This window comes from Calonectris borealis, chromosome 12 (assembly GCF_964195595.1).
Source record: "Calonectris borealis chromosome 12, bCalBor7.hap1.2, whole genome shotgun sequence".
NCBI lineage: Eukaryota > Metazoa > Chordata > Aves > Procellariiformes > Procellariidae > Calonectris > Calonectris borealis.
In genome coordinates, this window is record NC_134323.1 from 14,146,581 (window position 1) to 14,218,669 (window position 72,089).

At 37.4% G+C, this 72,089-nt stretch overlaps 1 protein-coding gene across 1 annotated transcript; it reads left to right on the top strand.

Moving 5' to 3' along the window:
* The first annotated feature begins 35,703 nt into the window (after positions 1-35,703).
* Positions 35,704-54,948, top strand: CDH11 (cadherin 11). Its single transcript, XM_075161448.1, has 11 exons — positions 35,704-36,099; positions 37,176-37,470; positions 38,233-38,352; positions 38,838-39,005; positions 41,999-42,186; positions 43,573-43,826; positions 44,802-44,938; positions 45,138-45,268; positions 46,078-46,195; positions 52,383-52,634; positions 53,640-54,948. Exons 1-11 carry the CDS (start codon positions 35,872-35,874, stop codon positions 54,134-54,136), a joined length of 2,388 nt encoding a protein of 795 aa, XP_075017549.1. The 5' UTR covers positions 35,704-35,871; the 3' UTR covers positions 54,137-54,948.
* Positions 54,949-72,089: the final 17,141 nt, after the last annotated feature.

The following is a 72,089-nucleotide window of genomic DNA, read 5'->3' on the forward strand; positions in this document are numbered from 1 at the left end:
AGGGAAATATTTGCAGAAATAAAATCTGAAAGTGTGTGAATCTGATCAAAAAGATTTAATATGAAATGAATATTTATAGATACATTGGCAATATTTACATAGCTTTTATAATTGCTCGTGAGTGTATCAGAGTATCTTTGATTTCTTATCATGTAAAAGAGGAATGAATTAGATAGGAGTAAGTAGCTAAATATAGAAATAAACTCTTCTCTGCTTTCTGATAATTGGAATTAGGTTCTCCTCAATACAACTGATAGCTAAAGTTGTATCCAAGAGTCCAAGCATGACTGCTCATCTTTGTAAGACAAAGACTTGTGATAGTGAAACCCATGATAAATAGCACTGGTTCTGCAGTACAGCACGAGGCAGACTGTTGTGCCGGCGCAGAACAGTTTCCCTGGCTCCCTGCAGCAGCCTGCCCACCCGGGCATTGCGCGGCACGCTGCTCTGAACCCACATGATTGAGAAAACCCTCAGCATACCACCGGCATCCTACAAGAAATTGTCACTCCTATAGGATGCCCCCACTCAATACGGCCTTGCTGCTCCATACTGTATACTGTTATTTTTATATTTGTGTATGTTCTGTTCAGATCCAGAACTGAATCCATCTTTTTTTTTTTCCTTGAAAAATGTCATTGATTTGTAGACTCAGGAATCTAACATGTCTTTTTTTCCTCACACTGGGGTACTTAAAATATTTCCGTTGTTCATCTTTACGGTTGGACACGATGATCTTAGAGGTCTTTTCCAACCTGTATGATTCTATGATTCTACTCAAAGATAAAAAAGGACTTGTGTGTCTTGCCTTCTATAATAATGTTGGCAAGAATGTGCATTTAATGCCAAGTGCTTGTATAAAAATTTCATTATAAAAATTTCTATACAATTCCCAGCTTTAATTGCTTTACAGCCTTGCCATTAAAGGCAACGAAAAGTTTGTAGTTAAGTCTTCCTCCCACTCTTTGAATACATAAAACTTATTTTTAGTTATTGTTACAAGCTGATGGCTTCAGCTCTCTGAAGCCATTTTCTTACTGACATTTGAGTGAGTCATACAGTCCCTTTTATTCATTATTTTGTTATTTTTTCTGTGCTGCTGATATATCTTTTGATCTATCTGGCTCACATATTCTTAAGCTTTGAATTCAGCTGCAAGGTTGGGCACTGCTGTGTTAGACTATTTGTTTTCAACTACTAATTTTTATTTACTTCCATCGAGGACCCTAGTTTCTTCGTATCATGCAACGTGTCTTCCGTACACTCAGGACTTTCCATCATGGCCCAATTCAGCTTTGGAGCACAAATCTTCCTATCTCTAAGTCATCAGGATCTGTTATGTGGTGACTAACAATCGGTATTTGTTTGATTTACTGTTTTCTCTGAAGTTACTGGTTCTTACTCATGGTAATCTTTGTTTGCCTGGTTGTGATCATTGCTGATAACTGGATTCTGAAACTCAGTTTTTACCTTCCCTTAATATCAGAATGCCTCATGCAGTTTATTACTGAAAAGTTTAGAATAAAAGGTAATTTTGGATAAAGGTTAAATGTAGGTGGGTAACTTTCAGGAAATGTCAAATTAATTTTAGCAAAATTATAAAAATGTTTTTTTGCAAAGCTTTGTGAGATGTAATGTGCTCTGTTTCTTAAGGACTGCAAAGTCCATAATGTTTTGGATAGTTATCTCTCTAACCAAATTTGGATGATAGTTTTGTGAGAGTATGAAAGTTAGGTAAAAGTAACTTGACCTTGAAATTTTATTCACATCATTTATATGTGCACACAATTTGTAATGACAAAATTTTGTCCTCTGACTCATTTTAAATTTCAGAATGTTTGATGCTTTTCCAGTCTATAATTGGGTTAAAATAACACATATAAGCAACTTCCACTCTTCTGGCTAACACCACAGATAATGCACCTAACCCTGCCTGCTGCCAGCTAATAAACTCCCAAGGAAATGCATACAAAAAACATCCTACCTATATCTTTTAAACTGCCTCACCCAGATGTTTTATTTCTTTGTGCGATATACTTGTTAAAATTAGATAACCTTGCTTTTTCCCTTATAATTTCTATATAATTTCTTTATCTGTCTCAGTCATTCATAAATGAATTTCTTACAATTGTTTTCACCAAAATAATCTTGGGTTCCTTTTTAGGCTTCAAAACGTTGTTCAAAACCAGAGGGGTTTGCTAAACAGGAGCGTTGCTTCAAAATTCTGCAGCACGCTTGCTTGCACAAAAAATCAATTCTACCAAAACCCACGGTCTCCTCAATCTTTATGTTAGCTTTTGATGAAGTATCTGCTGGGGCAAACACTTTGCCACCGCAGAGGCAGCTGCAGTGCCCCAGCCAGCCCGCCCCAGCTCTCCTCTCCTGCCTGGTGCAGGGCATGGCTCTGCCCTGCCAGGCAGGGAAGACGGGTGCAAGGACACACGCGGGTGCTCCTGACGCCTGTGGCTGCTTGCAAGAAGTAGTAGCTTGTTTGATAACTTCTGGTTCATATTAGTTAACGTGTTAGATTAGATATTAGTTAACAGAACATTTCAGGAAAAGCATTAATTTCTGGATCAGGTCTACCTTTTAAAAACCATGTCTGCTGTATAGTTTGGAAAAAATAAAAATATTTTTTAACAGAGAATGGCTCTTGCATCCTTGTTTTCCATGCAAGACCTTCCATTTCAACTGCTTAAATTACTCATTTCAAATAGTGTGCTATACAGTTAACAGACAAGATTGTGGCCTATTTAATATCACGCAAGTGAAAAGGTGGCAGGAGCTCCTTTGTTAGCGTGCTGCCATATTGAAGGAAATAGGCATTGAAGAAAAAACAGTCTGCACAGGGCTTTTACCTTTACTTGAGAGGTAGGTTGCTATGGTCCACACCTGATGCTGCAGCTTGGTCAGTATAGCTGTATCAGGTGTGTTCCCAGTGTGTTTTCGAGTAAGTTTAACATTGTGCTGCCCTTTATTCATGGCTTGAGACAAACCTCAGCTCAGATCTGTGTGCGCAATGTATTTTATTTTTAACAGCAAGGTATAAAGAATGCCAGCAAGTGAGCAGTTGTGCGCTTACTAGCAACTGACTTAGAACAACGTCATCTGAATTACAAGGTAAAGCCTTGGAAATCCCATTTTTCTGCTTTGCAAATGTATACATACTGCTACTGAAACATGTTGAGAACCCAATTCAAGTAATCTTGTGGCAGTGGTTCTGTGTCCTTTGACAAGTTTGGAAAAAACCCTTCATTTCAGTAATCAGTGGTCTCCTTTTTTTCCCCTTTTCAAATGTAAACACACATCAAATGTGTTTGATCTGGAACCTCAGATAAAGATATTATTTTTGTGGAGGACAGTAGAAAATATTGTGAAATATTTCATAATACCAGCTCAACTGATAAGCTGCTGTTGCTTTAAAAATGTAATGTGAAAAATATAATGAGAAAAGTTTGGATTTTGGCCAAAAAAATTAAAACCTTTTCAGTGGATTAAACTGTTTTGCAACTAAATACTGCTTTTTGCTGGAACAACCCATTCCCTCATGCAACTAAATACTGCCATATGTTTAAATTCTTGCAGGCCTCCTAAGGCTGACCCAGAAGAAATGTCAACAAATGTTTGTGAGTCCTTGTGGCCTTGTAACATTTTCTTTAAAAAGTGAAGAATGGAACAGCAGGAGCTGTAACACTCCCACAGAACAGACATATGAAGGCATATGGCTAACATGGGAGCCTGCTGGCTCTTCAAAGCTTGCTGGCTTCATTCTTAAGGCTCCCTTTTTTTTTTTTTTTTCCTTCAAGACAGCTAAACTTGTCTTTCGATTTCACAAGTTGCTCTGTTCTACTCAGAGCTGAGTTTAGCAAGCCTGGGGTCCTGTACGGCCCCCGACCTTCCGTGGGAGAACGGGTGCGTCTGTTCCTGGAGGTGGCAGATTGGTAACTGCTGGTACAGTGCCATGTGGTGTCCCTTGAGGCTGCTCCTGAGTTTGGCATATCCCTGAAGTATCTTTAGGCAGTCATTCGCCCTGTGCGTACAAGAGCTCAGATAGCAATCTCCTCCCTACCTGGATAGATTTGGGGAAAGTATACGCTTTAGAGCATAAACCTAAGGCTGGCTCTGATTTTGGCAACTGAAATAAATGACATGTGTTGAAAGGTACCGAACAGTTACACTTAAGTTTCATTGCATATGTGGGTTTATTACATTTAACTATGAGGTTGAGTTTGCTGTTGTGGGGGAAGATCTTCAAATGCACAGGATCACAAGTTTTTTCAAACTCAATGTGATTTAATCATATAAGAACTTAAGACTTTCAATAGAATTTATGCTCCTAAATCTCTTTCATGCTTTAGATTATTTTTTCTTCCCAGGAAAGTATCCTTTCCTGCAATTATTATTTTTAATAAATTGAAATATTTCTGTGCTGGAATGAGGTAACTGTAGTACTGGAAACTGAGGGCACAAAGAAATCTATAGGGAAAAAGTACAGCTCAACAATTCCACTTCCAACTGTCTGTGTTTCATATTTCTGATAATATGCAATTTTACTTCCTGTTCCTAAGGCACTTATTATCATCTGTGTAGCATAAAGCACAGCTTTGCAGGTTTATGTGTACCCAGAGGCTGTAAAGGCCACGCCTGCAGCATGCAAGCTTGGGTAAATGAGTGGATTATCGTATACCAAGAGAAGCGAAGAGCAGCGTGTGACTGCGCCGTGACGCAGTTGCGCAGTGCTCCGCTACGAGCGTGTGGAGGGGACCCTTACAGTGCATTTTGAAAGGATGTTTTGCCCTGATGCTGTGCAGACGTGTGGGCTTCCCTGCTGTCATCTAAATTTATCTGTTTGATGCAGTACAGGATTTTGCTCTGAAACTTGCAACTTTTGGTCATTTTTGTTTCAATCTATTACACTATATTTGTGGATGTGCAGTGTTTTAAACCATGAAATCTTGACCTGTTGAGTTACAACATTGTGTATTTCTCAATACCACAAGATATTTCTTCAAAGTATTTTGGAAGATAATTTATGTAACCACTCACAAAAATTATACTGTCTTGATGTGGGGGATTGTTGAGGTTTATTTTCTCAAATGTGGTTGGGGAAGTTCCTGTGCCCTGAAAAATAAAAGCAAAAAGCCAGCACATGAATAAAATACAACATATAAAAGGAAAAATGCAACATTTAGTGGAGTTTCTGTGGTTTCTTCCTCATCCTCTCTCTTTCTCTGTGCACTACAGTTACGGTAATAAGTAAACAATAATGTAAAAACAATGAATATTTTGCATGAGGTTGACAGAATGAATAATTAGATTTCTTTTTAAAAAGGGAGAGGGGAAGCTTATTATTGCCATTTGAAACTTCTCAAATGAATTTTCTGAAGTGTTCAGCCATAATTTAGCATGCAGAATGCTGTCTGTTAAAAAGGACTACGTTATAATTACAATTGCTGTGAATACTGACTGGAGAATCAGCAAGGCGGTGAACCAAAGTTGTCCACACTCTTAGGTAAACTTATTAGGTGACTTGTTTCCATATAACTCACCTAGGTTGGCACTTTCTGAAAACAAAATAACAGGTTTGTTTAGATATGTTGAGTTGTCAAATACTTACAAGTCTCATGAACATGAAGATAATACCAAAGACGTGAGTATCTATTTATATTATCCAAATGGAGAGCTTACCAAATTGAACATTAGGTATGTATATAGCCTTATTTTGGCTCAGTTCCATAGCATACATATGGAAAAAGGTTTACTCCCTTAAGTAATAACTACACGGATTCTAGTCTTAGAGCATCTTAACATTCATTATGAGAGTAAATTAACTTACCTTCACAATATCATTTTCAGATACAGGCGTTAATTATTATCTCCAGTTTAGTGATGGAGCTGAGGAGCAGAGGGCATGTCGACAAAGTCTATTGTTGGCAGATGGAATCTCAGCCCACCGGAGCTACACAAGCATGTTTATCACGGTGCCAAATCTGAATTAGCAGGTCTGATCGTAAGCTCATATGCCTCAGCTCACAGTAGGACTTGGTGGGTTGGGCACAGTGCTGTGCTAACCACATTTATTCAGCTTCAACTCAGCTTGGAACTTGGGCGGAAAAACTCACATCTGCCAGCAATATACTGTGTAGATACTCCCAGCAAATCTGCCCAAGGCCACCCAAGAAACTTAAGTTATGGCCTGGAATATTCTTCCATCCCTGTCCGATTCAGTTGAAAAGGAAAAAAGTTACTGCTGTATGAAAATTATTCCACTTACATGTTTTTAGATAAGCTTTTGGCAAATAGACCTTTCCATGCTTTTGCTGGGGAGTCACATTTCTGCACAGTTGGCAGAGCAACTTCTTTCATTATTATAAAGTTATCTTTGGTTTTTATTAGGCATTAGGTTATTTCCATATGCAGTCTTCCTTTTTGTCTAGATATGTTAACATTGGGCACTCCTGGCTGAGTCCCAAAAGAAAGCAACTGCAACTTAGAGAGTTGCCACATTTCTGAGATCATTTAAAATAGTGGAGATAGGTTCTCAGCTTTCAACCAACTAGGGTTTTTTTTGTTTGTTTGTCTGGGTTTTTTTTTACTTTTTTATCATCCTTATTATCTCATAAATATATCTTCTCGGTTGGCTGAATGTGAGTTTACTAGCTGATTGCTAGTGGTATAGTACTCTGGAGCTCATTTATTGTTATTTAAAGGAAATGCCTTTGTAGCACCTAGGACTGTCTCTATCAGGCAAAACTCCCATCGATATCAGTAGGAATGCTTTCCTAATTACGCAGTTCCTCCTGAATATGCAGAGCACTTGCTCTGTTATTATTTGGTTATGCATATTTCTATTTCACAATCATTGTTTTGAAGAAACCTCATAATGTACTTGCTTATAGCTTATAATAATTACACTACAGAAAATTAAAGTCTCAGTGGTATTTGGGAGGCATAATGAATAGCAGACAAATGTTAAATATTAATATTGTCAAATATGCTGGTTAATTTTGGCTGTGAACTTCAGTGTTACGAGCACTTTATTACATGATGCAGCTGAAATACAAATCTGTGTTTATGTTTCAACTCTCAAGAACAGATAGGTAGGCATGTTATCGAATGACAAAGTAACTCCATAAAAAATAGAAGCATATTGTAATTTCTAGAGTAGAATATCCTGAAACAATAGGTGGTAGAAAATCATGTCATCCTTGCTATGAACATTGCTGAAATTTTGGAAAGCTATATTAGTTGTGAGTAGACACTGCACACCAAGCATCATAGGGCTTGCACATCTTCCAAGTTCTATACTTACCCATTGATATTTCGCTGTATCTTTAATTACTGTTTCTTGAAAATTATGTACTGTTGGGGATAGTATCAAAACATCAGTCAGTATTGTTCAGTCCTGAAAACTGAAATGTATCGTTTAGAGAGGCTTGTTTTTGGAATCAGTATGGTTTAGCTTGTCTGTCTTCATTTTTTAAGCTTTCTTTTGTCAACACTCAAAGACTGTTTCACGGACAAATTAATGTGTTTGACGTTGCCTTGTCCTTGATTGAGAAGCCAACTGTGTAATGTCCTTTGAGAAAACACAAAAGGAAATGAGGAAAAGATGACTAGGAAAGACAGAGACTGAATGCCGTTTGGTTGACTTAAAAGGAGTTTACTATCCATTTTCCCTTCCTTCCACCCTTCCTAGATCTAGACAAGCTATGACCTGTGGGAGTTTGGGAAGAGGATGGGGGGGAGTAGGGAAAGAGGTGTATTCAGTCCAGAAATAAGAGTTGAATTAAACTTTTAAAAAAAGCTTTACAAATGATTGAAGAGTCATTGCTGGGTTTGCAATAGGCTTCCCAGAATGAATCATGTATCTTTCTGGGATGACAGAGATATTCAGTGAGTTGAATGAGGCACACAGAAGCGTCAGATCTCTGTGGTGACTTTGAACAACTCTTTTCTTTATTTATTAATAAAAGGGATAAGGTAGGAAAAAATGTCCCTAAGACCAAAGAACTCCATCTCTCTTGAGTCTCTTGGACGAATTCTGAGCTATTCTCCTTTATGGTATCTCTAATGTCGCAGAATTATTCTGTCTTGGGTGTCTCCAGTGGACCTGGAACCAGCAGGATGATTTTGTACAACATTTATATAAAGATTTTTTGAAAGGTTAGTTGAATATTTTTTCTGTGCTGAGTGTCCCCTACAGCTTGACTAATGGGGGCATTCAGCATATACTTCAGTGGCTCTCAATTTTTAGGTTTTCTTTTCAGGTCACTAGAAGAGATTGATAAAAGAGAGCAGGAGAAAGCCAGAGGAAAGAAACAGAGAACAGCCTACTGAAATAGGCAGCAGAGAAAGATAAGATAAATAGAGCACCAAATGCTAGTGAAGACAGTCTTTGCTATAGCTTTGCTCTAGAGAAAGGATCTGGCCATTTGTGTTTAGTGGAAGAAAAGCACCAAAGAATATGAATATGAAAATGGCAAGGGGAGGAAACAAACAAGAAAAAAAAATCTGCAGTGAAAATTTGCCATAAAAATATTTCAATGATGACAAGATCCCACTCTAGTAGTTTCTGACATCTGCTGCTGGTGGAAGCTGAGTTCCAGTATGACTTAGAAGGCTTTAGACAATTCTGTATGCCTCTTGCAATGGTAATAACTGATTTTGTATGTATAATATGTTTATCCAAGAGAGAATATATATGAGCATTTTACTGTGGTGGTTCAAGAACATACGTTTGAGTTAATCTATTAGACAGCAAATGTAAAAAGTCAAGCTTTTAGAGGACAAATGAAGACTTTTTCCAAATGCAGGGAATTCAAATTATATAGAGTGTGGTACACAGGAATATTTGTTTATGCGTGAAAAAGTTGTATAAAATATTTTTATTACGATTTATTTACACGCATATATCTATATAGGCGTGTATGTATAAAAAGTATGTATCTACTTGCTGTGGATCCTCTTCTTCCAAGTTTAGTTTTTAGAAAAAAATCAGAAGTTGGAAACATCGAAATGGAGGACTTGATTTATGATATTTAAAATGACAGAACATACCTGCCTTCAGGCCTCCCAATCCACTTGTATTCTTAGTACCTGGATAAGATGCCACTGGAGCAGCATGAGGCTAATTAATACAGACTTTATCCTCAAGGGCCTATCGTCTACCTTCAGGCACTTGTGACCCAAAAGCAAGAAAAACCTGATAAAGCCATATTGTGTTGGGTGAGCACAGGGCCTGGGCGCTCATGTGATTTGTAAAGAGCTTTTTTGAGGGGGGCTAATTTGTTCTTTGTGAGCCCACATGAACCTTTTATCTTACTGCTATTTAATTTGGCCTTGGACAGATGAGATTTGGGCTTTAGTCTGCCGTCGGTTAATATTCTAAGAAACGTTAATATGTATTTTTGTCTCTTGTGAGAGCATACAGCTATTCTGCTTTTTAGTTTGTTCATTTCTGCCATCGTCTGTGGCCTTCACGTCTAACAGCTTAATATTCAGGATGGTCGACCACTTTTCAAGGCACAGTACTTGGAAGCAGTCAGGCTCACCGATTCCCTGCTTGTGGCATTGCAACCTGCTGAATGTTAGTCAGCACTCAACAGCATGGTGAAGGGATGAGAACACCAAGGGAAAATATTTTGGTAGAGAGTATAATATAAGATCAGAATAGTTCATAAGAAAGAGAAACAGGCTGTTCACTTTCGTTTTTTGTGTGAAGCCTTCTCTGCAGCTCTTGGGTTTTGTCCTTTTCTTGCGTGTCCTGCCTTTCTTGCGTGTCCTGCCTTCCACAAGGCATCCCCCTGGGTGGCAAGGTCCTTCCTTCCTTCTGGAGAAAGGTACAGGATGGTACAACTGTTTGGTTCAAAATCTGTTTTCAAGCCTCATTTTATGACAGGTTTGTTATGCAAATCATCGGTTGAAAACTTAGCTCCTCTGGGACTGAACTCTGTGCTGTAGAATACAGATATTAACACTTTCCTACCTCAGAACCAGGAGGTAATAAAACCAATCTGAAGTGTTCAAGAGGAAGCCAATAAGAGAGGCAATATGTGCTCCTCCATCACTGCTGCTCAACACGGAGTACATCTTAGGTCTGCTGCAGGTGCTCTAGGTGCTCAGGAGCACACACAGAGTGGTGAAACATCCCCCGGACCCTGAAATGTGGTCCGTCATCAAAGTCATTGGCTGTGACTTGCCAATAGACCCTGTCATTGCATACGTGTGTATTTATAAGGCAGATTACACAAGATTGCCTTTTTATTCTTTCTGATGCAATTCTTGCCTTTTGTTTTGTTCCATTACTTTTCACGTGACTGACTTACATAAGATGGTAAGCCCTTAAAGGGTTCATGTCTACACAAAGAGCCCTTGGTCATGCTGCTAATTTCAGCTATTAACATTGATGAAGTGACAGGCCTAATAACCTAAAGTAACTTTGAAATTGGTGGTGCCTTCAGTGGTGGAGTTGGACCAGATGACCTCCAGAGGTCCTTTGCCACCTAAATTATTCTAGGATGCTATATTGGTTGCTGCATGTGGGGGTTCACATTACTTGACTTAGCTGTCTGTAGTAAGTGGAAAAAGATAGATTCTCCTGGAAGGTGATGCCGAGCATAGGCTTATTTAGATGCTAAGATAATAGCTTGCAGGAACAATTTATACATAGCCAAGGACACTACTCTCCTAGTCAAGGCACTCAGATATATATATTCTCTAGCAGGTTTTAATGCTGGTTTTGCACTAAGAGACTTAAACTTCAATGCAGATCCATTTTTTTTATACCTAAACAGAGACTGCTGACTATGTAAAAATATGTTGTGGTTGTGTGTCTGTAGTAGGAACTAGAATAAAACTATGAGAGCTGGCAGGAAACAGATATTGTTGAAGACATTCCTGAATTGTGAATTGCCTAAATGATCAGAATAACTTTATGCAAATTACATTTATACAGATGATACAGCTTGACGAAGGAGGAGAGTTTTGGCGATGCATAGCATAGAACAGCAAATGTCAAAAAATGGCATATGAGAAGTCAAGTTTAAACTTAATGTTAAATCAGAACTTATACCTATATCTTTAGAACAGTTAATTATTCACTGAGGAGAGAAGGTGAGAGAAAAAATGGTGAAGCTCTGCACCCAAACAGTAGAGATACTCAGCTGGCATGTGGGAGGTCTGAATTCAGACCTCTTTACTCTGATTTTTGTACTGTTTAGTACATTTTTCACAGGTGAAATGTTTTATAGTGTGCCTTTGTTCACTTTTAGAAATGGCTCCAAGGTTAAGTAGCGTGTGGCAAGGTCAGACTGCAAATTCATGGTAGAACCATGGAAAGCTCACATATTCCTAAATCTTGGATTCTGTCTTGTGATTGTGAGCTTAAACCTGTTTTATTTTTATTTTAAATGTTGTTAGACTCTTTTTTGCATTTTTAACAGTATTATTGTTTATTTTGTACATTCTGAATATTTAATTTTCCCTCTTGAATATTTGTTTAATATGCGGGTTAGAAATACCTGTATGTTTTGTAGGCTTGTAATAATTAGACACGGGGAAAAAAAGCTGTTCAGCCACTCAGCCCATTTGCCTGGGCTGTGTAAAAACATTGTTTCCATATTGGATTTGAATAAGTAGTTTATGATTAATAATTCAGTCAAGAAGTTTCAACTTCTTCAGGTTTTAATTCAGCCGTGCGCATTACACTGGCACTTTGAATATGGTCAGTACTGTTTGCTTGAGCAATGCTTTAGATTGGTAGGGATTTTCCTTAATACTTGTGTATGGTGTAAATTGTCTTTCCATAAGTACTTTTCTAGTAAATTGTAATCAAATAACTGTTTATATGGAAACCTGATGCAATGGAATTCTGACTGTGTTAGAAATGCTTTTTGAAGTTGCATATATATATATATGTTTGGAATACTTTAATCTCTTTCACTCATTTCTATGCCAGAATTTCATTGAGCTTGAAAAAAGTTGCAATGATCTGGCCACCATTTCGTTTCAGAAACTGATCCCTAATGCCTTTGTCTCTCTCAATAACAAGGACCTAAACATACGTAGTTATAAATCCACAGTTTAAATCCTTTTATGATTGTAAGTATTTTGTCTCTGTTTCATTAAACTCTCAGATATGTTCCCAAGTTTATTTCTGTAATTGCTCTTCTGGAAATACTTAACTTTAAAAGCACATTGGATACAATTTTGCTCTAATCTGAGATCTTTGCAGATTTCTAACATTTTTCATCTCGTTTAGTGAGTGTAATGTACCTAGGTCTTTTTTTATAGAGACAAATGTGTATTCAGTGTAATTCTGTGCAATCAGGAGAAGGGAAAATGAAGAGAGGAAAATAAATAGAGGTTTGGGGTTGTTTTGGGTTTCCTTGATTCGAATCTCATATTTTGCATGCTCCTTGATTGTATTAGTTTATTCATTTTGCCAAACAGACCACAAAGCTGTGAATATTTATTTAGTTCTGTTCCTAATAGTTTTTCTAATAGGGAATTATTTTGGTACAATGAAAGACATTTGTAAATGAAGCAGATAAGCCCTTTGGCAGACAAGGAGTGTTTTGTTCAACACAAGAATTCTATTGTCCACTGCTTTAGTTGTCAAGTGCCTGGGGAGCCCAGGATTTATGATGATGTTACAATGGCCCTTTCAGAGCGAAGTCTAAGAAGCTGTGAGATTCCGTTCCTCTGCTTTTCAGACTTTCAAATCTTTTTATCATGCAAGGACAATGCAGGATTCAGCTGCTTCTTAGGCCACAGGACTGCCCATTTAACATCAGGCATTGTGAAATAATTACCATAGTGACAATGGGTTTGGGGTTTTTTTTCCCCTCTAACTAGCAACGTTTCAAAATTGTTCGAGTTGTCACTTTGTATAAACTGACTCTGAAGCCACGGCTTATTTAAAAAAAAAAAAAAAAGTCTTGTTAGGAGATTTGATTTAAAGTGCCACTGTGTCAAATCTATTTGGTGCATTGGAACTGTTTAATGCATGGTTTTTTGAGTTTTCTTGTAATTATAATTGGACTTTGAAATAGCCTTCTGTAAATACAGCAGTTGTTTTTCTTTTGGCTTTTCTCCCTTTTGTAAAGGTTGTAGAGTTAGTAGAACCTTACTATTGAAGCCATATTCAACTGCAGCAGAAAATAAGAAAATGAAAACATAATATGCAGTAAAAGTAATATCTGATACCTATGCATCAATTAATCAGCTAAACTATTTCTTGTGCTATAGTAATGATGGAAATCATTCAGCAGTCTTAAATCATGTTTTTCATGAAAATTGGTATCTGGAGGAGTTTCCTTGCTTGATGTTAATATGAAGATTTATTTGCTTCAAATAATGATTAGTGCTAAAAAAAAAATTGATTTGTAACCTCTGATGTCTGTTTAAATGCAGTGTAACTGGAAAATGGAGCCTTTACTTGACAGTTAAATTATGTACATGGGCGCTTCACCACTGTCTGGTGGCCAGGTGTATGTATAGAAAAAAGCTTAATAGTGTAGCAAGTCAGGTTGAGGACTGCTGGTATCTATTATCAACTATTTGCTGCTTTTAAAAGCAAAAGCAGATCTTGAAAAAATTAGACCATAGGGATATGTAAGAGGATGTTTTGAGAAATACTTACCTAAGCAACTTCAAAAGTCTTGGGCAAAAAGGAATTTTGAGTTGCAAAGTCATCTGTAAAGATGTTGTCATCTGTAAAGATATTGAACAACTTATCAAAATGAGAAAGTTTATTCAGTTTTAGTCTTTTTTTTCATTCATTCATATAAATTGTGAATTAGTTTAAAAGGGTCCTCTATGAAAAAAAGTTTATTTGCTTGCAAAATGTGCATATTTTAAAATGCCATATGTACTTCTTAGCAAATTGCATAAATATGTTGCAGGTGTAAAGTATTTTTATAAACCAAGTGCTTTATATATTAGTGACTCGGTCACCACACAAAACATACCTTACTTCATAGAGCTTACCTTAGCAAAATTCACTTTCTAGGAATGTGTTTTTTATTGAACACGTATCACAAATTTTTAAAACAGTGAGTCAACATATCTGCAGTCACAACTGGCAATAGAAGCCACATGATTTTATTTCTTCCTTTGATAGAGTAAGTGTGAAATATGTTTGTGTAATATTGCAATATTGAATATGTACTATTCAGTCAATGTCTGTTCATTTCTCCTCAATGCATTTGTTAGCAACTTTGAAATGTGGCCTGTGCTGCTGAACTATTTTTTGCACGTAAAACTTGATTGCTTTAACGGGGTGAAAAGTCGGTATAAAATGCAGGATTGATATAGATGAGGCAGCCTCAACAGTTAAATACTGCAGAAGATTACTGGTTTGGATGTATCAACCCAAATTGCAGAGGCTATTTTGCAATAATTCCTCCTACAAATTTTCAATTAATAAATTTGAAAGTACTGGGTAATCTAGCCTGATTTCCTTGGCTAGAATGAATTCTAATCCTAGGATTCATTTAGTACCACGTAAAGTCTATCAAGGTATCAAATGAGCATGAAAAATACAGTGTCTACATCAGTACATAACAATAGATCACACTTGTGTGGGAACATGTCGGAACCACACAGGATGATGAGAGACTGCTCTGTGAAACTGTGAGCATTCTTAACTTACTAATTTAAAATCAAGAAAAGATTTACCTCACCTCATAAGAAATGATTCAGCTGGCTTCTTTTTGTTTCTGCACCCTTTATACAGATTGTCTCAACACACTATCCCATTTATGAAAGAATTTTAACCATTGAAACAACCATAGATGAACTTACAGGCAGAGGAGCCTCTTGTTCATTTTCTCCCTTCAAATGTCTCATCCTAGATATCTTTTCCCTACTGTAGTGGTAGTTCTACTTACTAAAATAATCTACTTCCTTCTCCACCATAATGGTAAAAATACTAATTTTCTAATATGCCTTTAGAGCACTTAGAAATATTCAAAGCACATCTTGTTGGCTAATGGTATCTGCAGCTGTTACTTTTTTCCCTACAGTGTGTTTTGTCTTGGATAATGTTCCCAGAACAGATTTTTCCATAGAACTCTGTTTTTTCAGGAGATAACGAAAAAGATGTGAAAGAATTTTGATATGGCCTCCAGCATTTTAGTTACGGGAACATTCTTGCAATAGTAAGTCTGTTAAGGTAAAAGCTATTTGTTAATTTTCTCCTTGGAATTATAAGTATTATTTAATTGCTAGTCTTTAAACTCTCTTTAGGCTACTGTGTTAGTTTATAGGCTAGACTTTAGTTTTCTTTTATTATGGTACCGATATTGCATTAGATTTCAAATGAACTTTTTCATTCTTTGCAGCCAGAGCTGAAGTACTGGATAAGTGGCAGCAGAAAACTTGCATCTGCGTTGTCATCATAGTCTCATTAAGTGGCATTTCAAATGTGTGGAATATGCTACATAAATTGGCAACAAGTTTCCAGTGGGTGAAGGTAAGTAGTACCCCCGGGGGACTGAGCGAGCGGCTGTGTAGTGCTTAGTTGCCGGCTGTCTACAATATTTGTACAAGATAGGGAACATTTCTGCAATGACTAATCCCTTGCTTGATGTGTGCTGTCAGCCAGTTTTTCTCATGCATCATAGATTTTATCCATTGGTCTTGATTGTCACTCAGGAGAGCTGATGCTGTAGGACACTGACTATCCTTCTGTGTCTGTAAAGCACGGTTTGATAAGGTGCATTTTTTGGATCATACTTGTTTAATTTCTTGTTTAAAACATTAGAGAACTTCTTGAAAACTCACAGCAATGTACCACTGAAGAACACAAATGTAAGACATTTTCTAATATTTAGGCTTCCAACTTGATTTTATCAGTCAAAAAGATTTTCTTATTCTAAGCCTACATGAGTGAGTGATTAATTCCACATTTGGTTTATTTCTCCGCCATTTTGTGCAATACCACTGAGATTAATATAACTGCTCAGACTTGGGTTAGAAAAAGAATTTAGTGGTGTCTCTCAGAGAAGGCGACTGTAGAAAGTGTGGAAATGGAGCAGTATGGAAAACCCTACACCTGAAAATAGTTATATCTGCTGCTCTGATGCCTTGCCTTTGATTTTTCATATCCTCTGTGACTTTCAGTTCTGCTATGACTGAAACCAGTGATTCCACAGAGGTGAGAATTGTCCACTTAGAGGAGTATCCATGCTTTTTTAAAATTAACACAGAAACAGATTAAATGTAACAGACAATAAATATGTAAATACTATCATTTTTACAGAATCAAAGGCATGATCCCATCTGAATTGTCTAGGATAGAGAGTACAAAGCCACGATATTAAAGCTCTTTGTCTAGCTCACTCATTCACAGTTTTTACATTCAATGCACTCAAGTCCTGCTTGACAGATGCTTCATTTCTGTGGAAATGTCCTTGAATGATGATAATCTTATTTCTGGCAGCCAAATGGGCCGTATACTTAAAACATCCTTGTGAGCAGCTATATAGGATATGTGTTTATGCTATCCACCAACTTGTTAAGGTAGACTGCAGTAATTAGTATCAGGCTGAAACAGAGTGTATTTGATAGTGATACCAACAGCATTCAATTTAATTTAGGTGGGAAATGTGTAAGTTCCTTTGGTGCTTAGGAAGAGCTGTAGCTCAGCATGTGAGATTCTTATCCTGTCATGCACTAAACACAAGGGCCAAATTTTGCAAACAATGCTCAGTTCTTGTTCAGATACAGCTTTTCAATAGAATGAAGTTTAAAAGTATTTGGTTTGACTGAAGACTTCCTGACTAGGTTTCAAATTCATATATGGGTATCAAGAAGACATAGCAAAAATATCTTAAATTAGTTATGCGTTCAGTTTCTCTGAGTCTGCCCTCCATGCACAGCTTTGTGAATTTTCTCACCATTGTTTCAGTTCGCCTCTTCTGGCATTTTCTTATATCTCACTTCAAGGTCTAGTTCAGGCCTCTTTCTACTCTTCTTGTTCTTGACTTCAGAGCTACACTTCCAAGTAGATTTAATTTTTACAAATTAAAGGCCTGTGAGGAATAACCTTAAAGGAAAACTTGAAGGCCCATCACTCTCACTAGTGTATGAGATAAGTGAATTTAACAAACTGGGTCCCTACTCAAGTTTTTTTCTTGTCTTATCTGAGAAACTGTTGTGTCTATTTTCATAGACTTTTCCACATTTCAGAGTTTGAGCAAATCATTTCTGAAAAAAGCTTCCTGCAGAGTAACGGTGGAATGTTTCCTCTGGCTGGAGTGTGAAGTGCCTCCCTGCAAAAGAGGAGGACCAAGCCCCGCTTTTGTTGATTATCATGTAAACCTGGGCATCCATATGCTTATTAAATTTTCTTCTCTTCTTTTGAAGCATCTTTCTTTCTTAAATTGTTTCCAGCTGTGCCTGTTCAGGAATGCAAATTTCCTGTTATAGTATCTAGATAATCAAACAGTTGAGAAGGTAAATATTCATGTTTAACTATTGTTAATGGAACAAAGAACAACAGAGCAGACAGAAAGGCACTATGAGCTAATTTGGGGCTATAACATAGGCTTGGCTGCTCAGTCACACCGGAAGATGGCCAGTAGCTTCATTAAGTGGGAATATCCTGATTAGAGATTTCCTTCCCATACTGCTTGAATTTTCTGTACTGAAGTTCTAGAGGGAGTGAGAGTAGGCACAACAGATAAATTTCTTCTCAATTCTATTACTCTGAAAAGCATTATATATCAATAAAGGGTCCATGGGACCCCCAAGAAAGAATACTGACAAATTTAAAAATCCCTCTCATATTCACTTACTGGATATATAAACCAGTGTTGTATAATGTATACTTTGCCTCTTTCATATATAACATCCTTTTAATTATTTGTTTTTAATTCTCACATAGTAAGCCTAGACTATAATGGGAAAAAACATGGTATTCCTGTCATACAAAGTAGATCTTGGAAGGAAATTGCTGTATAGTTTTGTTTCTGCACAAATGTCATGTGGAAAGATTAATCTTCAGTTACTTAGAATCACCCTGTCTTATTACAGTGCTAGCACATTTAATGAGGCCTACATATCTGAAGCGAAAGAGTTAAATCTCCAATTGCCGGCTTTAACCTGTATTACATGTCTCACTTAACTTCTATACAAGTAGCCATTTATATAGATTTTAAGACCTGAATTTTTGGATTCTCAACTTCAACCCACAGAGCTACAACACAGAATAAACACCTAGTATATCTGCAGGATTAGCTTATTGTATATATTTTTGGATGTATATTAGTAGCCTAAATTAAATAGGCTCATATATGAAGGCAAAAGCTTTGATTTTAGTAGGATGATGCTCCAAAGTATGTCAAATCCATAGGTTCTTCTTAAAATAAGGCCTGAGAGTGAAATGTTAAGAGCAGCAATCTGCTTGTGTCAGTCTCATTTCACATAGTTTGCATAACGAGATGGAGTCTGAATTTGTTACCTGTGCTTTGTTGGTGCTCTTCAAGAGTTGCTTGAGGTAAAACACCTTTGGAAATATTGTTAGAGTAATTATAAGACATAGATCCTGGTCAAACAGGTACCAAAGAAGAATGATTTTTTTTTTTATAAATTACAGACTTCTAAAAGACATCAAGTGGGGAAATATGTTCACGCTGCCCTATCTCTTACAGTCTCAATACCTCGTAATATAGACATTTTAGATTCTCCTATCTGCTTTTTAGTAGAAAATTATTTCTGTGAAGTGCTGTTGCCTTGAAAGAATCTTGACTTTGTTGAAATGTGTAGTTTGTTGTTGGAAGCAATTAACTTCTACCTGAACTGAAATTCTGGTCTCAGTGACAAAAAGTTTGTTTCAGCTCAAACGCTGAAAGAGCTGAGTCATCAAACACTTATCTCTGCATTTTCCCAGCCCTCTGGGAAATCTCAGCCCTATTTGGGGGCTAGAGCAGCCTGGCTGGGCTAAGTCACAGTAAACTCCTGAGGTTCCCCCAAGACGTGCCTAAACAAAAGAGCGACTGCACTGCACAAATTGCAAAGACTGGCCATAAGAGGAAAAAAAAAGGCATTACAGGATTGATACATTGACTAAAAAACTCACCAAAAATCCAATTGCTTGTGAGTCAAAACAACTTCAAAGATTCTGTGTTTAGTTATGAAATATGTGTTCTGATAAAATTAATTTCTGACAAAATTTCTGTAGTTATTTTAAAGGTAAGAAGTGTGAACCAAAAGCTAAATCAAAGTCTTTCAGAAACAATTTTCGTGGGAATTTCTTGAGAAAACTGATGTTAGCTTTAACTGTAAATGCTCTCTATAGTTGCTCTCTTTGGGCTTTAATAATAATAACAATAATAATAATAATAGCATTTTTAAAACATACACCATCGTGCCTCCCAGAACAAACACGCAGATCCAGGGCTAGAAAAAATGAACATAAGAGAACACTAAATTATGTTTTTTCCACATAAATATTACATATAAAAAGATTACTGTATACTCAGCTATTCAAAGTTTTCTATGCAATAAAAATTGTCTTGAATTCTACTCAGAGGCTAGTTTGCTCTCTCAAACATAAGCATATTCTGTATGCTATAAAATAAACCAAAATTTAGTATATTTAATTCTTTCGAGATATTTAACCAAACCAATTACTGCACTGTTAGTCACAGCTGAAGAAAAACTTCTTAAAAATGGCTTCAGTATCTTTCAGGAATATTTGCTAATATAACCATGCAAACACATGCAATTTATGTTGCTTTACTAATCTGTATGAACACTAATAAAGTCTCACAAGTTGTGATTGGTAAAATCTAATGTAATGCAAAGGATTTTCCCACTTTATTCCCGACCATTTGCATTTGCAACCATGCAGTTACTTTATTTTGAAATGGCTTTTCAATTACATTCTAGTGCTGTAGGGGAAAGCCTTTTGACAAAGGCATGACATAAACCATTTATATTGCAGCTCCATCATAGTTCCCATAGCTAAACTAGACTGGACAGTTCATTAAAAAGAAAAATTAATAGTACAATGTTGCAGGGAAACAATAACAGATTATGACTGGCCTGTGGCACCCACTGAATTCATGTAGTGGAATAAAAATGGTTCCCCTGTCTCATAAATTGAAGGTTTGTTCCAAGGTTTCAAGCAAAGTCTATACTTCAGTCCCTTCATATGGAAAAGCTATACAGTTTCTTGTCTATAAAAGCAACACTTTGTAATTCCTGCAGAAGATTAATACGTACTCTTTTGGGATGAAAGCACATATTTCATTATACTTTGAATGCATAATAACAAACATAATATAAAAGATAATAGAATAGAACACACTAAGCAGCTACATCAAAGAAAAAACTAACCTTCTTGGAGATGGGCAGAGGCATGGAGGGGCAAAGCGAGGGCAGGATCAGGACTCAATCCCATCTTCTCTTATCTAAGGTAGTAACTGCTCTAGACCAGTCTAAAATTGCTATACTTCAGTGTGGCAAAAGCAAAGGGTCTGTGATTCAATGGCATTTCTTTTAGGTCCATTGCCGCTACCTGTGTAACATCACTTGTGATCTATCTCTTGCTTAAGTTTGTTCTTAAAGGTATAACCAAGTCTCAATGGCCTCTTTCTAGATGTTACCGCATATTTTCCTAATTTCCTCAGAGTTTCATGGTTCAGATTTTCTATGTAATTCTGGTATGTGTGGCAAGTACACAGACTTATACTTTAATGTTGAAATCTGAGTTTTATTATAGCAATGCTATAAATTCCTGTCTCAGAAGATATTTCAAACAATATGGGCTCTGGGACGCATTAACCATTTCTTTTGGCCGGTAGCCACAACCTTCTAATGAATTCAGCGGGATAACAGGAGAGGCCAGAAAAGGGGAAGTCTGAGCCAATATAATGTTTGGAATCAAATACAGGACTGACCCTCCGGGGTATTCTCTGGTTCTGTTTATGAACACGATCTTCTTTTAGAAACAACAGCCTAAAATACTGAAAAGTCATGGTTCTGGGATCTGATCCCCTTGTACTTTTATAGGTTTATACCTACTTCTACAAGAGAACTTAGGTACTTGGCTTCCCATTCTCCCTTCTCTCTCCCAAAAATAGAAAAACAGATTATGTAACCTCAAAAGTCTGGTCACTTGGAGAGGCCTCCTGGCTATCTTGGCTTAGTTTCATGCTGTAAGCTATATTTTGTGAACTGAGGCTCCACTGAAGCAAAAATAACCAACCAACCAAAAGACTTTCCCTCGACCTCCTGAGCTGTTTTCATACTTTCACTGCAGGCAACATGTTGGAGAAAAGAGCATTTCTCTTAATATTTAAAGGGAATGTGTTTGGACAAACATTTAGCACGCACGAACAAGCTGTTCGTTTCAAGACTGGGTACTAACTGCAAACTTCACTGTTATGTTCTTCTGTTTACATGTCCAAAGGTACCGCTTCCGTCTTCTCTCCATCTCTGCCCTGCATAAGACACAGGAGAGAACAACCCATCACAGGGAACAGTCTTTCAGTGAATCACAATGACTCACTCCGAGGAGAGCTCAACAAAGACGGTGTTGTGCTGTTTCACAGTAAAGCTGGTGACCCGGTGGTTACTGCTACTTTGGTGCTTGCAGGATAAACAGAATAATACAATAGTTGTGTATTCGAGAAACCTCACATCAAACGGAATAACCTTTTTTCTCCTTGTGCATCGTAGTGATTTGATTTGCTTAAAAAGTGCTTTCATTTAACAAATATAAAGATCAGTTAAATGTTTAAGTGGGAAAACTTCCCAGCGAAGAATAGAATGGTAATGGCTTTTTTAATAACTGTCGAAATGAACTCTCCTAAGCAGAAGTTGGTGCTTTGTTGGCCTAGTCATTATCCAGGTTACTTCTGCTCCCCACATGCTCTTACCTCCTTTCAGCACAGACTCCATTTCCTTTAACATGAGCTCACACATGGTTGACAACATTGTCTTTTGTTTGACTGAACTACTTTGCCTGTGAGCGGTTACTGGTGTGTTGCATCCAGGTTTCGGACTAGGTTGCTTGAAGTCTCCGTCAGTTTATTATGCTACAGATTGTGGAGCTCATTTAGGCCAAAGGAACAAAACTTAGATGTAAAGCCAAAAATGTATTGTTAACCTAAAGTCTTAACAGTCTAACCAAAGAATTATTAGTTTACCCGTGTTGAGCTCCTATACAAGTTACGTACAGTTAAAAGTGATACACACAAGCTTTCTAGCATCTGCCCTTTCTCTGGTGTCACACTCGCTGTCAGTTGCCGCTCAGGCAGACATCTTCAGGCCGGGATGGGGATGGAGGACCCTTGTATCCCAGAGCAATACAATGATGGTTCCTTCTTCCTCCTCGCTCTAGAATCCACCCAGAGTCATTTTTATGTTTGCTAACATGCTCCACATCTCCACACCTTGCACTTTCTTCATTGGTCTGTAGTTCCACATTACATCCAGTTTTACTGTGAATGGTGTGTTTTATGTATATTGAATGTTGTCCTTTGTTCTCTGTGTTATCTCTAAAACTGGTTTTGTGCAGCATCCAAGGTGGCATTTGTCCAGTGGCCAGTAGCTGACCCCTGATGAGCAGTTTACAGCCCCGGGGCCTCCACTGTTGTCGTGTACCTGGACTTTCAAATCTCCTTATATCGTCCCATGCCTGTCTCTATGCTGCATTTTATTCGGGGGTCATAGATAGTTCGTTCTATACAGAATAGCGGATTTTTATTGTTTTCTATTCATTACAAATATATACATAAACCAACTGTATTACAACACACAGTCATCCCAAGCTATGCAAAAAGCCAAAACAAATTAGGCAATAGTCACCTGGTCCTTAGATAACCTGTTACAGCCAAATAAGTTAACCAAACCCAAGCCCCAGGCAGGCCAAAACAAGTCCTAGTGGGTCCTGAGGCCTGTGCTGTCAGCTTCACACACAGCCTCTGGCATGTTGCAAGCAATGGTAACGCCGTTTTACTGGCTTATAAAGCTCTGAAATTTTAACAAGTTCATTTTTTTACACTATTTAATTAAACCCCATTATTAAATAGGCATTTAGTAAACATTCATATTAGCAATCTTATTCTTACATAATCATTTGTGTCATGTATTATAGTTGGGTTTAGTTATAGCTGTGTTTACAAAAAGCATAGCATAATATAAGTGCCTGTGTATGACCTTCATAATGAGTTCTTCCTTCTTATAGTATGTATTTATCATTCTTTGGGTCTGATTCTAAGCTCACTTAGTGAAGTTAAGCCAGAAGGGGTCCACAAAATTTGCACACAGAGTTTAAAAAAAAAAAAAAACACAAGTTTTTTAAAGCAATGTTTACCCTGACAACCATTACATTTGAACAAGAAATATGTCTGTCTGTTCAGAAAGATGTTCCCTGTTCTTGGATGAATCCCCAGATCCAGTTTCTCTAGCTTGTGCCTGTCTGGTGCTTTATTCTCTCTGACCACTGGATTTCCAGAAAGCTATTTTTGATTCCACGTGAAGTGAAAATAGTACCAAATAATTCCTTTTCCTTTTGCTCACTCTTGTGAGTTTTTGAGTTGAAAACACTGTCTTTTGGTCTTTGAAGTGGCAAGAAAATATAGGGTTAGCATTGTAGAAGAGCACTATATCACTATCCTTGGATGTGATGTTGTAAAGATACCATAAAGAAATTCAAATACTAATCCATATGGATTAGTCTTATGCAACTTACATTATTTACCAAAGAGATTTAAAGGAAAAAGGAAGATGGGAGTGTTCGGCATTATACACAAAGAAAAACATACCCACTGAAGTTTTGCATAGGCTTTTAAGTGAAAAACTCCAGATTCTTTGTAATGTGAACAAAATCAGCAAGCATCAGTATTGCATTTAAATTCTGTGAAGTCTGAGATACCAGACGAGACCAGAGAACAAGGTAGAGGGTTATGTCAGCCTGTTCTGATGGTTAAATCAGTGGATGCCACAGGTTGCTTAGCAGGTATGTAGCAAATTTCCACAAATAATAAGGGAATCTTTAGCAGAGTTAAAAAAACTTAATCTGAGAAAAACCAAAAAAACCTCACGGTACAGTCAACGCACTGCAACTAACAATTTTAGCCGGACTTGTAAGCCAGAGCAAAAGTACAGGTGAAACATAAAGTTATGTATTTGGAAATTACTTGGAACTGTGAAAGCCTCGTTTCTCTCTATTAAAGGTGATAGAATTCACAGAGATGAGAGGTATTTGATCTGATGAATTGCCATACACAGAACCTTCTTAATAAAACTATAGTAACCTGGTCTCCAAAGCCTCATGCTCTTGCAAGCATGATGTATTTGTGCTCGCATGGAGAACGCTGTTTTATACAATGCACTGGCTCGTTAGTCTTGGACTTTCAGTCACCTTCATCTTGCCCACCAGCTACTTGCTTCTAACATAGTAATTTGGGCTTCTAGTTCGCACTAGCTCTCTTGGGCTTAAGACATATGGTCTTTAAAAGCTTTCTATTGACACAACTTCCATTTTCTTTCTCTATGCACTCCCAGGACTGTCAGCAGTCATTTTAGTTTGTTTCTTATTTCAACTGTCAAGTCGACATTTTCTTTAGAAAAACTAAAAAGTCCAAAGTTTCTAAGTATTCCATCCTTCTTCCAATAAATGTAACAAGTACTGATGTTTTTAGAAAGATTATGTTTGGTGACAGACTCTCTCATCTCTCTTTACCCTAATAGTTCCTTTCCCAGAAAAAACATAATTACTCCAAGAGCAATTTATTTAATTACCATTATGGGAGACTTCAGAGGAAATTGGTTGGATTGAAATAGTGATATCACCCTGGCAACTTTTTGAAAAGAACATTTTGGTAGAAAATATGCTGAATGTAAGGGTATATTTAATGTGAAAAAAATGCCTAATCCTATTATTTTGATTGAAGCTTTCAGTCTTTTGTATATATATGCGTGTATATATATTGATATACATCTATGTTAATTCTTTTTATTATTGTTATTGGCCTCTATTTTTGTTCCATGAATATAAATTCTTTCCCCTGTACTTGCCTCATATTAAGGTCATTCCATCCAAAAATTATACTGTACTCAATCCAGCAGTTCTACCGAGTGTCAGGTTGTTTTCCTCCTTCTTTTTCACAAGCTCATTTTTAAGTAACACTTCACTGGTCTTCATTAGGGAGAAAACTGCCATTGAATTGGAAGCTAAAGCTTTACCTGGCCGGACACACTGAAGTACTTTTATACCATCCCGCTGGTTAAAAAAAGATATTGGCGATTTAAGATGCAGAAACTTGAGATTGGTAATCTAAGATGCAGATACATGCCACAAGTCCTGATTATTGTACTCTTAAGATCAAGACTTGCCCTTGACGTCAGAGAAATGGTGGCAAAAGGTAGAGTATTTGTATCTCCAAAATATATAATGCACTTCCAGAAGATATCTAATTATAGCTGATTCATAGTTTCAGCTAACCTAATTAAACAAATGCCTATTTTTGCCAATTTTCCATGACCAGCTTTCTGTGGAATACCAGTTTCTGAAACTAGGGCTTTTATTCAAGAACAGATACAGGTTCAAAGTGTTTAAATTTTGCCTCTTCACCATGATATCATGGTGCCAAACATCGTTCCAACTGTAGCAAGGCACTGCCTTAAAACTATTGTTGTTAATGGTTTCTATCAGAAGAATAGAAATGAAGTGTTTTGTCGCAATCATCTGTAATTACAGGTCAGAAATAGTGCCAATCCGTAATCTCTGGGATGTATCACTGTTTCATATGATCAGTTAGAAATATGTAATGAACAGGTTTAACTCAAAATGAATTATGTTCATGCAAAATATACTTAATCATTTGCCCTTTTTTGCAAATGTATCATTTGCATGAAAAACAAATTTTAACTGCAAGCTGACAAGCCTGTCTTTTTTGTGCTATTTATATGCTTAGCATCTAATTGCATCACCTTAGCATCTCTTGTTGCATTTTTGGTTTTGTATTATAATATTGGGAATTATGTCTTAGTCCTTACAGCTTCGGAACACTGAAAATACAGATAGTTCCTCTGATTTGTGCTCAGAGCAGGTCAGGCTGCACAGGAAGCCAAAGGGAAGGTTGTAACTAATGAAGGTGGTGTTTTCTTTGTGTTTGTTTTTTTTTTTAAGTTAACTTAAAGTTAACTTTTTAAGTTAAATGGAAATGTTCTATGGTGACTACTTACAACAAAACATCTCAGAAGATACTCATGCAAATATTGTTTGAATTATTGTGATTTAATGGATTGTAAATAATAATTTAAATTTGCAGTTTTGGTCCTTTCAGCTGTAGCCTCCCATTAGGTACTTAAACAGCGATGGTCTCCTTTATTAGAGCTACTGACTCTGCATTAGGAATGTGTTTGAATATTCTGATGTTATTATCTCATGCTATCAAACCAAAATAGGTCTCTTCACAATCTCTGCCTATGAAAAAATTAGTTATTGATTCAATTGTTCATTCAAAAAATCCTAAACTGGCTTTTATGCTCTTTATGGAAGAAATTTGCACTAAGCTGGAACAGTTAAGCAAACTATCAGAAAGAACATGTGCATGGCTGAAGCATCTGAACCCTTCCCTCTGCAGCTCCCAGAAAGCTGAGAAAAGGAGAAGGCTCTCTGATTAGAAAATTAGCTCTCACCTTTCTTTCTCTAGCAAATGTATTTGAAAAAGAAAGAGACTCTTAGTAATTCACTAACTTGTCAAGTTTTATAAAGATAAGTGTTACAGGTAATCTAATTATCTGAACCTCTCCAAATGAGAGTCACGATGGTTGCTAGACTTAAACAAACTGCTGTCAGGGTGGTTTGCATGTGCTTCCGAAGTGGCCATCTTGTATCAGAAACTTTCCTGCTTGAGGGAGACCAAACTGAAGGGGACCAGGAGATCGAGTGTCTAATAGAATTATATTCCAAGTGGAAAAACATTTTGTAGAGGAACACATTGGTCATGTAAAGACCACACACGATGCTGTAACAGTTTGGCATTTCAGCAGCACTGCTGAAGCTGCCTCTAGAAATGAAGCTGTAAATACAATACCACAGATTCAGTTTAGATTTCTGATTGCAGGGAGGCTGTCGGCCCTTCAGCAAGAGATTATAGATCAGAACAGAAATGAATTGCTTGTTGGAATTCTTTCTGGTTTGGTTTGGTAGCTGAATAAGCCTGCCTGTAGTCATTAGTTTTTGATAGGTTTTCAGTTATCACTCTTTAATCTTGACTTTCTGTCTCATTTTTGGAATCAACCGAAAAGACCATCAGTTACAGCACAAGTGTTATTTAGCTATTCATAAGTATAAATTCTTAGAGGAAAAAAAATGTTCAGGGTTGGCTTAGCAAGTAAGTACAGCATTAGTAGTTGGAAGTATGTTGACTTTAGTCGTCATTTATTTCCTCCTCGGGGTGTCATTTATAGCCACTTACATAATAGCAAACTGTATTCAAACTAGCATGGACATAGGCTGCAGCTATATTGGCCTTTGAGTATACAGCAAATTATGAGAATTCCAGTTTGTCTGAGATGCACAAGAACACAATTACTATTTAAAATAAACTCTACCAAGAGCTTAGTCATTACTTCAAATGACTCTATCAATCACCATGTTCTTTAATAAGACTACCTTTCTTATGCTAGTTGATTTCCCGTAGAGTTTATGCTTAAAAACAGACAGCCTCTGTCACATTTATCTTAAGTGGATCTCCCCAGGGCAGCAAGTAAATGTAAAACTCTGTTTACAGCCGTTTTTCATTTCCCGAGCCTTTTAATATCACTCTCTCAGGCTTATTTCTATGTCATTCACTTCATAACGTACTAAGTTGTCTTCCTACTTTCTGCTGCTTTGTATGAGGTACACCAAATGGCAATTTCACTCTTCTTGAATGAGTACAAATTAAATCAAAGCCTGGTGAAAATACTTTCCTTCCGTGATAATTTCAGAGGTGGATACTGAAGGATATATCACATCATTTTAGTCAGGAGGTTATTTTTCTTCCTCTTTCCTCCAAAATGACTTCTATTTTCAAAGAGCCATCATTTTATGGTTTTGTCTATGGTTTCCTAATACTGCGTCTCAAAGCTGCTGCAGGAAAATATGGCTACATTTCAAAAACTATTCTTTGGAGCAGCTGGGGATTATTGGCTTTAAACATCTCAGTAATGCAATACAGTGCTATAAAACATAATTTAAAAATGCAAAGGATTAGGATTTCCTTTCATAAGATTCTACAGTACTCAGAATAGGATTCTACAAAATTTACTTAGCATTTTTAAGGCAACTTCTATTGCTAAAGATGAAAATCACTAGTTCTGTAAAGATTTTATTTATGTATTTAGTATGTACAAATCTTGCCATGACCTAGAATCCTTCTGTAATAGGATACCCCTAGAATCTTGGCTGTTGTGCACCATATATAAAATTACATATATACTTAGCTCTGCAGAACTGCAACCTCAGATTTCAATCCTTTGCAATTGTATCATGCTCTCATGCAAAACAGCAGAATATGAATTGGGGGAGTGTGAGGTTCTCATTATTCATTGCAATAACTAAGTGAATTTTTTTCCTAAGTATCTTTAAGTATGAAAAATTTCCTTTTCTGGACTAAATACTTTTGTCTCATAAGACTAATTAAGTTTTGTGAATGACACAAAAGACTTTATATCAATTTGCATTCAGATGAGGGTTATTTGCTGTTCGCTCCAGTGAGACCTGAAATATACTTCAACAAGAAGAGAGATTCAGTGTTTCAGAAGGGCTCACAGGGAGTTAGTTGCTGGCGGTCTGTTTTAGAATTACACATTGGGAAAAAAGAGATTTACCAGTTACATATACAGCATGAAAATCTTTTCCTGTATCAGAGATCAGAGCTCTTGTCATTTAAACAAAATGTTTTACATTACACTGCTGCATATTGGCCTTTAATGCTTGATTCTCGGTAGATACATATATACATGACTAGTCTCATGGGGTTAGTCATATTCATAAAGTCGATTTGCTGGGTATGCAGTCCTTTAGTTTTTAATTTCCTATTTTGTATGTGAGGAGTAAGGGCCATGGTCCTGGCACTTAGAGAGGGAACTCTGCTGGTGTATGAACAGAGCTCCATGTCCCAGTGCTGCCCTGGAAGAAGGGGTTCATTTGAGGAAGCAAAAATCCATCTCCTGATGGGATGATTTCCTGACTGGAAGGACATGCATAAAGCCCTTAAATGCTGGGGTGCAGCTGAAAGTTAAAAAATCTGATATTGCCTCATCCTCCAGTTCAGCTCGTTCCGTTTAAAGTAGACCTTGCAAATGATGATACACCAGGGTTGCACCTTTCTCAGTTCTACATATCATATAAGTAGCTCTATCAAGAAAAAATCAGGCATACTCTAGTTCCAGTGGAAAAATGCAATAATCCTAATTCTAGTCTTGTCCAGATTTAGGGTACCTAGAATCTCACAGAAAGCTTGGCATTTTTCAGGACTAAAGGATTTATTTGAAGAACTGGCTTTGCTGTATGTGTCATGGAAACTAGATATGCTGTATAGCAGATCTTGATACGTTACATAACATTATTTCACGTAAATAAAATGAGATGCCTTTTTTCCCACAAGTACAACATGTACAGTGAGTCTAAGCTAAAAACTATTCAAAGATTGGTCTGATAATGCAGAACAGTTTAAAATTACAAAGTAATTGAGAAAATTAAGTTAAATGTGGTAGGTACTGATTCTTGGTATTTTATCTTGTTTCATAAACAGGCTATTTGTTTACCTTTATGTACCATTTTCTTGAAATGAGTCAAGGAAGGGAACAAAGTTTTATTAAACAGGAAAAAAAGAAATTAAAACTAAATGTCAGGTTATCAAGATGTGTGAAACTTACTGGTTAGGGCTGAATAACTTTCTGCAGCAAGAACTAGTATCCTTCAAAAATATTTTCATATTAATTTATACAAATTTCTTGAAAATACTTAGGCATCAGGTATTTGAATACAGCAATCTATGAGAGGATAAAAATACATGCCAGACTGAACTCCTGCATTCACACTGCTATGCATACATTCACCAATGCACATGAGCAATGAAACAGTTGTGCACAGAACTATTCCACGTCCCTCAATTCATGTATTTTATTAAAAACTCCCAGAGTAGTTAAATTCATGATATGCCCTAATGATTAACCAGTATGGGCTCAGTGGAACTCGACTGGTTATTTGATCTGGAAATCTTTTTCTTACCTTCTTTCCGTGTGAACTGCTCATTTTTCCTGACCCCGATTACAGTATCTTAGCTAACCAGTTCAGTTAAACCATGGAGTATGAGCCCTGAGGCTGCTCAGAACAGCCCTGTCCCAAAAGCAGAAAAATGCCCAGGTTCTTGTTAGCTTCGCTATGCCTGGTGACACGGAGGAGAGGCCCCTGCAAAGCTGGGTGCATTGCCTGACCACAGCAGTGGGCAGCAGAGGGCTCAGCCAGCTGTGCCCGCTGCTCCGTCCTTACGCCCAAAACTCAGGCACTCTTAACTCCAGAATTAATATGATCCAATATTTATTCTGTCATTAAAAAACTATTCATTTCCTTGTCTGACGATAAAATTATTGCAAAATAAATCATTCATCTTTTCAGCTAATTCTAATTACAGCTAAAGTCTCATTTGGACTGGGAGTTTGCTATATTTACTTGATACTTTTGCAAAACATTTCAGAACATAATCGTCTATTATTATATTGCTACACTGTGCTCATGACTGCTTTCTGCCAAGTGTATTCCTGAGAACAATTGCTATTTTAATGTATCATCCAGAAGTTATGGCCCAGACAAATCAGAAAAATTGTTTAGTCTATTATAATTTGGCATATGGCCATTTAATAGCACACAGGAAGTCAGCATGAATGTTTGGAATTATTTTTGCTATAAATATAATGAAAGAAATTTAAAATTGGCTAGACTTCACTTCCGCAACTGGTCTTGTCATTAAAATAATCTTTGCTGGCTCTTTGGTTTTGTCTATTAGTCATCTATAAGCAGTCATTCAAATTTGTGTGTGAAGTTTTCTAGAGCACACTGACTTTTTCTCTTGGCTCGTCAGAGTAGGAATAACCCCGTACCACCACCTCTCTGCTGTGCTGCGCTGCACGACGCGAGTCCCTGCGCTTTGTGGTCTCTTGGTGCGAGGGGGCGCAAGGAGAGGGGAGTTGATGCATTGTGGGGCAGTCAGGACCCTGGCTCCGCTCCGTGCCATAGTCTGTGGACATGGTTGTATCATTTTTCAGGTAGATAGATGTGTACTTAATTAGTTGAATAGCGTATTTCCATTAGGAATATTGATGGATTTTATTTTCTAACAGTAGAAAAACAGACTTTTCTTATGTTAAAATTGAAACTTATTAGCTTTGTGTTTCCAGAACTAAGTAACAACTACAAGTACAAAACATAGACATATTATCTATGTAGTTAGAAGTGCCCTGAAGGCATGTTCTCACAACTATTTGGGGAGATCTGCTATTTCCATGCAAACATTTTGTGTGTACACCTCACCGTGTATGTTGTTTTTCAGAGTGTGGACTAGATATTGTTTTAACATTTCTCAGTCCTGCATACCTTGACTGATCAACTTACATGGGCAACATTAGGGACTCTCACTGCGTTCATGTGCCTATCTGATGTGATTTGATCTTCTGGTGGCTGGTTAACTCTGTTTTCCCTTTATCCCTGATAGAGCTATTATTCAGTACCAAAGTTGCCAACATTTGTTTGTATGCAGTTAAAATTTGTTAATGGAATTCTTCCTTTTGGGAAAAAGTCCAAACCTGGCATCCATTACGTTTAAGGAAGTGGGAAGCAGATTTTTTTACAGATTTCTTAGGAAAACTTAGGATTTCAAAATTACATGTTGTGCAATTCCAAACAACAATGGAAAAAATCAGGATGTTGCAGTTTGGTCAACTGCCCACTGATATTTGCTTTGCTGCAGTTGAGGAATATAATCTATGTGCAGAAATAACGATTATGTTGAGGATATCTCCAAGATTGTGATTTTTTAAAAAAGAGTAGAAACATTCACAGCAAATCATTCTGACAGTTCAATATCTGTGTAGTGTTGTGCAGTGTCTGAATAGAAGTGCTGCACACAGAGAATTTGTGGACACTCACCAGAGCAGCAGTCCGGTCAGCTGTGGCAGTTGCCATCCTCCGATCTGTGTTCCATGCTTACAGGAATTGCTTTATAAATTGTTTAGCTGTTTTCCCGTATTTTCTGCTTGAAGAATTAGGAAACTTACAGCAGCTTACAGCAGCTGAGTTAACATTAAAACGTTTGAAAGGTTTTAAGTAGATAGTTTTGAAAAAAAAAAGAGAGAAAAAAAAGACTTCTTTCTTGTTAATAATACTGCTTCATTTTTTAATGAAGTTTATTTTAGGTTTAACTTAAGAGCATCTTGTGCACCTTGCCTTTTTGGAAGGAAGTAGTTTATAAAAAGCCAAACTGTAGCTGTTTTGAATTTAAGTAATTTCATAGGCTTCAGTGGAACCCTGTTGATTTATTCTATTAGCTTTTCTTATGCCGATAGGAGTCAGAGGGCTTACTGCTGTGGCAACCACTATGTAACTGAACAGAGAGTATGAACTTCAGGAAGGGAGAAGGTGAGAGGGGCCAGGGAGACCTTATTGCCTGCAGCTCTAGCTTTAATTGCAGCCTATGTAGCAGTAGGTCACTTACTAAAGAGCCAACTTGGTATTACTAGCATGGAGTCCTTTCGCATTATAATTCAAAACAGGAGCAATTACCATAAACAGCCTTAGTGATTTTTTTTTTTAGCCCAAGTAGTGGTTGAGAGAGAATACTTTTCTTTACCTTGAAGATATGTAGCTTATTGCTTCCTCTCTATACATGTATATGCAGAGGATAAAACAAAAGGTAGCAAAGAATTTTTGCTTTAAATCCTTATTAGTAAATTAAGCATGGATGTGCGATTAATATTTTGTTTCCAGCACTTCACACTTGAATAGCTGGTAATAAGCAGCATATGTATCATCTTGGCTCTTCCATTATTGTTAAGTATCTTTATAAAGTGTTTACTGATTTACATAACAGTATTGAGAAGTTTGGGAATAATGGTCATATTTGTTTACTTATTTTCATTGTTGAGATCGTTATCTGCTGTTAATGAAGAATAACTACCAGTGAGTTTAATTTTCAAACGCGTCCAAAATCTATTAATGTAAGCAGCTTGCTTATTTTTTTTTTTCCACAGCACGTTTAAAAATGCACAGCTGTCTAGGCGTACCTTCCTATTTCATTTCTGTTTGGAACATGTATGCCCTGTTTCACAGTCCAAGAGTCCAAGCACCTCTAACTGCTGCACACGAGTAACATGCTATAGATCCCTATAGCAAGTGTACTTGTCCAGCGTAATTAGCTATACTGGGCATGGCATTGAAGACTATTTGGCTCAAAGGACACTCCATAGCAAATTACATCTGAAACAGCAGTATCATTGATTAACTGAATGCAATTATGAAGCAGACTGAACTGGCCTTAATATGTAGAATTTGGTTGCATCAATGAATTTCTGTAGACAAAGCAGCCAAATGTAAATCCAGAGGTGTTTACTAAACAGGACAGAATAACTCATTTTACATCTGTGCGATGAGTAGAGAATTTGATGGCTTGTATTTAAAAAGACTTACTATGGTTTAATAAAGTTAAATGAGAGGGAAGCTTGGTAAGTAAATACTACGGGCTTCAATTTTATTTTTTCTATGCAAAACTGGACAGGGTGGGGAAAGTGCCCTTTCTTTTTGGAATTAACTATTATCATAGAAAGCCACTATAATAACTAGCGTTGAAAGGCTTTTCGTATTTAAGCCACTTCCAGCATAGGTTAAATCTCAGTTTTCAAGTCCTGTAAGTCCTACCTTATTTTTATCCCTCAACAAAATGGAGATACAAAATAAGCTCTAAAGCCACAGACCTAATACTCCACACTTCGCACACATATATTGTGTCAGAATAAAAGCATTTTTCTGACCAAAATAATAGAGATTGTTTCCTTTTTCATGTCTTCCATGCTGGTATGAGTCATCTGTAATGTGACATCATATAACAACGTGACATCATATAACAATAGTAAAAAATTAAATGGATGCAGCAAATGTTGTACTTAATAAATATGCTTAGGAAAGCCAGGTTATGCTTGCATCTATATGTGTGACTGTCATTTAATTTATTATGCTGGAGCCATTGTGGTGTTGTGATTGAGGCGATTTCAGTTTTCAATAAAATAAAAATAAAAAAATTAGCTTTTTTTGAGGAAATAAAAACAAATATTTCATTACTTATTTATTAATTACTTATTTATAAGCCCGTATCTGTCAATGTTGGGTGTGTATTTTTATGTAACTGTGCAAAGGGACATGGGCGGGAGGACATGACTGCTCAGGATTTGAGAAAGACATCCCAAGGTTTGGTACTACTGAGATGTTTTTCTGTTGCTGGAGTTATAGAATGTGATGTAGGTTCAAGATTTCCCTATATTCACATTTTCTCTGCTCCAAATACTATGTGTAAGATCTCCTTCTTTCTCATAAAAAAACTATTCTGTTTTAAAGAAGGTGGTAGCATATATTTATGCATATGCCTGTATGATATAACATTGAGTGTTTTATTAGTATCTTGCAGAAGAGTAAAGTGAATTACATTGAAAGCTGAAACAAACATCGTAGGGACCTTGTAAAAATTGGCTATTCTGTAAGGATTGAAGGAGAATATATTTGAAACCCCAGGGATAAGTCAAAGTGGCCTTTATGATGAATTGTTAGCTGCTGGAGGTATAGACCTTAGTTCAGGTTTCACCGCATTATGCAATTTCTGCTTCAAATATTAATTCTGACCTAGTGTTTTAAGACTTATTAGAAAGTAAGAAATCGATATAATTCTGGTAATTTAAATCACAGGGAAAGTAGGAATAAATAGCCAAATCAATTGTTACATTATCAGAAGTATCTGAATATGTTTTTATTGGTTTATGACATTTGTCATCACCAGCACAAAGACAGCAGAATTGGCAATCAATCTGCTTCTCCGCTTTGATGACTTGGTCCTCAGAGGGAGGTAGAAGGGCTACTTCAAGGGTCTAAATCCAATATATAGGTCCTCGGAGTTTTGTCAGTCACTGCTCCTGCCTAGAAAAACATAGGCAGTTATTTTCAGCATGAAAATCTGTTGGTCATGAAAAGGCCTTTTTCCAGGCATGTGTAGAAATATTCCATTCTTGATAAGCAAGTATCTTGGTATCTATCTTACATCTAAACCTATGGCTTAACGGCTTATAGCTAAGGCTTATATCTAAATTCCAAAGAGGCCTTAGATATAAATTAGGTATTTCTACAGTTACCTCACGTCTTGGGCTAAATCCAATTGGAAGGATCATGAGAGAATATGATTCTCTGTCTTTCAACTTCCAAATGAGTGCCCTGCACAGCAAGTCAGGAGATTTTACAAGGTGGCAGTTACATGCAACAAAGCACCAAATATGCTTATTACTCAGTATTTCATAACTATTAATATATTTTAATATTCTTATTATCTTTGAATTTTCCAAGGTAGTCCTGGTTTTATTTTGCTTAATAAAAAAATCACTGCACCTCAAAGACATAAAAGAACTGACAATCTTCTCCGTTTTACTTTCTTTCAGGAATTAAGTTGGGAAGCTGCAGAGCATTAAAGTGATGTGTTCAGTGTGTGGTGGCATCCTATGTGCAGAACATTTTATCTGAAACTTTTCAGTAACCCCAAACTTTTTGACTTCCAAGGTGGAAGGGGTAGATTCTTGGATACTCCTGTGCCTACAAAATAACCAAAAATGAAGGAGGACAATTGTTTACATGCCGCTCTTATCTGCCTGGGCATGCTGTATTACAGCCATGCCCTAACTACAGAAAAACTAAACCACGCAAGGCCATCACTTCATGGTCACCACGAAAAAGGAAAAGAAGGACAAGTTCTGCATCGTTCGAAAAGAGGCTGGGTGTGGAATCAGTTCTTTGTTATAGAAGAGTATACAGGACCAGATCCTGTACTAGTAGGAAGGGTAAGAAAGAATTTCTTTTTCATTCATCCATTAATAGTTATTAATTTATATTATGATTTTGTGAGTTGCTTTTTTTCTTGCTATTGTTTTTCTGTTGTATTAGCTGCTGCTTCAGCAGCTACTTACTCACCTAGAATTAATCATTTTATTGTAGCTCAATTAAGGTGCTGAGCAAAATACTACGTAAGTGAATACGAATTTTTGCTTTGACCTCAGCAGTCTTTGAATGAAAAATTAAATATATGAGTGGTATGTATAGAGGGAGATATATATCTGTGTGCACATGTGTATATACACACATCCTGGACTAATTTTTTATTCTGTTACTGTCTAACATTGACAGAATATAAATACATAAATAAAACAGTACATTTGCCAGTTTATAAATGGTCAGTGGACCTGTGTTGACTTAACCCCAGCACAAAAGAGCGGAGAACAGGATCGATGACAGCAAATACCATTCTGGGTATTCTGGTTTAAAAGATGGTTAGTATCGTGCAATTTGCAGATGTCAATATAAAATCAATAAATCTATAATTTGGCTCAGTGTTTCCCTCATTCATCAAAGTGAAGTGTGCATTCATTGTGAAAGTAAGAATGTTGAGTAAGCATTTGTTACTTCTTTTATATTAAAGAGGTTGTAATTAAAAACTAGTTGGCAATCACTGATTGGCTCGTTCGTTACATCCCATCTGTCACTTAACAGCTTTTTACATGCAACCTGGTAGAATATGATTAGTATGAAGTGTACAAAATCTTTGTAAAAATGACTCTTCCTTCCAACTTCATTTGCATAAAGAACCTGTTATAACTATCTTCTCATGTATTCTCTTCGTTAAAGCTTGGGTCTCAGTAGCACCCTACGAGTGGTAGCATGCAAGTCTGTGCAGGCAGCTTCTCTGAATGCAGGGCAGATGTGCTCACAGCATGTGCCCGAGTATGGATTATTGCCTGATGTAAGACAAGATTTTTGAAAACTATTAAATTATAGTAATTCCATGAATTTTTTTGTTTCATAAACACATACATGAAATGTATACCATCTTGTTAAAGTATGTCTGTTTCTCATTTTGTAGCTTCATTCAGATATTGATTCTGGAGATGGAAACATTAAATATATTCTCTCAGGTGAAGGAGCAGGAATCATTTTTGTTATTGATGACAAATCAGGGAACATCCATGCAACAAAGACACTGGACCGGGAGGAGAGAGCTCAGTACACTCTCACGGCACAAGCTGTAGACAGGAACACTAACAGACCTTTGGAACCGCCTTCGGAATTCATTGTTAAAGTTCAAGATATAAATGATAACCCGCCTGAGTTTCTTCATGAAAACTACCATGCCAATGTGCCAGAGAGATCAAATGTAGGTAAGTACTCATAAATGCACTTCAGTTCCTGGCCTTATGGAAGATGTTGCGTTGTCAGTACGTCTTGGCTTTATTTAGTTCTTATCGTCTAGAATTTTGGGAAGTAAAATTTACTTCATGCTCAGCCAGTGACTCAGTCAATTTTTCTAATTTGCTGACCAAATCAAACCCTGCACAGCTACTATCTGTCATGGTTGAAGTGTCTCTAGATAGTTCCTAGAACAGGACTATTTCCTCCTAGGAAGGAACATGAGGGTCCCCTGGAATTTGTGGAGTGTGAATCCTCTGGGGTAAACATGAAGATCATTCCTTTGGCAGAGCTGTGTAAGGAGTTACTGCCACGTTATCTATTCCATTTTCATCTCCTGTTTGAGCTTGTGTCTATCTCAGAGATTTCTACAGGAATGATTTTTCTGAAACTTACTGAGGAAAACATAAAAAGAAAACTCTATTGTTTGTCTAACAACAAAAGCAATAAAACGCTTAAGCTACTGAGGAAAAAAAACCATAATGGTACAGAGTGAATGCTGACTTTTATATCTTCACTGTTTAGAACATTAATCCACATCACAGCTGGTGACAAACCTTTTGGATTGTACGAGTCTATTTTGTCGTATATAAATTGCCAAGTAAATTTTTTCACTTACCAAACCTGGAAATAAAAAAGTAAGAAATAGTTATGCCGTATGACATCTCTGCACGGTTCTTACAGGCATGTTTGCTTCTGACTGTATCCCTTCTGTGTTTGCTTTCCATTTTTAGGTACATCAGTTATTCAGGTAACAGCTTCAGATGCTGATGACCCTACCTATGGGAACAGTGCCAAACTGGTTTACAGTATTCTTGAAGGTCAGCCGTACTTCTCGGTGGAAGCTCAAACAGGTATTATTGAGCAGTTTATTTGAGTAGGACCTCATAACTGGAATACATTAAAATGAAGAACTAAATATATTGACTGAGGCAGTACAGTTGGGTATATCTACTGATGTGTTTGAGCAAAGCTTTCTTCATTCTCTCTTGATTCTAGCTAAGCTCTTTTGCAGGTTGGTCCCCTGGCATTTGGTAGAGCTTCTGGGTACACTACACTAGAAGGATGATACTATTTCTTTTGTGATATGGTATGGTATGGTAGAGATGGCAGTTTCTGTGCTGAACTGTAATTCTCCAGGGTTGTTCTGTGTTCAACTGTGTTGAATATTAGGGCTACTTTCCTTGCCTAGCATGATGCACAGTGTAGGGAAAACAGAATCTGCACCATCACTAGAAATTTTGCTGTATTTTAATGCCAGCTAAAAATGCAGTATCCAATTTTTCGTTATGTGAACCTGTGAAAATTTGTATGTGCCATATTTTCTTTGTATTTATAGGAATTATCCGAACTGCCCTTCCGAATATGGACAGAGAAGCTAAGGAAGAGTATCATGTTGTAATACAGGCAAAAGATATGGGAGGACACATGGGAGGCCTCTCAGGGACAACCAAAGTGACAATTACACTTACAGATGTCAATGACAATCCACCAAAGTTCCCACAGAGTAAGTAACAACAAAATCCTTGCTCACATTTACTACATATTTTATTTACTATATTATTACATATTATTTACTATATATATTTGTATAGTATCAGACATATTCAAAACTTCACAAAGCAGTAACTGATGGATTATCACAGCACACATGTGAATAGATAAATATTGTTTACACATTTTTGCTAGTAACATATAGAGCTTTAGTATCCACATTATTTGCTTTGGGTTGCAAAGTGAGACATTTCTTGAGGTCAAGATTACATTACGAAGATTCCTAACCCTACACTTCATTTTTGAAATTACTGGACCATGTTACATTAGAAATATACCTATGATATGATCAGGGAGACATAGTCTGGACTTCTTTGTTAATGGAGAAAGAAGGCCCATTTCTTGAGTGCTGTCTTGTGTGTTAAACCAAATTGATCAAAAATACTAGAAAATGTACCTGCCCTGCAGCAGTGCTGGGATAAGCTGTTCCTTTCCCATTTTCTTAATTGTAGTGTGGATGTAAAAGACACTTTAAAAAAGCAAGCTGTGTTTACTACTCTGCTCAAACCACAAGAACTTTAAGAAATCGTTGCGGGGAAATAGGAGGAGGTTAAACCAAAAATCCCTTCATGTATTGTGTAGGAACAGATTCTTCTGTGTTGGGAGAGTTGCAGCATGCAATAGTCACATAGCATGTATGCAGCAGAAAGTCTCCAGTTAGATTTACAGTGTTTTAGAGAAGTCTCCAAGTGGCCTCATGTCATGCCTTTCAGTAACTCCAAGTTCATAGCTATTTGCAAGCATAGTTATGATAGTCATTTTCAATGAACAAATCCACTTTGTTTTTTAATGAAGATGGACAAGGGAAAGGAGATCTACTTTATGTTCTTATAGCTGTATTTCTTAGTCTTTTGCTTTTCTTGGGCCTTGATGAAAGTGCTGTACAATCTATTAACAGCTCCTGATTATGCCTTTTCAGGTCTTTGACAGACCGTCAAGTTACTGAGCATCATTTTTTATTTCACATAGCCTTTCATTTTAAGTGTTGAACGCTTCATCCTTTATTTCTATAAACACTCTCGATGAATGGTGAATGTCCATAAGGATAAAAGTTAAGACTGGATACTCCTCAAGACTTACATTTACCATGGCAATACAACCCAAATTTAGTACAATTACATTTTTAAATTGATGGTTGAAGTGTTTTGCTGGTGGTCAAATACAGTCATTTTTTATACCTGTGCTCTTTATTTTTCACATATAAAATTAATTAGGGCTGACATTAACAGATTCAGTCTTCACAGTTGGGTGGAAGTATATTAGTGGACCCACACATCTGTTTTGTATCTCATGTCTGCGTGGGTTGTTTTTTTTTTGGAGTGCAGTGTATGCACCATCCCAGCACACCCTGTTTCTCCTCTGAGCTACCAGTATGACACTGATAGGTCCTGGACATGACCATCTCTCCAACAGCTCTTCTTCCAGTGTGGCAGCTTCCTGGACCCTCATGCAAGAGCTTAAATGACATAGCCAGTCCCTAAATGTAAAAATCTGTGACAGCATTTTCTACCATTCCAATAGAAAAGTATTACATCCTAAAAATGACAGGTTTTACATACCTCAGAAACATACCTTTTCACTCTAAATCATAACCTGGGACCCCAGTACATGGTATTTTGTTGAGTAACTTCATCAAATGATGGATTTTTTTTCTACAATTTCAAGCCACTTTACTGAGTGTTTTGGGAGAATATTTAAAATTATCAGAAATGCTAAATAGCAGTTACTCTACTTAATCATTCACCCACAACTTAAAGCCTTAATTTGGAATGCTTTGTAACTCAAAACCAGGATTTGACCTGTTTATATAAACATCCAAATGATTGATTTTTTTTATTCTTCTTTTCTTTTTTTTTGTTGTTTTTTTTTTTTTTTGTTCATTGTTCAAACCCTTAATGAGTTACGTGCTTAAATTTTGGGTTCTTTGTGACTGGAGTTAATGACCTATTTCGATGACATGTGCCAATTGTTTTTATGGGTAATGAGCCAAGTCCCTGCCTGGTGTAAGTCTCCTGATGTTCCTAGGGTGCTCGTGTAGCAACAAAGAGCAATTATGGAGGGGGGGATAAATTAGATTATTTTATTTTCGCATGCTTTTTTTCCCCAATTTATGAACGCTAATGAAGTGGCAGAAAATGCTGATATAGATTTGTACATTTAAGATCAGGTTATGTTACCTGAATTCTGTAGTGGGTTGGGAAGGTCCTGGAATCAATGCTGCCTAAAGGACAACTGTTGGAGAGAGATTTATCCTCTCTCCTCTGGTGTCCCTGAATACACAAGGAAAAACCTGTATGGCAACACATCTGTGGGATGTTTGGGAATGGTTTTCCTCTTGGCCTTTGATGAGGGACAACCATTTTTTATTTGGTATGGAATCTCATACAAATTGGTATGTATTCTCTGTTGTGTTAAATTTTAATAATCATTACTACTACACATTCACACTCCAAATTAAAGCCATAGAAAATAGCAGATTTATTCTTCAGCCAGCACAGCAGAGAGATTTTATCCAATTCGTTGTATATAATTTGTGGCTCCTGAATGAATGGGCAGAAACGCTTCTGGACTCTACCATGAGTCATATGAAAGAGAATTTTCCTTCCATTTTGTAATAACGTTTCTGATATGAATGATAACCTTGATGTCACAACAATTTCTGCATTCTGAATGATTGTTTGTCTTTTTAACCCCACGGTGAACAGAGAGATACACAGATGTTGTGTAAACCATAAGTGAGGAGGTGATTTTATATAGATTAGCAATGTGTTTTAAGATTTCACAGATGACTTGCTTCTCGGAGCTCTTTATAACATAACATTCCTTCAGGGGATTTGAAAATGTAAAAAATTATTGTGTTTATTTGGAGCTTACGAGTTAAATGAATAAATATACAAGGAGAGCAGACTGCATACTTAAGGCAAATGCCTTTTTTTCTTCCACCAGGTGTGTACCAGATGTCAGTGTCGGAAGCAGCTGTCCCAGGAGAGGAAGTAGGAAGAGTGAAGGCCAAAGATCCAGACATTGGGGAAAATGGCTTAGTAGCTTACAGCATCATTGATGGAGATGGCATGGATATGTTTGAAATCACAACAGATTATGAGACTCAGGAAGGTGTTGTAAAGCTTAAGAAGGTGAGTAATACCTACTAATGTGTAGGTCCTTTGCTGCTGACAGAATATTTGGTAATAATGGATTACCACCTAAGCTAAATTATCAGTAAATGCAATTTCACTTAATTTGTTTCTAAAGCTGTGATTAACTCTTAGTATTCCATTTCCCCATTAGCTGAATTGGAATGGAAGAAAATAACCAAGAAGAGTTACATAAATACTGTACAGTGGATTAATTGCACAAACTAAATGAATTCATAATAAAAAGTCACGGTAAAATACAATGCCATCAGCTTCATTGTTAATGAAGTTTTGCCTAGCGCTGATAAGTAGCAGACATTCACTGTTGCTTTATGTTCGGTCTGAACAGCCTCATGCCCTATATTTTGAATTCTTCAGCTGTGCATTGTCCACAATATTGTTCTGAAGGAGTCACAGGCTATGTGAAAAGCAGCAAAAATACTGAGTTGATTTCATATACAATCCATCAGTGTGATCTTTAAAAATGTTATTGAATGAATTTTAAATTACAAATTATAAATCATAAATCTTATTCATTATGTAAGCATTATTATTTTGCCCTTTGTATATTTATAGCTATCCATCTCTCTTGGAGATAATCAAAACTCAGAGGAGAAGGCCTGGGCAACTTAACTTCAAAGTGGTCAACTGTCACACCATTCAGTCTGTGGTGTTAGCATACTTTGGCACCTGCTTCTCAGATATTTAGAGGCATGATCATTGTGAGGTTACCGATACTGCAACACTGCAGCCGTTTCATGTTGGTGACAATGCAGATATGCTGTGACTTTGATCAGGCTCCCAAAAGGACTTGCCTCATGGGGTGTTATTTTAGCTCCCCTTTGTAAAGTGCTATGAGATCTATGGATGAAAAGAACTACAGAAATGAAACCAGTGCAAACCATCTTCATATTTCCCCTACTACTTAAATAATGTAACTTCTCTTTGTCCTATTTCATGGTGCACCCAGTAGCAATTCAAGCCATATCCATATGTCTGAAGGAATGCCTGCCAGCTTGGGATAGACCACGCGTGGCATTTTGTGGGAACCCCTTTCCTATCCATTCCTCTTTTGTGCTATCTGGAAGGCTGCATGAAGAAAAGGTTAATTTTCCCAGTAAAGATGATTTTCCAAGTGATACAGCAAGCAAAGAGCAAGACAAGGACTCTGTCATGATATTTTGAGTGCCTTCGTATGCTGCTCCATACATAGAATGTAGCTCCTTCCATTTGAGTCTTTATGTTTTTAAATACACACATTTCAGTCCAAGCTTGTTGACAGATGCTCACATTTGTTTTATGTCATTGAATACTAGGGGCCTGCTTACTGCTTTTACATGCTAGTTTTCCTAACTGTGGAATGCATTGTCTTCTTGTTTCTTGCAGCTCTTAGATTTTGAAACCAAAAAGTCCTACAGTCTGAAGGTAGAGGCAGCCAATGTACATATTGATCCTAAGTTCATCAGCAATGGGCCATTCAAGGACACAGTAACAGTGAAGATATCAGTGGAAGATGCTGATGAGCCACCTGTATTTTTAAAACCAAGTTATATTTTTGAAGTACAAGAAAATGCAGCGTCTGGTACTGTGGTTGGAAAAGTACATGCCAAAGACCCTGATGCTGCAAACAGTGCTATAAGGTATGCTTCATTAGAGCAGGCTTTTAGAATTGTTATGCAAGTTATTAAGATAGTGTGATAGATCTAGTATAGTAATATTCTAAATTCACCCAGAATCTTAATAACTTTAACCTCACAGCGTTGTTTTTATGTCTCGTTCCATAAGCTACTAGTTTCTCAAAGCCTGTATCACTAAGAAAGCATACCATGGGTATGTCTACCTAAAAGATACTTAAGGACATCTGTGTTAGACTCTATTCTAAATTCTATTTTCTATAAAATATCCTATGCTGTTGTCACAGCATGTTGTTTCTCAAAAGATAGAAGCCTGTGCAGTAGATTAGAGATTATGTTGGGTAATCGTTAAGCATTAATGGCTAATGACTAGCACATACACACACCTACTTTCTGCAGTTACATTGGGTAGTCTTCTACTCGTTTATTTTTGTCTGTCATGTTGTCAGTGTAAATTAAATTATGAAACTCTGTTTTGTGGATATAGTTGACATTTCAAAGAATTGCAAGGTAAAGATATGAAAACTAGAGCTGTATAAAGCTGTACAAATGTGTAGATAATGGATAATATTTAATAATCTGGTATGATCAATTAACATTCTGAATAATCCAAAGATCAGAAGACTTAAAAGATCTTAATGATTAATATGAAACAGAATAAAACATAAATATCTCAGTAGATATTTTTATTGTGTTTTTTTAAGGGAAGCAAATAAAGAACATTTTGGGGCTTTAATATAGAGACTTCAAAGAACAATAATTTTCACTTACTACAAACATCCTGATGTAATATTTTTTCTAAATGTAGAAACCAACCAGGTGAATCTCCCCGCATATCATCCCTTTGACAATGATATTAAGGGTAACAATAAGTGTACTACTTACAATTATTTAAAAATAATAACAATATAGAATAAATTTGGATGCATGAAACTACTAAGTCCTTCTTTTATCTAATTAATGACTTTCAATCTTCTTTAGATATTCAATTGATCGTCACACTGACCTTGAAAGGTATTTTATTATTAATGCAGAAGATGGCAATATCAAGACAATAAAAGCTTTGGATAGGGAAGAAATTGCTTGGCATAATATCTCTGTCTTTGCAGTTGAAGTCCGTAAGTATTTCACTGAGATACTTTATAATCAATGGCATAAATTCTGTAGTCTTCTAATTGTCTCAGTTTGATAAGATGCAATAAATCCTAATAGAAATACTTTAGCCTTTTTCATTTTTACCTGGATACAGCTGGGATTTTGTTTGTTTTGACAGGTTTTCCTGCTTCTGTTTCATTTTGGTTTTGCTTACTCCCATAGACAAACAACACCAGGAACACCAGGAAGCCAAAGTTCCAGTTGCAATTAAGGTCGTTGATGTCAATGACAATGCTCCAAAATTTGCAGCAGCCTATGAAGCATTCGTCTGTGAGAATGCTCGAAGCAATCAGGTATGCCTGTGCCCACAACCTTCGCCGCACATGAATTTCTTTCTTCAGGGTGTTAGCCCAGTTTTGTGTTGGCAGCTCAAATGAGTGGTAGTAAACGAATGTTTATTTTAAATTTTGGCCAAAATGCCTAGTGCACACAGAAAGGCACTTTCCTGTGTTTTTGTTTTGAATTGCTATCAACAGTTATAGATACAGTCCTTTGTGCATTGAATACGACTGGTGTTGACTGTGAGTATCCACTATCACATGGTCAACGAAGCTGTTTGGGAGCAGCTTTCCCAGTTCTGAGCCTGTTTTGGATATTAGAGAAACACTCAGCATCTTATGGGAAGAATCACAGTACAGTGCTTGGAGGGTTTAGCCTACAGATTTATCCCTGAACTATCTGTGAGGAAGAGGGGTTAGTATCATATAGAAATACTGCTCTACATGTTATCTGCACTTTTGGAGTTAGTGTAGCATCTTGGAAAGGACATTATGCTAACTCCCTCTGAGCTGCTGAATTTTCTGCATAATTTTATTTAGTCTACTAAATTATCGTTAGCACATATTTGTATGTAAGAATGTATATATAGGTGTATACTTTTCCGTCTATAATTCTGTGTTGGTTAAATGTAATAGCAAATAAAGATTGCCTGTTCTAGTTTTGAGTCCGCTCTGTGTTTATAATTGCATACATTTATTGAGGTATTTGGGGGGTTTCTGCTATTTCAAAATTATTTGTATTCAAGGGATTTCTCAGAATGCTGTCTATATGTGATGTAACCAGAGAAGGAACTGTTTGTTTACAGAGTACTTTTCTTTTACAGCAATTTATTACAATTAGTGCTGATGACAAGGATGACTCGGCCAACGGACCAAGATTTATCTTCAGTTTACCACCTGAAATTATTCATAATCCAAATTTTACACTCAGAGACAACAGAGGTTTGTGTGAAGATTCCCTCTATACTGGTGTCCAAAGAAATGACAAAGGAAAACTAATGGCCAGCATAACGTCATGCAACAGCATTTTCATTAACTTTGACAGTGTGTCTGTTTTCCAGAGATTTAGAGGAGGAAAGCACAAAAAATATAGCTGGAATACAGGATTGTTCTTGGAATAATGTAATGTTTGTTAACTCACTTTCATTTTCTTGAATATCTATTTCAAATTACATAATAATACCCTGCATGAAAAATCCACTGCCATTTTATCTCCCAGGAAGAGGGTAAAAAACATTGACAAAACCATTCACTAAATGTAATTGGCAGATCTCCTTGATTTAGAGAAAACTTACTTGCTAAGCTAAAATTAGCTGAGGCAGGAAAATTGTTAGGTTGCTTGTATTTGTTCACCTTTCTCTGCTTGCTAGTTTTTTAAATTATGGATCACAAGAGACATGGACTAGATTCCTAATGGAATAAAATCACTGCCACGCTAACCTTTTGTAGGAAATACATCTGTGGATTTCTGTTGTGAAACATACCCGGATTGAGTGTATCTCAGGGTATGGGTATCCTGATCCCTTTGCCAATTTTCTGTTCACGAAATATAGTATAGCCTTGCATTCAGATTGATGTTAAGTTGTAAGAAATTTGTAGGCAAAAAACCCCCAGGCGTAGGTGAACGTCAAAACTTATTTGATCATCTAACATAATAGCATCAGTGAACCTAACTTGCCAGAGTTTGAGGAAGCCAGAGGGGGGTAAACAGGAAAAAGACAGGTTGTAAATATTTATTCTATTTATTTAATGATAATCAATATGATATTCTCATTCAATGTTCATTTGTTATTTTCCTGGACGGGGGAGAAACTGCTTCAGCTTCTAAGAAATTAGTTTTTAATTTAATGTTTGAAGGAAACTTCACTGTTTTCTGAAATGTAGAACTCTGTTGAACTGGTTTAAATAATGAATCCAAAGGATTTCTTCTAGATTGCCAGAAGTACAGAAGGCAACATAATCCAGATACATGATTTCAGTAACAACTTCTTTCTCTCAAGTGTTATGTTGTGGCATATTTTATATCTCTATCACATCTGAAGTGAGGGTAATTATCATCAGAGTTCCCAAACAAAATTTCTGTTATTCTTGAAGGATCAAAGTAGTACTGTTGCATAGTGCTTGACACTTGTACATTCATAAGCAATTCATAAAGGATCCAGTGGAGGGGGGATATATTTATTCTCTTTAAAGTAGTAAAACACAATTTTTGAAAAACTGATGAATGTATTTTTAGAGAGAATTATATTTTAGAGAGAAGTAGTAGAAGTATTTTAGAGAGAAGTAAATAAAAATGTATTCTTTGCCTGAGACCCTGAGGCCAAGTTTCTCTTTAAAAGATATTTTATGGTCACCATTTCAAACCAAAAATGAATTAGATTTTATAATCTAACAGAGGAAGCATAGGTCAGAATTGAGATTCTCTGATACAGCTGCAGGCAAGTGGTATTATGGTTCCTGACTCCAGCCAATTCCATTAATCCTTCATTTCCATATGCAGCAAATTAATTCTTTTTTTTAATAACAAAATTAACCCAGATAAAAACGTTTTGTAATGGAAATGATGATGTCAGTTGAATGTAGTGACTGTACCTGACAAAACTGCAAAAGGTTATTTCAACAAGATGGTATTTAAGGATTGAATCTTCATGTTTAGGAAATGAATAGTGTAATGAAATCCATCCATTTCCATCCTGTCTTTCCCTCATTTTTGTACAAATCCTCAGTGCAGTGATGTTGTTAATTTAACTATTTCTGTGTTTGTTTTTTAAATAAGTTATGGTAGAGAGCAAAGTAAAAAAGTTAAAATTCTATGTACTTCCATATAAAAAAACTTCTCGGAGACAGTGTGTTACCATTTGCAAGTCAAATAATTTACATGATCGTTCAAAGTTTCTTTTTTCAGTTGTAAATCTGAGTAGTCTATGTACCATGCCACTGCTTTCAGAGAGAATTGCTAGTTTTAAAGAAAAATGGCTTTATTAACTGTGGAGAACGGTTAATGAAAACTCCAATGTTTGGGTCTATTACAGAACTTCAAAGTGAATACAGTTGTATAATTATCATTTAATAGGGTTTCTTTCTGCCAACTCCTAAAAGTAATCACATATTGCAGTAATCCAAAAAACGTAATCACATTCTACATCCTATTAATAGCCTACTGTGTTACGAAGTTTTTCAGCTGAGACTATCTTCCATAGAAAACATGAGATAATGGCTTATTACATGCTGTGATAAAACACTGAATTACTTTTGCACTGTTTACTTACATTATACCACGTAAATAAACAGCACTGTGTTTGCCCAGGCTCTGTTCAATTTTACTCCCATTGAAGTCAGAGCTTCAAAAGAGCGGTAGAGGCTCATGACACCTCACAGCAGAGAGACGGATTTTTAACAAATGGATTTCCTGCTTTTAATCCTGCTCAGTCCTAAACTGAAATGCCCTTTCCTTGGGCTCGCTCACCTTGCGTGGAGGCCTGGCCCATAGCCACCCTTGCTGGAAGGACTGCAGCCACCTTGCTGTACCACGCTGCACAAGGGCGAATTGCACCACGATGGCAAAAGTGAGGTGTAGTAATGTTCCCAAATCCACAAGATAGTGCTTTACAACGACTGAAATTAAGTTTGTGAGGCCACTAAAATCAGTGACAAAAACCGCTTTTTTAGTAGAAACATGTCCTCTGGCTCTCAATGTCGGACCTTTTAATCAAGACATTTTGAAACATATGAACAATACAGTTACGGGATTTTGCCATGGATTATCCACAGCAATTGCCACTGCCTGGTAATGATTTTAGACAGTTGGACCCCTGAAATTGTTTAGGTTTCTTGCTGAATCAGCACTCACATTCTGATATAGGTGATAACGTTCACACTGCAGTCAGCTTCTTTAATCTAGAAGCCTCCTTACACGATATATATGTTAACAAGCCCTCAAAAGCTAAGCCTCATTTGCCTGTATGTAGAGGAAAAATTGGAAAACCATCAATAAGATTGCCAGAGAAAAAAGATGAAAATCAAAGGTCAGGAAAATCACTATAAAGATCACCGTAGAGTAATGCAATTCTAACTTCTAATTGTGAAGATTTAATGGAGAGTATAGGTAATCTTCACTTACAACACTTTTGGATATTGGATATCCCAGACAATAATAGCTGGAAAAATGAGAGCGGGTGTATTTTTCTGGATGATGTTGAGGTGGCTATTTTCTTCCTTCTGTCTTGTGTTAACCCCCATTGTGTTCGTTAAGACTGTCAGTCAAGCAGTTCCCATATGTGTTAAGTAATAGTTTTAAGCTGGTATTGACATTTAACTTCTGTTTCTTGGCCTAAAAAATGCCAATACCTGGATTATAGTTATATTCCTGGGACTTGAAAATAATGAAGAAGCAAGGATGACAATATTAGCTAGGATTAGATGTTATCTTTTATCTAGGTAAAAGAAGTTTTTTCCTCTTATGGATATTATGTTTCTTCTAAATGTGAGAAGTGACCATAAACAGAAAAAAAAATTTAAAAAATGACCTTTTAGGGTTGATATATGGTAGTCCTTTTTAAATTTTAGCTAGGCATGTTGATTGGATTTTGCTTTTAAACAAAATATATTAAACTAGAAATCACTTCAAGTTAAACCAGATAAATCAACTATTGGATCAAATTCAGCCTTAGTGCAGTGGAATTGGCCAATCTGTATAATAACTGAATAATTGGCCATCCTTTTCTTATTTCTAGTTAGGAATATTATTTAAGCTGTCAAAATTCAAGAAAAATATAATATAATATAATACAATATACATGACATAACATAACATAATATAATAAAAAATATGTAACCAACAAATTAAATATACTAACATATGATATTGCCTGTGTTTCCTTCCGGGTTGCCTTAATGTTCATATTTTTCGCCACAAGAATAATCTGTCCTATTGTGATCTTTCATTTAATAGAGCAGAACTTTGTTGTCATATTGAGGAAATGAATTATTAAATGCATTTTAGAGAACCCTGTGGAATAGTTTTATTCTATATCAATATATATTAGTTCAAGTATTAGTTGATAGATTGATAGGTGTTAGATGTTACATTTCTATTTATACTGAATTGTTACGAGCCCATTAATTCAAAGTCCTAAAATAAGATTCTTATCACACAGACACTGATATCGCTAAGGTCCTTTAAAAAATTGTGCTATAAAGCCTAGCTGGGCAAATGTTGCATGTAAACATTTAGAAGGTTAGAAAGACTCTGAAAAGAGAAAAAGGGCACCTCCAAAAACCACAAGTAATAAATAATCAGATCTTTATCAGCTTCTCTGACCTTAGTAAATATGACTCATTGTCACATGAAATACTTCCCATGTAAAGGAGAAGTTAACGAGCTGTTTTCTATTCAGACATTATTTTTGTGAGACTTCAGTACCAGAAGGACTACAGTTCTGTCGTGCCAAGGTAACCACACTGGGCATCAGGTATGGTCAGCCTGGCAGGAGAGGTGTAGGTATGGGGAGATGAATTAATTTGGCATGTTACAAACAGATCCTATCTAGGACTAAAAAAAATTTCATCCTTTCTGGTGTGATCTGCAGAAATTACTAGTGGGAGAGTCAGATAAGTAGGGCCCTAGTGCAAACATCCTTCTCATCCCATAAATTGACCTGTGTCCACCAAATTTGGGGGCAGTTTTAGACCTTGTCCTACATCAGGGGTAGGACAAGGGTGCAAAGGTGGTTAATATAAGGCAAGAATACTTCTCTTTTGGTATAATTTATTCACTAACTTTAATGGAAATAGCAGTGATTAGATCATTAAGAGAGGTTTTATGATTTGCATTATTAAATTCTGGAATTTATGCTGACTTTTCAACAGGAAAATGATTAATCTTCTGCAGTACCCCCAGGCAATAGTAAAATGGGTACTGTTGGAGGTGAATAGCCCTCCCTTAGTAGATAAAAGAACCATTCTTTTATCTTTTTTTCTTTCTGTTACATGAAAAATAGTGAAAAATAAAGAACATGACAAAACAGAAAAGGTTGTGTGAAGTAAATCCTCATCCTAAACTGGTTTTTGAAGGTCTGAAAACCACAGAAATGATTGTTTCATTTTATATTTAGTTCAGGATGTTTACAATTTTGTAAACTTTGATTCAGTCTGAGAACTGAGAAACAAGGAGCACAATAAAGAAATGCTGTTCGTGTTTCCTCGTCTTTGTCTGGCGTGGCTGGGAGCAGGAAGCACTGGCCACCTCATCCCAGCATTTCATGTCTCATTGAAGCTTCCCTTTCAAATGCTTTTGCCCCAGGAAGTGTGAAGGACTATCCAAAATGACCTTCTGTGTGGAGATGGCAGCTTGGTTTCCACCCCCTGCACCAGGAGGCCCATGGCAGGCAACCGCTCAGTGAGAACAACTGGAAATAGCGTTAGAGCAATACTTTTAACTCTTCCTCATAGCCACATAATTCAAAATGTGCCCAGACATACTGTGCACGTATGGTCAAGCTTTCTGAATTCTGGCTTTGGGAGTTTGGGTGTAAAACAGGTTCTGATAAAATACTGCTTACTTCAGTGTTTCTTATTGAAACAGATCAACACTGAGGCTCGAATCTGCTAATACACAGCAAATGTTGGCTTTTCATTTTGGTGGGAGTCTCATTAACAGATTTGGTACAGATTTCTGCCTTCCATTCCTGTAGGTCTGACACCAAGAACAATAAATCGGGGGCATTTGGTTTTTTCCCCTCCACTGAAGGCTTTAATTCTGGAAACAGACTAGAACCAGCTCAAACAGCAATGCCAAGGTCCAGTCATTCTGGTAGCTGAAGTATTGTGAGTTTCCCAGAAAGTTAGTGGGATGCTGAAAAGAGGTATTAACAGAGATTTTTTGTGTCCTTGTGTTATCCTCAACACCCTGAAATAATTCAAATTGAGTGTGGTACTGTATGAATGAAACACAATACTGTAATTGCTCTTGGGTCATTAGAAAGGCTATACAGTGTACTGGTTTATTGTACAAATAATGCTAAAGCATCTGAAAATTCAGGCCATTGTAGCAAGATATATTTTTTCAATATTTACTAAGAGGATGACTTTGTGGAAAAAATAATGATGACTGTCTCTCTTCTTTAAACAGATAACACAGCAAGTGTTCTTGTTAGACGTGAAGGATTTAGTCGCCAAAAGCAAGATTTATACCTTCTTCCTATTGTAATAAGTGATGGTGGAATCCCCCCTATGAGCAGCACCAACACCCTCACCATTCGGGTCTGCGGCTGTGACAGCAATGGCTCCTTGCTCTCCTGTAATGCTGAAGCCTACATCCTCAATGCTGGATTAAGCACTGGAGCTTTAATTGCCATTCTTGCTTGCATTGTCATTTTGTTAGGTAAAAAAAAATTCTTTACTTATTAGTCTTCTACCCTTGTTTGTGTTAAAAAATTAACCTTGTCTTCAGCTCCAAGATGGATAAATGAATCTTAATTTCTTAGCTTTCATTTTTATAGGAGGTACTAATCTGCCTGGCTGAAATGCAATATATGATAACTGAATAGCAAACACCAATGAATTTGTCTAGGTGTGCTCAGAGAATGTCCTTTTGCAGCCTGATATCAGTTAATCAGGGACACTGTTTAAAGGAGGTCATGACATACAGTTTTAAGTTTTGTGATCTTCCCTGGATGACAGGTTCCTTACTGAGGTCAGCCAGGATTAATGGCTCCTGCCAGCTATTTCCCTCTAACTCCTCTTGTGTTGAAGACAAATGAATGGCTCAGAAGACCTGCTTTTATGAAAGTGCTGTAAAGCATTTCCTGATGATTTGAAAATATTTATATAAAATGTTTTAATTTGCCCATAGTAATTTATAGTCTTTCTTTTCTTATGTATTTTAAAGTTATTTTATAGAAATTTGAAGTGAGAAGGAACACAACAACAAAGGCATGTGTTTTGAGGTGTTGCTTAAAAAAAATTCCGTTTTCATGGAAATGAAATACGGAATTAGAGTTCAGCTATGGGCATACAGGAGAGAGTAAAGATTCATCTTTGTTTCATTGCAGATATACGTGTGATTGGGCTGCTCAAAGGCAGTGCCACAGCGTTCGCGCAGCACTGGGAGCCCACAAATGCTTTTCTTGAATTAGTCTTGCAATAATGAGCAATTAGTAAGAGCAATGGCATTCAGCCCAAACAGAAAACCTCAAATCAGTATGTTCAATTCTGTGTACAAACATCAATGCTTTTACCTAGCTAGGTATGCTAAAAATGCAGATGTTAGCAAAAATACACAATGAACTGCAGCACAAAAGCTGAGGTTTCAGTGAATGCCATAATCTATTTATAAAGCAGATACAGTTTGAGAGTGCAGTCTAACTTGCTTTTTTTTCCCCTATAGTCATTGTAGTGTTGTTTGTAACACTGAAAAGACAGAAAAAAGAACCTCTGATTGTTTTTGAAGAAGAAGATGTCCGAGAGAACATTATTACTTATGATGATGAAGGTGGAGGAGAGGAAGATACTGAAGCTTTTGACATAGCTACTTTGCAGAACCCCGATGGCATCAATGGATTTATTCCTCGTAAAGACATAAAACCTGAGTATCAGTATATGCCAAGACCAGGGCTTCGGCCGGCTCCTAATAGCGTTGATGTTGATGATTTCATCAACACAAGAATACAGGAGGCTGATAACGATCCAACTGCTCCTCCTTATGACTCTATTCAGATCTATGGCTATGAAGGAAGAGGCTCAGTGGCTGGTTCACTTAGCTCGTTAGAGTCAGCGACAACAGATTCTGATTTGGACTACGACTATCTACAAAATTGGGGACCTCGATTTAAGAAACTTGCAGACTTGTATGGCTCCAAAGACACTTTCGATGACGATTCTTAACAATAAAGTTTAAGATTTGGCCTTAAGAACTGTGTCTGATGTTCTGAAGAATCCAGAAGAAATGTAAGCAGGTATTTTTTTAAAAATCAAGAAAAATCTCATTTAAACATTTAAGTTTGACAGAGAGGATTCCTTTGATAAAAAAGGACATAAAAGTGGTAAATACTGTGAAGTACCTTTTCCTACAAAAGGCAAATATAGAAGTTGGCTGCCAACTTCACTAGAGGAAAAAACCCACTTAAGAAATACAAAATATTTAAATGAAGGAAAATGCTAAAAGCAAACCTACAGATAAGGGAAATCTCTTATGTATTATGAACATCTAAATCTTTTATGTCAAAGAAGCTTCCACAAATTAGAAAATATAACAGTTCTGAGCTGTAATTTCGCCTTAAACTATGGACACTCTATATGGTAGTGCATTTTTAAACTTGAAATATATAATATTCAGCCAGCTTAAACCCATATGATGTATGTACAGTACAATGTACAATTATTATGTCTCTTGAGCATCAAACTTGTTACTGCTGATTCTTGTAAATCTTTTTGCTTATACTTTCATCTTGAACTAATACGTGCCAGATATAAAAACTCTGTCTTGTTGCAGTGGGAGGCGCCCTATTTCTATGTCATTTTTAATGTATCTATTTGTACAATTTTAAAATTCTTATTTTAGTATACATACAAATATCAGTATTCTGACATGTAAGAAATGTTACAGCATCACACTTATATTTTATGAACATTGTACTGTTGCTTTAATATGTGCTTCAATATAAGAAGCAGACTTTGAAATAAACTGATTCTTTTTTAATTCTTGTTCTGGTTATTAAGCATATAAGGAAAAACATAGTGTTTCTAATGTCCCATTTATAGTTCTGACTAATTTACTACAATTGTGACCTTTTAATAGCCTTATTTATTATGTGTTTGTAGTTGGTTTGTTGCCTTGTTAAGTGATTATTTAAAAATCAAGTACATTTTACAAATGTTTTTTAGATTAAAAAAAATGTAATGTCTGGTGAACATTTTGTACCCTCTATCTACAGCTTGTGGCTGCTCCCAGAACACAGTAATAATCTTCATATAATACTACTGTGTTTTCTGGATTAAATTAAATGTAATACTTTTCAATATTTCCCATGTAATATGCATTTATCTTATATCTTAGAAATTCCAGAGGTTTCAGAAATTACTTTATAAGTGGACAGGAGTAGTCTGTACTTACAATTTACTCCAGGCTTGTGACTTTCCGTATCTGTGCTAAGCTTCTGCGGGTTCTAGAGACTTAAATCTGACCCAATTTAGCTGTAAATTCCCTAAAGACTGTTCTACCTGACAATTACCGTACCTGAGTAGTAATTAAGATTCTGGCACTTACTTTTTTTTTTCCTTTTGATTTTTTTTTTTTTCCCATTTACTGCAGTAGAATAGCATCGTCTACTGATAGGAAGACATTTTAATTTGTGATGACAGAAATACAGAGTGCTTTCAGAGTTGTTCTTTGTAATGTATGTTTTTAATTGAAAAATGATCTATAACTTTTTTTATATTAGTTCAGAATGAGCAAGGGATTGGAATATGTTCCGCGCATCAACATTTTCAGCGTCTGTGTACAGCTGTACTTCTGCTAAATTTAATATAGTTTGCTGTTTAGGGTCAGAGATCAGCAGCTGCAATATGGGAAGAGGCAATAAATAGAGATGATATAAATTTTTCTACCGTTCATTTTACAGACCCTGTCCTTCATTTGCAGTCAGGTACCAAACTGCTTGATCTGAGAGGAAATCTGATCTGTTGGTGTATTGCTTTTCTGAAGACCCCCATATATGTAGTTAGATTAAAATTTAACTCGTTAAAATTATGAATGATGTTTCAGCTCTATATTCATAACATATTCACTTGTCCCATTATATCCCTATGTTTTATAAGGCAGTTTGCTAAATCAGCAGATTTGCTCTACAATGTTTATTGTAATATTTCACTTTATTATAGCTGTATGCGTTCTATATAATTCTATAGTTTATTATTAACTCGGTTCAAATTTCTTTGGTTGTTGATTTTTCTCTGTTTATAATCCAAAGAATATTTTGCTAGATTTGCACATTTCTCCATTATAAATTTAAATAAACATTAAAAAATGAAATGAGTATCAATTTACAAATTAACAAATGGAAATAAAGTAAAAACAAAAGTCATTTGTAGGACTCCACCCTCATTGATGCTATCTGGGTTTATTTCACTTTTGAGCAAGTTTTAGAATTAATAACTGCATTTTCTACATTTTTATGTTTAATTTTTAAGAAGGACGTTGTCAACTACATTTTTTAATAGTTTTAAATGCTTTGAGTTTTAGTCTCTATTGTTTGTAGCACTCTCGTAGATGCTTGGAAATAAATTTTCTTTCCCTGCTGGTTTTGTCCTTTTTCATTTGATTATTTTTCCCCTTCCCAATGAATATGCAATTCTCATAGTGCTTTATTAAGTTAGTCTTGCTAATCTCAGCCAACACTACCTCTGAAATGCTGGGAATTATACTCATTACATATCATCTGCAGCACCCCCAATGAACAGCGTGTTTTGGCACAACAACAGGACGTTTATTTGTGTTAAACTTCACAGCAGTGGTCGCTGGAGTCTCAGGCTTATAATCTAAGAGTGTAAAAACCAGCCCAGAGCAGCGGTACTGGGTTAGTCCCCGACACAAATCAGAGAAGACTGTGGGCTGGGGTTGTAGTTTGTCGCAGTGCTCCCGAGGATCTGAGCAACCTGGGAAGGGACTGACTTGCACGAGCTACTTTCGCGTAGTCTCTCGCTTCCTGACGGAGCTCAGGGAAGGACTGAGCCTCGCGTCCGTGGAAGGCAACTGAAAGATTAATTACAACTTCAGTGGGTTTGAAGACAAACCCTAGTTACAAGGAGGATCACCACGATTGAGCCAGGTAAGGTAAGGGACAGTAGCGAGTGCAGATGACGATTTGGCCTCTTTTTTCTCCTCTTGTAAGTCCTGCCTGAGACATTATTTGGGGGAGTGGGGGAGAGAACAACAAAAACCCTCCAAATGCCCTCAGTAACAGATGGTGTGACCTTAGCCAGGAGTGGTGTTTATTTTGTGAGTGTATGTGCTCCTGTTGGCAAAAATACTGGGCTCCTTGTCTAGCTGCTTATCACCAGAAGAACTTGCGTCTGAGCAGGGTTGACGTGCCCCCCATCTCACGTATATCCACAGTGCATTTGTTCACAATTTCCCTCATCACCGACAAGAAGCAGTTAGGTATGCAAGTTCAGTGTTGGTTGCTAAGGGAACTCTCAAAACACACTGATATGGAAGGGGAGGATTTGTTTGGGATTTTTTAGATTTCATCTGTCATGTTCTTGCCTTTACATCAAGTTTTTGATACCGTGTCAAGGGGTACAAGCTTGCAAGCTTGCCACCGCCATTTATGTGATCTTGTGCAAGATCATGTCTCAGAAACTGATATGACCACAGATGAGATAAAGCTTTTAAATAATTTGCATGTTTTCTTGGCCCCATATTGTTGACTGACTGACAAAATAAAATGCTGAATTTTACCATATTGGTGCTGATAAGCTTACAGAAAAAGTGAAGAATGGGATTTAAATCAGGCTCACAAAGAGGCAACCTTAGCTTTCTGGGACCCAAAAGCCCGGAATTCTTTTATGACTTCCCCATCCTGCAGAATTCTCAGAATTGCGTGTTTTAATTGAAAGGCTCAGTAAACAAAAATCTAGGTAGACCCTGTGCAGGTTTCCACTTTGGAGACTGATCAAAATACTGAGCTACTGTAACCAAAGCTGAACAATCAGCACCAGAATCACATTCTGGATTTAAAAAAAAAAAAAAAAAAGAGCGAGAGAAGAAAAAGGAATGGCTTGTGAAAGGGAATGAGTGAGCTTGTCAGAATTAGTTAGATGCGGGTCTCTGGAGCTTTGCTCTTGTTTTCACTAATTTGGGCTGAGACTGGGGATCAATCAGTTTGACCCAGTTCCATGCCCAGCCATGTCAGTGAACAAGTTTTCCATTATTTGATATCGCTAATCTCGGCATTTGATAAGGAAGGCTGTTTCAAATCCTTGACTGACCAAGCTGGGCTGGCTACAAATACCCAAGTCACAAGAAGAACAATTTTGACCAACTCCGATTTATAGATTCTTAGTCACTTGGAAAACATGCTTCTTGTCGGTCTGCACAAAGTCCTGGGCCTTGCCTGCTCACCAACTTTAGCTCTGTATTTGTTACTGCCTCCCTCAGTAACTGCAAACCCTGCTTCCACAATTAGGTCTTCTGCCTTCTCACAGCGGAGGAAGTGCGGAAGCTACGACCTCAGGCACAGGTGAGGTGCAACACGGTAACTTCATGTGTGCATATGCACAATGGACTTTGCCGATGTTCAAGACCTCCTATCTCCTGGACAGAGTTGGTGGGTTGTACACACCAGGGGCAAGCGCTTACACATCTCGGGGTTTCTGCAGAGTACATGGAGCATTTCAGGTTTCTCCGTGGAAAGAAAGAGAACACAGATGCCCAAAGAGGGGGAGACTTGCTTGGACTCTGTGTGACTCTAAGACCTCTTTCCAGGTCAGAGAAATGTGCTTTTCAAGAGTCTTTCAGACTTTCCATTGAAACTGATTTGTGTTCTATAAATAATTAAATATTAACTGGGGCAGGGAATTGAACCTGAGATTATCAAAATCCTTGTGAGTTCTCTAACTGCCAAATTCAAAGCCTGATTTTTTTTTTTCTTTTCTTTTTAGTACTGTTTTAGTCCATTTGCGGTAGCTTATAACTGCATCATCAACAGCAACAGCCGAAATACCAGCCAGGCTGGTGGACAAATCACTCCATGTCCGTGGGGGAAATTGCTTTGGAGTGGCAAATGGGGAGCGGCAGATTCATAGCTGGTAATGATGGGGAATAAAACATCATCTTCTACCCCATACTGCCAGGAGGTGAGAAGGAATAGACACATCTCTCATTTTCTGCATTTATTTTTCCTTTCTGTTTGTAAAATCAGAACCAATACCTAATTACTTATCTATCTAAGTCTAGGGGAAGACTTTTCGTTTATCTTAAGTCCTCTTGGCTAGGGCTGTTTGTTAGACTCTTGATTACAGTGGTGCTCTTTTGAAATAAATCAAAATAAAAGCTTAATAGTTCGACCTTTGACAGGTTTGAAAACTAGAAAGAGGAAAAAGAACTTTGTAGTTTTTTTAAAGCTATCCCCTGAATTTTAAGACATGCCTAGCATTTTTGGTGGTTAGTGAAAGAGACTTAGACTTTGTGACTGCTTTGGACTGAGGTTACCAATTGCTTTCCTTTTTTTTTTTTTTTTTAAAAACAAGTGAAAAACATGTTTATTTTAATTGACCAAATCCATATGCTGTTCTCCAGGCCTTTCTGCAAGTGCAGGGTTTATTTTGTTGTTGTTGTCTTCTTTTCCAACCTAAATCATTCCATGAGCCCATGACTCACTACTTCGGCTGCCAAGGCAAATTTCCTCCAGCTCTATCACCAGCAGGCCTTGCAGACATACCACTCCTCTCACAGAGCTGCTTTATAAATATGAAGCGCTTCTGTATCGTTCTTTGTGATATATGGAGGTCTTAAGGGGGCCGGGGAGTGGGTTTTTTTTGGTTTGGAGCTATGATGCTTTCACTTCCACAAGTACAAAACTGGCTTTCCATGTTCACATGCTGTGCTCAGTGCCCTGTCTCTGGGTGGTAAGGAACAATTTTTCAGGGAGTAATAAAATCCCTCGTACTTGGCAGGGCTTCTTTAGAAAGTCCCATTGTTCCCACTGCCAAAGATGGCCTTCCTTCCAGGAGACTGTTCTCCCTGCTGCAGCCCAAGCTCATATTTTCCTTCTTATTAGCGTGCTGAAGAAAGTCATCATTAATCAAATGCAAGCACATTTAGCAAAGTTCAACGTGTATGAAAAATTTATATCAACCTTTAGGCTCTATGACAGCCCCAAGGCTTCACTTAATAAGTTCTATAATGACTTACTGTTAATGGCTGATTCACATTATCTCTTTGAGGTCTATTGGGCCTTTCAGTAACATTTTCTATTATTGATTATGGAGCTGGTGTACGTTACCCAGACATATAAGCAAAACTGTTGTTTATGTTCTTTGCTTTCTAAAATGGAAAGTTGGATGCATTAAACTATAAAAACTCACACAACATAATTTTCTCTCATGTTAATTTATGTGGCTCAAGTATAGTGCAATAGCAAATGAAAGAGTAGCTATTTGTGGGGCACTGGCAGAAGCTCTTGAAAATTACTAGAAATTTGACATATCTTGTCCATTGATTTAGCAGAAATCTACACTTCAAAACCCATCATCCAACTATCTATAACCCTCAGTCTCAGAAGAGGTGAAAGACAGCATGGCTGACTGCCCTAGGTTCTGCAGTTTTGGTCGCTAATGAATCATATTTAATCTCAAGACATTTAATTTCTTTCAGAATTTTATCTGGGGAAAAAAAAATTCAAAGGGAAAGGTTTCTGACAACTGAGCACTGCCTACTTCTGTGGCTTTACACAATGCTCCAGCAAATGCTTTTCTCTAAACACAATCTCTCAAGATTGTTCCATGCTCATAATTGTGGTATTATTTTCTAAAGCCTAGATCCTGTATACACTTACTATTTAGCACAATGTTTACTACTGTGAATAAATGGTAGCACTCATAATAGTAAGTATAATGAGGTAACACTACTGTAATCTTAGTGCTCCCACACTACTGGAAGCTAATATCTCGCACTGTGTTGAAACATCATTAAATGAAAGAATATGAAGGCTTTATGTGCCTACACATACTGCCACTGCACTGCAGACTACTCTGAAGTGCCCGGTGTCATGTAAAATTCCTTTCATGGAGAAAAATTCTTCCAATAACACTTAAGCATCTCACTAAGAACTGCTAAAATGGCATATTTTTTTGTCACGGCCACCCAAAGAGAACCGATTGTATGTTTCATTCATGTAAGTAACAATATGCAACTGTAGTAAGGGGGAAAAAATAGAAGAGGAAAATAAATAAAGCCATAGGACTTGCTTTAAAACATTTTGAGAAAGCAAGAAGAAAGCAGCAGGAATTCATTGTATTGAGAGATACTGTAAATCACCAGCAAGGTCAGCACCTACTATCGAACCACTATAACGTGTAGATTTAACAAAAGTCGTCTCTCTTTCTTGCTGCCCCCTCCTCCCCTTTCCCATCACACGTGCAACTAAACTTGCTCCAAGTGCAGAGATGCAAGGTCAGAAGCCATCTTACGGAACACACAAACACACCAGTACCTAGAACGTACATACGAGGCATTTTTTTGGTGTGCCCAATGGCCCATTGTAAAGCCGCCTAATACTAACGGGGTTGATCTGTAGATACATGGCATGGCTTTTGCCCTACCAGCTTCATGTTTCTGATGCTGGACCGGCGGCTTGGTGGTGGAAGAAGTGGACAAGCACATTCAGAAATCTGCTGGCTGCTTTTCAAGTGAGATCACAGTATAAACAAGCTATTTATCACCAAGCTCTTTAAAGAATTAGAAGCTGTGCATAACCCTGAATATTCCAAGGAGACTAGTGCTGGTAAACTGCTCTCAGCCATAGCGGATAATCAGAAACTTTAGCAAACAAGCTTTGCTATTAACTCTGCTTCAAAATAAAAGGGGCATCTGTACTTGACTGTAATAAAAAACTGGTGCAAAATGTCTCTATGATAATAAGAGAGACCACAGTTTTAATGAGAGTTGGGAAAAAAGAAAGGCTAGAATTTCTGAATGTTTATTTGCTCTTGGTGGATTATGAGATAATCCTGCTTTTTTTAGCATGGTGGTCAGTATGGAGCATTAGACTCCCACTGCACCTAAAAAATTCGGAACCTACACTAACCTTTCCAGTGCAGTGCATGAAGCCACACGCCAGCGATTCATTGCAGAAATGGCCCCTTCCCATCACACGTACAAGAGGTGAGCCAAATTTCAGTAACAGTCAGCTGTTCTGTTTATTTGGCACTACGGAGGTTACTGTAATAATCTGTCTCCCAGAGCCCGGACTATGTCCTTTCTTGTGACCTCCCTATTAAGCCTCAGGCGTTATCATTCTTTGCTACCAATTTGTGTTGGCTGCAGAGTCTAAGGGCAAATTTATGAGATATTCCTGAGAGTCACAAGCTGGAATAGTCACTGAGGGAGGAGAGATTCAGGGCTCCCTGCCCGGCGCAGGGGGCAGCCGGGCTGTCTGGGGAGCAGTGTGGGTGTGCCAACTGCAGAGCTGCATCTGCCAAGAGAACAATGTGCTCTGACCAAACCACCAAAAAACCACCACCCCTCCGGCTGAAAAAATGCTTTTCAGTTTGGGGAGTCAGGAAACTGATGAAGAGAAGCATTTCTAGAAGGCTGCCTGCATATAAAGGCCAGGCAACAGAAGAGGTGCTGAAGCAAAGGCAGCAGGGGAAGGAGGAGGAGCTCACCTCAAACCATGCTAGTCTCCCTGCGCTTACTTTACTATTTGTCTTGAAAGCTGCTTCAGGGAAGAGTGGGAGGACAAAAGATGCAGGCAAACTATTTTGTGTCTGATTGGTACAATGTCATGTAGGGAGAGAAGTAGAAGTCTACAAGACACGCAAGATAATCTGAGCACGTATGAAGGTGTGAAAGGGACTTAGATCTCAATGCTCACCTCAGCCCCCATTCTCCAGCCACTGCTTTGGTTGCCTTGCCATGATGGAGACCCAACACCAAAGCACAGACAGGGGAGACAAATCAATGTGGGGAAAAGGTTTGCTGCTATGCTAGAAGAAAGGGGGCTGCTCTGAGGCCTGGCAGATGTGAACAACTCTGTTCAGGAGGCCATGTGGACCTGTTGAGGGTGCAACATTTTAAAGGATCTAGACTACCGCTGACTTCAAATGTAACCTTGCAGCTCTTAAAATCCCTTTCTCTCATAACCCCATTGATCTCTAAGAATAGTGACAGACCTCTAAAAAACTTTCATCCGTTCTCTGCTGGGTTCCTTTCCAACCGTGTCGTGCTCCGGGACTCCCCTGTTGGTTTAGTACATCTCTGCTGTTGTAGCAGTGGGGCAGTCAGTCAGGCATTGCTATAAAGCATTATATATCCTTTAAGTGCTTTGCTCACGAAAGCTTCCTCGTTCAGCTGAATGGCAGTGAAGTGGGATGTCCAGCAGGTAAAAGACCGTTGCATTTAATAGGCCAAATTAAGAGTTATTTATCTGCCAAAGAGTTTCCTCTCCCTCTCTTTCTCAGAACTTTCAATTAACTTAATGACTAACCACAATTAGTCATTTTGAATCCCATCATCATTTAAACTCAGAATACTTCATTGTTTGTGTTGCTTTATTAGACCTGATTTCTGACATATGAACTCCTCACCTCTTTGAGATTCTCCAGGCAGAGTTCACCATGCTTTTTTTACTCCATTTGTGCTACTCCCAGGAAATGTCACATGCTCGATTTGGTCTCCGTTTTTTGTTGTTGTTGTTGTTTTCCCTGCAAGATGCTATTGTCTTTCTTCATCCCTTTTAACTTACATTTGAAATGTATTCTGCTTGCCACCCTGAGTACTCCGTTAATATCCTTGCCACAAGCATCCAGAACTCAGCATTCTCTATAAGAAAATTTGCGGTACAGGTTTAATTTGTTTCAGTTAAATATCAGTGTTGTCATGGAGGAGCATAATATCACTCTCAGCAGTTTAATGAATAAATAGGATAAATACTAAATGCTCACTTCTACAGGTCCTTCTGGTTCACTTGCAGAAGCTATAAGGAGCATAGAGATTGCCTAAGGAATGAGGGCAAAGTTTGTAAAGTTTAGGGCCTGTATTCATCAGAAATAAGGCCAGAGGAATCACTAGACCCCCGCTAGGGAGAAAGGTGGCCATATGCAAATTTAATGCAGAATAGTCTCACCCTGCCAAAGAAAAGAAAAGGAAAATCACAGAGGGTTTTAGGGGCTGCCAGTGCATATTATTCAACTTTCATTAACTCTCCTAAGAACAAGCCAGAGAATTGAATTTGGATTCTTACTGCAATGTTAAACTGCAGCCCATCTGTTTTCCATCCCCAACAATGGATAGGTCAAAATTTATGCAAAAAAAATTTGCTTTAGGATTTGAAGGTTTAAATAGCAGTTACCTCAAAATCTGGTGCATCTCCCTCTTTCAGAGATGCATTTTATAAGAGCATTTTGTGTTCAGGCTTCTTACAACCGTGTTTGAACACTGCTTGAAATGATTCAGGAGTTTTGCTTGACAAACGGTTGCTGTGATCCAAGGCCCATATGGCTTGTTTTGGAGTGTGTAAAGGTCATTGCTTCTGTTAATACAACTAGTACAAATACTTCCCTGCCATCTGACGATGTTCCTCCTTATTCAGATTGGCAGCCATTTCGCCCCCCCCACAATCTGGAATTTCCTTTCAACGTGGGTTGTTGAAGTGGAGATGATAACAGTTTTAAAATCAAAGGTTGAATGCTTCTGTTGAGTTATACTTGGAACGGACCATGTTCTGTACAGTGAGAACATCCCATATGGAAAGGACATATGTGTTGGATACAATAACACATAAATAGTGGATACAATTTTATATAACCTTTATATTCTTATAGCTGTTACATATACCTCTGTAATGAGACAGGTGAAATAGATTACTTTGATACTGATATTTAAGTCCATATGTTGAAAATTTACACAATAAATAAGGAGTTTTAAAGACAGATTTAGTTGTTCACTATTTTTCAAACATTTGTACTGACATAAGAAAACCTTGAAAATGCTGTTGAAGTGTCCTTACACAATAACACCATAGACAGCACTGTAACTTTACATTATGAGATCCGCCCTGGACGGACACACACACGCACACATACACACAAACACACACATTCGTAAATTGTCAAATATAAACTATTTAAACTCATTTTTTTCCTGGATTGGTTTAAAAAGAAGTTACATTTTTGGAGGAACAGAGCAGGTAAAAAGTTTCTGTGAAAATGTTAGAGCTAAGATTAAAAGAATCCTGACAATTGTTTTTGTTACGAAGTTTCAACATTGCTAAAATTTGGCAGGAGGATAACCATGTCGTCACTGATTTACACTCAGCTCTCCCTAAGAAAAACCCAATCAAATGTAGAAAAAATGTATAAACTTCAGAGGGGAAAAAAAAACCCTCTCCGTGTGCAGTTGCTCAGTAAAGACCTGTTAGTACTTGGCAGCTAAATTCTCTAAGGGGTCTGGGCAGCAAATTCTCTGATCCTCTCCTTGCCCTCCCCAGGCTCAGCATCAGCCCCCAGGGACGAGCTTGAGCATTGAAGCTGCCTGTAAGGAAGGTTAAAACAGGATGTGGGAGGGGTCAACGTAATGACATTTCTGTTTATTTTAAAGGTGTTTAAACAAGTTTTCTTTTCTTCAGAAATTTATTTATTTTATGAACCTGCATTACTCAGTTTCAGAATTATGGGAACAACGACAATACATTTCATGCTTACAGTAAATTAGTTGTAATCATTTTTTCCTCATGACCACTGTATTACTTTACGAAACTTTTCAGAAATCATGGGAATATTTGTTTCGCCTCTAGTGACCAAAACACTAGAACTAGTTTTGCTGGAATAATTTCTTTAAACATTATTCTTCTAATTTTTCATTCCTTTTTTTCATTTTTATATCAGTAAATACAAAGCATTGACATTGCTTTGCGAGAACCTTTTCTTACGCTTACTTTTTGGGGAGGAGGTCTGGGGAAATATGTTATTCTCTTAACATATGTTCCTTGGAAATTAATCACCTATCAGATGAAGAACCTAATGGTTTGTGGCCATGCAGTTATTACAGTCACATTAAGAACTGAAATGTAGCTGCCTCTTTTCAGTGGTAGTCCGATAGCCAACAAGCCTTATAAAAGAAATCCTCTTACTTATTCTATGCTTTTTCATATAGCTGATTAAATATTAGCTGAGTGTTTTAACTGAGCTGTGTGCCAATTGTATATAAAAGAAGCATTTAAAAGACTTCAAAGCTCTGTTGGTGCCTAGTGCGGGCTTCAAAAGAACCCTAAATCTGAAGTGTCCTTTTTTTCAAAGCATTTCCTGAGATCCTCCTTGTAAAAGGATCTGTGCTCCATGAACCTATTTGAAAGTTTCCATCTTCCTCTGGAACTAAGCAATTTTTTGTTTGCTTGCTTGTTTGTTTTCTGTCTAAATAATTGAAAAAGCTGTGAATCAAACTGAGTGGGAAAAAACCCTACAGTGAATTTCAATGGCCAGAGCCAGGCTATTAAAGAATAGATTAACACTGCAGAACGGGAATATTTTAACCAGCACGACCACTGCAAACTGCAACCTAGCTTGCTGCACTCTACCCAGAAACAAGAGTGCTTCTTCTCACCCAAAAAACGATTCCTTAATCAACAACTTTATAGCTTTACAGCCCTAAGAAACAAAAAACCTGACTACTTCATAAACACTTACAAGCTGAGTTACCTAGAAAAGACTTAATTTATTTTTTTATAACAACCTTATTATAACCATTATTGACATGGTTAGGCCTTTATGCTCGGTTAGTGGGGATTTTCACACCTACCAAAAATTAAAGAGCAAATTTCCATAAGTTCCCTCTACAAACCATCAGGGAATTTATAGGGGGAGCTGCATAGAGCCTTCTTGCACCCCACTACTGCTTCCCCCACACTCTCAGTGTACAATCTCTGGTGCTCATCTAACCTTCTTCTGCACTATTTAAGTGGCAGATTTTTTTTTTTTTTTTCCTAAATTGGGTTAAATTCTGGCTGGTTTAATGAGCTGAAATGATAAAGCAATAAGAAAATTAAGTAAGTAACAAAATTTCCTGGAAGCCACCCAAATGGGATGCAATGTTTTACTCACTGTGATGACGACCCTTCATTCTTACCAAGTCTTCTGATCACTGCAGGGAGGTGCTATCACTTACTGACGCAAAAATTCCTGTAGCCCTTTGAACAGTGCATGGCTGATTCTGCAAGTCATCCTGTGTATTGTCTTGTACGTCTTTCCCTTTAAAAATATTCAGAGATACTGTGAAGCTTGTTCCACAAGTCATTTCCAAGTAAAAATGTGTTTCTACTTTTTTTTTAATGTACATATCATTCATTGACTCACACTGACACGTGCATATAACTTCAGATTTCCAACAGATTACTGTATATTTTGGCAGCCTTCAGTTATATGCTATTAAATTGCTTGTGTTTTTATAGGACTGACTAATTTTATTGATATCCCTTAAACATTGCTCCTATAGCAACTGCTGAATTTTGAGGCGCTTCAAGTAACAAAAAATTTAAACAGCAACACTGAGACTTAACCCATTATTTAAAAAGTAATAACTGGTTAGAAAGAAAGAAAGGAAGGAAGGAAGGAAGGAAGACAGGCAGGCAGGCAGGCAGGACGGACAGACTTACCAAAAAACCCCATACCTAAAGCTTTGCTTATCACAACTCTGCCATAACAGAGCCTTCAAATACCAATTTCTCCAGCCTGTTGCGGCCCCCCTGGATGGGCAGCACACCCATCTGGTGTATCAGCTGCTCCTCCCAGTTTTACATCATCTGCAAACTTGCTGAGGGTGCATTTAGTCCCATCACCCAGGTCATTAATGAAGGTGTTAACCACACTAGAGCTGCCCAAATTAAAAGCAGTGTGAGGAGTCAGAGACACAAGCTCCTGTACGGGTGCAATCAGAGCTGGCTCCTGGGTCACTGGGCAGCACACTGTTCACTTCTGGCCCATGCGTCGTTCTTTACTAATTTCTCTTAAAAAAATGTGGTCATCTGCACACTTGAGGTACTGCTAATGCAGCCAGGCTGAGCTCATATCCTCACCCGCTGCAGTCCAGTCATAGCACTACCAGCCTAAGCCTGGTCTTTCCAGCTCTCGCACTCTAAAGCAGCTGCATGACTTCTGGCTCTGACATCTCTTGTACACCACTGGACTGAACATCTCTGTGGATATATGTTCAGCTTTCTTTCTTTCTTTTTTTCTTTCTTTTTCTTCCTTCCTTCCTTCCTTCCTTCCTTTCTTTCTTTCCAATTTATATTCTTGGAGGCTGCAGAGGAACGGAAATCTGACTCTAAAGGCTCAAAAGACCTCAAAAATAAAGACCCTACATTTATTATTTTTTAAATCTCAGGGTTTTCAGCTCATCGGTTCAGTAGGCCTGACTCACTGCTTTTGATCTCTTGGGGTTGGCAGTTTGGGAAACAGATTTCATTACAATAAAAAAACAGGTGCCAATCATATCCTTAACTACTTTTTTTTTTTTTTTTTTTATCACTGCATAACATACATCTGTCTTACTGCCACAACGCAAAACAGAAGCACTATTTACCGATTAGTGCACACCATTTTTCTTAGGAGCAGGACTGTTCCCCTATTCTGGTCAAACTCTAATTAACAGAGCGATAGCATCACTGCAAAATTGTGCAATTCCTATTTTAAATAATGTTTAGTGTGTACTGCTGCCCTTTTCTATCAAAGTATTACTGTATCTTTTGACACAAAGATATCTGCATTTCTATATCTTCTACCAATTTTACAAAGGTTTTATAAGGCTTAATGAATGGAAAATGCTTTGAAAAGCTGTAGATAAAAGGCAATTTTGAAGGCAGTCATTAGTAGTAAATACCCTCATCAAAATTTCTCTTGCTAATCCTTTATCCTCTAGCTGTGCAGGCTGCGCTGACAGCACAAAACCACCATTCCTCCAAGGTTATTCTAATGCTAACTTACAGATGACAACTATAAGAGTCACTTATATTTATAACTTTGCTGGCACGAATGTCACCCTCTTACCAACTTTGATCAGTTTAAAGTGTGCCACCTTAACACTACGGAACAATAGCAAAAAGAAATTCATAGACTTTCTAATAGTCTCACCATTAAAACTAATATTGTGTAACTGGAAATCAACTGCTTCAATTAATGGGAATATATGGCTTCATTTTGTAGGCACAACCTTTACATTTGAAAGTTCGGTGACATATGGGTTCCCACTGGTGCTATAATTACACCATGCCTAAAAGTCATCATTAGTTTAAAATGTGGAGGTACTATTTTTTTATAATGAACAATCTTGTGCTGGTTAAGATTGCATGAGTCTTTTCTTTTAGCACCAGTTTCAATGGAACCCATTCATTTAGTTCACAGTTCCTCCAGTAGCCGCTACATACCCCTTGGCATCAGCGTGGGATTTCCAGGCTGACAGCTGTACCTGTGAATTGCAGACTTACAACAGTCCTCTTTAAAATGGTCTATAATTGTAAGACAATGGTGTATTGTTTTTCATTGGGTCAAGGGTAATGTCCTTTCCAACACAGTAATTAAAACTGCACCCCAACAGTCCTCCCCGGCAAGAAGGTAACAGGAACAGGCATGTTTAACACAGGTGGGAGGCAAAATGAGTCTAATGGAGACAGGTCCTAAATGACTTCAAAAAATGTATGGGTGAGACACTGCTGGTAACCTGGGGAGAGTAACTATCAGAGAAGCAAGAGATAAGAAGGCCCTCTGAGTGCCTAACGGCAGTTGTTGATTACCAAAATTTGCAATATGAAGGTCATTTTTAACAGCCGTTCTTCTGTTAGATGCCCATATATAAATGAGTGTCTGGCTGTGTTTGATCAGGATGCTGCCCATGTTGCCTCCAAGTTAAGTGGTTGGCTGATTTTTTTTAATTGAAAAAATGTTAGATTTGTCAGAACAATATGTTTGAAGTTTGGGGGGGACAGGAATGGATTAGAAGCTTGCTAGAGAATGAAAGCATTTACTTTGCTCTGCAATGAACACTTCCTTTTGGATTTCAGTATTTTAAGAACACCTTTGTATGATTCAGAGGGAAAGTTTACATAAACTTGAAATAAACTTCCAAATGAAAACTAATGCAAATGGAAACAGGGAGATGTGTTTAAAATCTGTCAAAATTAAATATTTTGATTTTTGTAGTTTTGTGTTTGGTTTTTTTGCAGCATGAATATTTCAATGAAAGCAATATGTGATTTGAAGATGCACATCAATGTCAAGTGTGCATTTTCCACACAGTTCTGGTAATAATCTGTCTTTTGGTTGTGCATCTTGATAGCTAGAGGGTCTTGTAGATCCTCTAACCATTTTGTTACCTCAGACAGCCACTTTAACTCTGAATAAAAAACCCCACATCCAGTCATCTCTCCAAAGAGGCACTAGAGAGGCATCAATATTGCTCAAATCAGAGAAATGCAGTTGAGTGTATTGATTTGCCCTCACCATACCACTGAATACGTATGAAAGACCTGGAGGCCTTCTTAAAAGCATTTGAGCCTGAGATCAGTGGAGACTGAAAAGCATTTTTTAAAATCGAGCTGCACATGATATTAAAAACTGGGCAACACCAATCAGCCTCCACTACCTGCCTCTCAGTCTCTCCATGGAGAAATTGTCTTGTCTCCTACTACGTACTAAATTATTTGTACCAGTCATTTTTATATCTTCTCTCTCCTTGTCAGGCAACTGCCATTTGGTCAACAAAGCACTTGAGATGTGTTTCCCTGTAGTACAAACGAGGACTACTGGCATGATACTGCTTGTGGAGGCCAAGACTTGGACGTAGCCTGAAATTTTGAACACCCAGGTGGAAAGCTGCACAAGGGCCATGACAGGATTTTTGCTCATGCTATCTATCTTTCAAGGTGTGTATGGTGCTCTTCCTAAGTGGGCTTGAAGTAACTCAGTCTGTTTTTTTTCTATCCTCCTCTTTGCTGCTAATTATTTCTTGCGTCCACTTGGCTATTATTCAGCTTCATTTTATATGTGTCATAGAGAGGATTAAAGCAACCAGGCTGAAGGAAGAAAATATTCCTACAGTGAGACAAGGGCAGGCAGGAAAATGCTGTGCTGTCGGAGAACGTCATGCAGTCAGGCACAACCGCTAGCACAGACTCAGTATGGGATCCCACAGGATCTTGTCTGAGCTTATCCTGCAAGAAGCTATAGGAAAGGAAATGTTCGTGATTCATTATTACTGTGTGAAATATTTATGTGCACAGCCAATGTACCTCTGGTTAACTCAGTCTGTAAGAAGTCCCCCTAGCTATGTGAGCCACATGAATACTCCTTCTCTATTTCCTAGAGATTCCTCTTCAATTAAGAAATGCTGCAATTTGCTTTGATGCACAGATCTCTAACTACATGTAAGCTTCACCCAGCTCCCTCATTGCTAGCTCAGGAGTGTTTCCCCAGCCCACACATACTTCCCTCCCGAGAGCGCTTGTGTTAACCCAGTCTGCTCAGCCTTCCAGCACACTAACCTACATTTCCCCGACGCTCTCCAAGCCGCACCGTGCGCTGCGCCTGTAGCACTCCCAGCCTCCCACGCACGTCCCTGCTCACACGTCTGCTTTAGTCGGGAGCTGTAAATGCTGTCACACCAGAAGAGCAGAATAGATATCCACTTTTACCAGATTTCACCTGGTATATCCAGGTAAAATCCTTGAGGACAGTCATTAGGCAATGTTAATTATGGCAATCAGCCTACCCAGTCTGACCTAATTATAAATAATTAGCTTATCCCTTTATTTCCAAACCTCTCTCCCTAGTGAGACTGTACTTTTAAGATTTTTAAAGTAGTAAAATTCCCCTCACAGATTTGCTCTTCAGTTGTAACAACCTTGGCACTAAAGGCCTGAGTCCATAGGAAAGGCATGGTCAACATCTCACAGACCTGGGGAAGAAGGGGCCCTTCAAAGGAATTTCAAGCATTATTTCTCAAGCTATTTATTTCACTGGTGTAGGGTATCTAGTGGGATTTTTAAAAATAGTTATAGGCAACAAAATTCCACTAGATACCTATTGGCCTAAAAAAAATTCTTAAATGCCTTTTTAAAAATCTTGTGCTTTT

Excerpts from the sequence above, each read along its gene's own strand:
- CDH11 (XM_075161448.1), top strand. The coding sequence starts at position 35,872 with ATGAAGGAGGACAATTGTTTACATGCCGCTCTTATCTGCCTGGGCATG. Across the intron at positions 39,006-41,998 it reads TCCACCAAAGTTCCCACAGA|GTGTGTACCAGATGTCAGTG; the intron begins GTAAGTAACAAC and ends TTCTTCCACCAG. Across the intron at positions 44,939-45,137 it reads TGTCTTTGCAGTTGAAGTCC|ACAAACAACACCAGGAACAC; the intron begins GTAAGTATTTCA and ends TTACTCCCATAG.